The sequence below is a fragment of the Prunus persica genome, chromosome G1 (assembly GCF_000346465.2).
Source record: "Prunus persica cultivar Lovell chromosome G1, Prunus_persica_NCBIv2, whole genome shotgun sequence".
NCBI lineage: Eukaryota > Viridiplantae > Streptophyta > Magnoliopsida > Rosales > Rosaceae > Prunus > Prunus persica.
This window is the reverse complement of record NC_034009.1, coordinates 12,702,409-12,763,356: the sequence shown is the minus strand read 5'-3', so window position 1 is coordinate 12,763,356 and position 60,948 is coordinate 12,702,409. Positions and strand designations below refer to the sequence as shown.

Below are 60,948 nucleotides of genomic sequence, written 5' to 3'. Positions count from 1 at the left end.
ACGGGATGTGCACCCGGAGTCCCTCAAAGGGGACCCTAATGCTCGCCAACTTCCTAAGAGCAATCATCCTACGGGATATGCAGTGCATGCCCAAAGTCCTTCAAGGGGGACCCTGGTACTCACAAATCTCTAAAGAAGGACGTGCAATCAAAACATAGGCTGGTTACTCAAGCAGTTCACAAGTCAAATATGCAAATCGAAGTTGGAAAATGTAACTGAAATTTCCATAACAAACAGACCAACCGGCCAAGTTCAACAAAAAGAAGATGGTCAAATAAGACCAGTTATTCTAAACAAAAAAGCAAACTACAAAAAGCTGAAAAGAAACAAAAAAAAAAGTCTTCATCTACTTGGAGACGCCAGCAGAAGATCTTTAAGCTGCAGCCTCTTCGGCATCCGCCTGACTAGCTACGCCTTCAGCAACTCCATTTCCCTGAACCATGACATCTACCATCATCTCGTCTACTGCATCCATCTCTGCTTCATCCTCTCCGGTTACCTGCTCTTCAGTTCCCCCTTCCACAGGGGGTGAGTTGGGGCAGAGCATCTCGATGTCTACATTGTCAATCGCATACAAGGAATCAGACCCATCTGCGCAATGCAGGTAGCCCCACTTGTACGCATCTATGGTGGCTTCAGACTTGGATTCTTTAGCAGACTTATGATAGGCATGAAATCTAGCCTGGAGTTTGTCATAGTTAAGGGAGATGTCAGCATTCTTACGCTCAAGACGAAAGAAGGCATCTTTTCCACTAGCCAAATCAGCATGGAAGAGTTGAGCTCGGAATCCTTCTCGGTAAGGGAGCTTTTCAGCCCAGATATCACTGCCCTCAAATCAGACGTCTTCTTCTCGTAGCGGGCCTGCTCGGCGGCAAGTTGGTTAGCCAATTCAGCATTCTTCTTCTCCAACTCACTGTGCTAGGCAGAAGAGAGGGCAACAGCAGATGAGTTCTGAATAGTCTCAGCAGCAAAAATCAGTCCTTTTTGAATTAGATGGAATGACGCTTCCCTTTGTTTTTCCAAGGAAAGGCACGAGAAAGTGCCAAGATCGCCGGCTTAACGGATGTGATCAACCTACTCAGCACAGGACGACGAATTTGATAGGAAGTTCGTCTTGAGCAGATCAGATACGCAAGCATCCCCTGCAGAGCTAAACTTGTTCACCTTAGGACCAATTGCCGACGTTGAGGAAGAACCCTTCACTCGGGCAGATGACTCTCTCATCTTCTTGGCCTACGCCAACCTCATCTCCGAAGGAGTCAATAATGCTGGATCATGAGCAGACCTCTCGTTTCGATCTCCATCTTTTGATCGATGCAGACAACTCAAACTTCTAGGAGGAATGTCTGGATCTCTTTGACGCTCGGCAGAACTAGGTCGGGCACGAGCCGCTTCACGAAACATATCATGGTTTTCGAGAGTGTCGGCAGGAGGCTAGAGCAGAACACCCCGAGTACCGCGCATACCACCAACCTTCGTGCTATTTGCACCCACAAGATGCTTGACCCTGGTAGATGATGAGGGAGCAGACCCCACTTGAGTCTTCTCAGCAGAAGGGAGCTTTGGTTTCTTCCTCGATGGAGACCCATCCTTTGCGTGCGAAGAAGTGTCTTCACCTCTTAAAGACTTGGCAGCAGCCTTTCTCTTTGAGAGAGATTTAGCAGAACACTCTTCCTATCCGCCAAGCAGATCATCAGGGTCAGGACCGTTCTGCTTCCACCTTTCGACATCCTCGGCAGGGGGCAAACCACCGTCTGCTTCCCGGTATTCACTCAACAGCCAGCACCACTCGCGAAACCTTAGAGGGATGTTCAAAGCACGACGGACCTTAGCCATGTCTGGTCCAAGCTCCAACTGCTTGCTGATGTCACTCACTACGAGCAGAAGACAGAAGTTAGTCAGCCACACTTCAAGAAATTCAAATAAAATGAGCATATCAAAAAATCGCAAAGAGACATACCATCGCAATAGGTGATGGGAACAAGTGGACCGTCACCGACGTCGCCCTCCCATTGTCCGCTGACCTCCAACACGTCATCATGCCAAGCGTGATCCCCTTGACTAAGACTGTTGAACAGCTTGGCCTTGTAGACGCGAACTTGGGCATACCGCTCGAAGTGCCTCACTTCGAAAAAATAAAAGAACTCTCGCACCATCAGCTCCAACATGAAGAAACGACTTAGATTCTCGAAGCACATGATTGCCCAGTAAACGTTTGGAGTGCACTGGCTCGGAGCACACAAGTTGGCCACGAACTTCTTGCTATGCACTATGGAGCCTCCCCATAAATACAAAGGAACCTGAGAGCTTGGAGCCTTGCTACCATCTTCGGAAGACATGGTTGATCAACAGGTAGCTACAAAAAGGAAAAAATTCTACAAGTTAGAATGCAAGAAAAATTTGCAAAACAAAAAAAAAACAGCAGGAGCAGCAAACAAAAAGAAAAAAAGAATAAGGGAATTTGAGCTATTTGGATCAGCCTAAGTCGAAGGGAGTCAGCCCAGCAGTTGCTCCAGCGTGCAGCCCAGCTCACGCCTTCAGCCTAGCACGCGTCAACCAGGCCCATCGACTCCATCCCGCTCCTTCTGCCTGGCCCGCTTGCTCCAAACACAGGCACGCGCAGCCCGCAACGCATGCGAAGGCCCAGCTCGAGTCCACATTGGGCCAAAGCCCAGCTCCGCCTCTCCTAGCACGAGCCCACTTCGCGCACCAGGCCTGGAGCCTCTAGACCTCCATGCTCGAGCCCAAAGTGTGCAGCTTCAAGCCTGCCAGCCTCTCAACGTCTCCAGCTATGCTTCAAAGCATAGTCACGCACCCCTTTCAACTCCCCTCATCGACTAAAGGGCATTCTCCACAGTTTACTCTCTCTCACTAATGAAATCGGAATGGATTTTGGATGTGAAGAATAAATTGGAGGAGCCCTACATTTATAAGGATAAAAATTCCTTGACCTACACGGAATCGCAAACTCTTTCCAACTTGGGAGTTCATAAAATTGGGCAGTCAAACACCTCTTCTACTTGGGAGCCCAGGTCCACGAAGGAAGCCCAGTTACAGCTGGACAGCCCAACGGATAATTTACATCTCCTACATGCCACCATGCGCCATGCAGTAGTTGGGGGGCATTTGTGGGAACCTAATTAAATCAAACCCTAGGTCAAATAATTCCTACCATTTGGGGATTAATTGACCAAATTGGGAATTAATCAACCTAATTGGGAGTTACTCAATTTAATTGGGAATTACCCACTTAAATTGAACGTTACCTAATTAGGTTGATAATTGATTTGGTTAATTACCACGATCCCCAATTAAATGAGGAGTTACCTAATTGAATCAGGATTTGATTTGATACCTACCACAATTAGGGATTTGATTTACCCTAATAAATCAAATCCCTAATTAATCAAATCAATTCCAAAAAGGGGAGGAATAATTCTCTTCCATCTACGGAATTATTCCTCTGAAACCCTAGTCTCCGAGACCACTATAAAAGCATAGCCACACACAAGGGTTGAGGTACGTCTAAATTCCTACTGAAACTCTGCATAAATTATTTCTCAAAAACCCTAGCCACCTCCTCTCTTTCTCTCTCTCACACGAGGCTCCGGCCACCCGGTTTTCCTTGAAACACCCTACCTGACTTAGGCATCGAAGGGTATTTGGCCAACACCCCCCGGGTGTGGTCCTTTTACTCTGATCTGTTTTGCAGGGAGAGAGAGAGAAGCAGAGAAGACGAAGGAATCTTTGGCGAATATTCTCGTGGGACGAAAAGTTTCTCCCACAGATAGGTTGCCTCCATTTTGTTTGTTAGATTTTAGAGGTGTGTGATGCTCTGATACCACTTGCTAATCCTCACCACCTAGCTAGTTTAGGTTGCTAGCTTACTAGCTTAGGTTCGGTAGCTACATTTTGCTCCACCTTGCTATATTGCATTGCATGCCTATTTATAGGCAAGGTGTTGCCGCCATTGTCACCGAGTTGGCATATTCATTCAAGCCACAAGTTGTAGTCTTGCTCTAGAGAGTTTTTCCACCGCCCTACTCTAGCCATTAACTTGTCACTTTTCTCTAGAATAATCTTGCATATTCCTTCATGTGTGCCGACATTGTTGGTGTGCTTCTCCAGAATTCTAGGCTCGTGCTTTATTCATGATTCCTCTAGAATAGTCTAGATGACAAATGAGCATTAGTTTTCAACACTGTTATTCCAATGCCGACGATGCTGCTCAACTACCGAGGCCTTTTATGAACATTTTGCTTCCATGTTTTTACTACACTATTGGTGTAACAAAATCAATATTGCCCATATAAGCAACCTACATCAAAACGAGCCAACAATTTGGTGAAAAATTTGTTTAGACGAATCAACTAACTTCGCAGAAGTGGGAAATCCAGTCTAGTCTTCTCCTAATTAATTCAGTCTAGTCTGAAAGGAACTCTTCTAGTTCTGGTTGGTGAGGTTTAAGTAGAAGACCTGGATCTGAAACTTTTACAATAGGCACCACTTTCCCCTAAGACCCGATTTACATTCATTTAAGTAGAAAACCGTTCTATGGAATCTGCATGTTGTATGCCCGAGATGTTGAGATCATTAGTTAGGAATATTTACCAAATCTTATGTGTGGAAACCCTCTGTAAGTGCTCAAAAAGGTTTTGATATGCCTCAGCCTGTGATGGGTAACCTCACCTCACTCTAAACCTTTTTTACCAAAAATAAATTAAAATTCCCTATCACGTATTGCAAACCTTGTGGCTGAGGATGCTTTTGAGTTTGTCAGGTGCCTTTCTTGTTTTAACCCTTCGGCTTTTCCTTGAATTCAATGTCAATATTGTCAAACAAGCTAAATTTGTAATTTTTTTCTCTCTTAATTACTTCTTATTTATATATTTTGAATTTAATTTTTTATGTCGCTGTAAAAAGATGGGTTACATAGTTGGGATTTGACCCGGCCCATAAACAACTTTAGCTATTCTATGTTCATGGGTGGATCTATCAATAGAAGATTGCAGTCACAACTGCAACTGCACTGGATCAATAATTCAAAAGAGATACTTGTAGTCGAGAGCAGGTACCACAGTGGTGGCTTCCCCCTTCCCCCTGCTTGACACCAAGGTTCGAAACCCCAAGGGGTTTCTCTCTGTTATGGAGTTACAATAGTATTTCAGTTACAATAGTTAATCCTATTAATGATAGGAAATGGTCAGTTGTCAGTTACGTTGTTATTAGGCCATAACTCCATATTTATGTTTGTGATAATGACTTGTTGTAACTGTAGATTATTCTCTACAGACTTTATATATATTGTATAATGATCATATGAATAATATAAGGGAAAATCAGTTTCTACATGGTATTAGAGCTAATGGCTAAAGCCGACTAGCGATCCTCCAGTTGCCAACATTGAGTGTCGTTGGCGCTCTCACTCCTCACCCATAAGGGTGTTTGTATGTATATTGCTTTTTCCTCTCTTCTTCTCAAAGATGAATATGTTTTTTCTTTCCACCTTTATTTTACCACTACAACCCTTTCTTATGTTAGCTCGTTATTTTTGTGTCTCCACCGCACCGTCTACATTGTGGACCGTCTCCTCCATCGAGCTCTCTTGTGGCAACCCATGGCAGCTCCATTTATCTCCCTTGGCCATGATGGCCAGATTTCTGTTTCCTCTGCTAGCCTTGTCACCGCTCACCGAGTCTTCTCCTCGCCGACTTTTATCTCTCTCATGTCATGCTATCCTACCGTTGTTGTTCTCTTACACAGCCACTGCATGTCCCTCTTTTGGCTCGCTAGCCCCTTGTTATCCATCAATGTTGGGCCCCTTCTCTCTGTTGAAACCGAGTAAAAAAAAAAAAAACTTTTCCTTTCCCTCAAAGATCACACCTCTCTATCGTTGGTTTCTCCACTTGAAATCTCTCTCCACTTCTTCGTCTCTCTCGCTGAGCTGTCTCTCTTCCCTCCATGAGCCTTATCCTAGTCTGCAATCGTGGGTTCTCTCTCTCATGTATTTCTGATGGTTTCTCTATCGTGGTTTCCATACTTTCCCCTTGTTAGTTGATGCTGCCTGTCATCGCTCATCGAGTCGTCTCTCTTTCCTCCGTAAGCCTCGTCAATGCTCACCGAGCCTTCTCTGTTGTGCTACAGAGCCGATGTTCCCTTTGTACAGACCCTGTTTCTTCCTCTATGTTGCCAACTTGGTATCGGCCACTCAAGTCCTATCACTGTGTTGCTGCCTTGGTATTGGCCTCTCACGCTCTATCTATGCTCAACCTATGTTCTCCTCCCCTCTTAAGCCCAATCTCTTTCTTTGATTTTATTGTTGGTCTCTGTCTTCTTCAATGCTCTCTTGCGCTGCCTTTCTTCTTCTCTGTTATTCGGGTATTGTCTTCTTTTCTTTATAATTCTTTTATGTTACTGGGGTATTCTCTTCTCTTCTTTTCAATTGTGTTTTCTCTCTCCCTATCATGGGTTGTCTCTGGAATCTTGAGTTTCCTTTCCCTCTCTTGACTACTTTCTCTGTCTCACTTGGTTTCCTCATTTATTTCTTATTATTGTTTTCTGGGTCAATCATCCTTCTATATTTTAATCTATATGGGCCTCTATCCTCTTGTGATAATATTTTCTTTATTACTTCTCTGTTCCCCCGTAGTTTTCTTCCCCATACCTTATTGTTTCTATGGTGCCTTGAAATTCAAACTTACTCATGCTCTCGTTTTCTTTTCTCTATGTCCCGGGTTGGTTTCACCTCCTATCCTCTACTATTGTGCTGCATCCTCTCTTAACCCCTTTATTCCCTTCAAATATTCCTTCTTTTCTCTCTGCACGCATCCCTTTCTGCTTTCCATGTGATGAATTTTCTTTTGTTTCCATTCCTCATCTTTATTATTTTTATAAATAAAAAAATGCACTTGTCTGAATTATTTTTCTTTCTCATTCCTCTTTACAACATTGTCTATTTCTCTTTATCCTACCTAGAGGGTGATTCCTAGGTTAGCATTATGTTTCTCAGGTGCCTAGAGTTGTTTCCTAGGTACATTTGATTTGTATGTCAGCTCGTCATTTTATTCCTTCCTTCCATGAGCCCATGCTCTCCTTTACTTGCTGCCTTTCAATGGGCGTTATGTTTACTTTGTTTCTCTCATGCCGCTGTTGCAACTATGGAGATTGGAGTTCTTCTTTTTTGTTTCCCTTACTAGACTACTACAGACAACTACTACTGCCATCTCCATCACCATACAGTTTCTTCATTCAAATCTTGCTATGCTGTGCACGCTCGATTTGCGGGAGAGTGTTATGGAGTTACAATAGTATTTCAGTTACAATAGTTAATCCTACTAATGATAGGAAATGGTCAGTTGTCAGTTACGTTGTTATTAGGCCATAACTCCATATTTGTGTTTGTAATAATGACTTGTTGTAACTGTAGATTATTCTTTACAGACTTTATATATATTGTATAATGATCATATGAATAATATAAGGGAAAATCAGTTTCTACACTCTCCTCCCAATGTAACTAAAAAAAAAAAAGAGATACTTGTAAGGAAACCATTGATTTGGAGAAATTGGTAGAAATGCGTTGTAAATCTGGTAATCTTGGGTTAGATGAAGCACTGGGTCACTTCAATTCCGTAATTCAAATGAATCCCATTCCCTCGATTTGGGCTATCAATCATTTGTTTGGGGCACTATCCAAGATGAATCAGCGTTCCGCTGTAGTTTCTATGTATAAACAGATGCTTGCTTGTGTTGGCTTACAGCCCGAAGTCTGTACACTGAATATTGTTATCAATTGCTTGTGCCGTATGAATCGGGTGGACTTGGGTTTCTCTGTTTTAGCAACTACCCTTAAACATGGTCTTCAGCCCAATGCTTATACTCTAAATGCTTTGCATAATGGGGTTTACAAGTATAGATCGATCTCTGAGGCAATGGAGTTGTTCCGGAAAATATAGGAGAAAGGATTAGCATGCAGTGAAGTCACTTACGCTCGTATAATTAATTTGTTATGCCGAACTGGGAAAACATGTATTGCACTTGAGATACTCGAGCACAACTATCAAGATGGAAGGTTTAAGCCCAACCCTCAATGCTATAATCCAATCATTGACAGCTTATGCAAAGAAAGACGCGTAGACCAGGCCATGATCCTATTTTGAGATATGATCAATAGAAGTGTTGTGCCAGATATCGTCAGTTACAATTCATTAATTTATGGATTATGCAACATGGGTCTTTGGAAGCGAGCACTTGCTCTGTTTGAAATAATGAATGAGAAAGGCATAATTCCAGATGTTGTCACTTTTACTTCCTTAATTCCAGCAGCATGCAAGTCTGGAAAATGGGAGGAAGCTGTGCGGCTATTTAGAAACTTGATTGATTGTGGAGCCTTGCCTAATATTCTTATATTCAATTCTGCGTTGGATGCTTTATGCAAAGATGGGAAGACAGCAGAGGCACTTAACCTTGTGGAAGAAATGCTCCTTAGAGGTGTAAAGCCTGATCTCGTCACCTACAACTCCTTAATTAATTGACTGTGCCATTCCGCACAATGGAAAGAAGCCACAAGGTTGTGCAATAGAATGCTGGATGAAGGAATTGCACCAGATGTTGTAACCTTTTAACACTGTAATAGATGCTCTTTGCAAGGAGAGACGGACTGAGGAACTATTGTCCCAAAGGGGAATGAGACTTGACATTCCTACAACTCACTAATTAATGGCATGTGCCTTACAGATCAATGGGCTGGAGCCACATGGCACCACTACAAAAAGTGAAAAAGACGATCAGAAAACAACGATGGTCTAAGTGAAAACCGTCGTGGTTTTTAAAAAGACGACGGTTCTAAAAACACCGTCGTGTAATACAACCTTAGACAACTAAAAAATGGAGATTCAAATGGCTGTTCAAAACCAACGACGTACCTAATTAAACAACCGACGTCTATTTGAAACAGATTTCCGCAGTGTAAAATCAATGCCAACAAAGAACGGCAGAAGTTATAAATCGACCGACGTAGAAAGTAAAGACGACGATTTCAATAAAAACCGCCGTTTTTACTCATAAAATAACACGACGAGGTTTTCGTATAAGACGCCGTATAATTACAAACAAATCCACGGCTTTAAAATACAAAATATCGCCGTATTAAATTAATGTACAACGACGGAAAATATAAATATATCGACGTCATTCTCGTATAGTTCTACGACGTTATCTTTAAATCGTACAATAAAATTTAACGTCGTATTTATTCATTTTATACGTCGTACCTTTAATTTAAACCGTCGTCTTAATAAGAATTTTTGTTAACAATTTTTTTCTTTGATTTTCTTATCCTACGTCGGTAGATCTACTTAATGACAAGAATTGAAATAACCACGATGGTTTATATAGAAAACCGCCGACATAATCAGATTTGTCTGAGATCCTAAGCTAGGGTTACGAAATCTTACTAGATAGAACTCTGTTCCACATCATAATCTTAATAGATGACACAGATTTGCAATCAGAGAGACAATTTTTTGGAAGTTGATGATGTGTGTGCGTTTGTGTATCTACAAATATTATACCTAACGTCGTTGCAAATTTGCAATCAGAGAGACAATTTTCAACGACGGTTATATTATACCTAACGACGTTTAAAAAACAAATCAACGTCGCTCAACAAATATATTACGTCGTCTTAGTCTTACTTAAGACGACGAAAAATGACGACAGTAATACAAAAACAGTCGTTGTTTTTATATTCTTATTTTATTTAAATCTGTCATCCAAAAAAGAAACTTTACATATTCCAGAACATTAATTTCCTTCATTTTAAATTTCCTCCGGAAAAAAAAAACTCTATTTATAACGCACTGTAATTGAAAAATAAACTGAAAGGTCACGGAAAAAAAAATTCTATTCATAATTTAAAAATTCAAATCCACGTCGGTTATATTAAACCTAACGACGTTAAATGAAAAGATTCCACGTCGCAAAACAAATATTGCGTCGTGTTAGTTAAAAACGACGGCATAACAAAAAACCGTCGTTGTTTCAAACTGAATTAATTTAAAATTTATTCGGGAAAGCAAAATCTATTTATAATTTCCTCGGGTTAGTAATATTGCGTCGTGTTAGTTTACAAATTCTAGAACATTAATTTCCCTCATTTTAAATTTCCTCGGGAAAGAAAAATCTATTTATCACGCTTTGTAATTGAAAACTAAAACTGAAAGAATTCGGGAAAAAAAACTCTATTTATAATTTAAAAATAAAATCCACGTCGGTTGTAGTACACTTAACGACGTTTAACAAAATAATCTACGTCGGTAATTATAAATCTACCGCCATCTTACCTTAATATAGACGACGAGAAAAGACGACGGTAGAACAGAAAACCGCCGTTGTTTCAGTTTCAGTTTCAGTTTTTTGTATTATCAACGACGGTCATGTAAAATTACCGTCGTTGAATAGATATAGTACGTCGGTTATGAAAAATATCGTCGTCTGTGATTGAATTTCTTTTTATTTATAAACCCTAATAGTCATTGTTTATGCAGTATGCCAAGGGAAAACAGGAAGCGCCATACCCCCAAGAAGCAATTGATGAAGTCCGGAATGAATGGGCAGAGTTTGTTTGCCTTAACCTGGAATAGGGGAATTATTGAACACTTGATATTTATGTATAATGTACAAATTTTGTCTATAATATATAATGTAAAAATTTGTTGAGGTTTTCTTAAATTTAAAAAAAAAACAAACATACAAATTGCCTAACCGACGTGTAATACTTTTCCAACGACCTAATAAAGTCAAAAATCGTCGTATTTTGTTGTTTCGTTTTAAACAAATCCGACGTAAAAGGATATTTAGACGACGTTCTTTGAACAATTGAGTCGTTTATGGTTTACAACGTCTTCAATTTCTTAAGGGTTCAGGGTAGTACTTTGTAACGACAGCGGTTAAGTCGTGGAATATATATTTTACGTCGGATAGTTAAATATCCGCCATGGTTTCTCATTTCAACGACGTCATTTTAACAACTTAGTCGTCTATTACAATTTACAACGTCTACAATTTATTAACACCGACGTGGTTTGTTGTTGTGATAAGAATATTTTATTATTTTTATATCAAAATATTCAAAATAAATTTAAAATAAATCAGAAAAATGCAAAGTCAACTCCTATGAAGTCATTGATATATTTTCTTCCCCCTAAACCTTGAAAAAATTCATTTTGAATAACAAAAATTTAAAATGACCATCCAAAACAAAATTGTTTTGATGAGTCATAAAATCACTTCTAGTTTTATGGTTTAGGGTTTAGAGATTAGGGTTGTTATTTATTGGGGTTTATTTTTAAAGTATAATTTTTGGGTAGTCTAGGGTATATATTAGGCTGTAAAACCATAAACCCTTTTATAAACTTAATTTTTAAAATTATATAATTTAGTTTTAAGGGTTTAGGGTATTAATTGTTAACGACGGTGGTTGAGTCGTGGAATACATATGTTACGTCGTGCAGTAAAATATCTGACATGGTTTCCACTTTAAACGACGTCATTTTAATATGTAAGTCGTCTATTATAATTTACAACGTTTTCAATTTCTTAACCCCGACGTAGTTTTTCAGTCGTCTTTATATCAAAATATTCAAAATAAATTTAAAATTAATCCGAAAAATGAAGCGTCAAAATAAACGGCGTTACGTTCAGTGTTTCCGTCGTGGAATATTACATTTACGTCGGTTCTTGTAGAACTTTCGCCATGGTTTTTCTTTCGACGTTTTAAAGAGCGCGCGCTCTAAAAATTTTCGCGCGCCCTAAATTTTTTTATATTTGGATCTTATTCTTATACTTCTAATCCTGAACCCTAAAATTTTCAGATTTCGCGCAACATAACATTCGCTCTCTCACTTCTGCTCTAATTAAAAGTTGCACTCTCCAGGCTCCGTCGAATCTGTGAGCTCGTCCAACCTGTAAGTACAAACCCTATCTTCCCCTTGTAAATTCATTGAATGATATTAGGTTGTTTTGTTAAAGGGTTTTAGGTATATGCTTTGCGATCTGTTAATAATGTGCTTATAGGTATGGGTTCATGGATTTTCTGTTTAATGGGTTCATGGATTTTCTGTTTAATGGGTTCATGGATTACATTATCTGTTATGTTGAATTGGGAATGGATTTAATTTTGTCGGATCTTTTAATCACCCTATGTTATGTTGAATTGGGAATGGATTTATTGTTTTCATGCTTGGTTTCATGTATATGTTGGTTTCTTGCTTGGTTTCATATATATGTTGTGTTCTTAATGGGTTTTGGGTTCTTGAAAATAAACTGAGACACGACGCCTTTTTAGGCATACGACGACGATTACACGACGGTTTATGAAAAAACCGTCGTTGTATTACTTATACACGACGCTTTTTTCATAAACCGTCGTTTGTATTACTTATATTAGACGACGTCTGTTGAAAATCCGTCGTCTATGTATGCCAAATACGTCTGTTTTTGTTTAAAACCCGTCGTCTCTGTTGTGTATTACTTGCTATTAGATCTTTGTATAATCTGCTATAGTGATGGTCATTGCCTGTATTTTCACTTTATTATAGATAATAGGTTATAGTGTCGGAGATGGATAAGTCATGGATGCACTTGGATCGAAGGCATATGAGTTTGGGGTGGAAGCATTTTTGAACTTTGCTGTAGAAAATCTTCTAACTACAACACAAAAAGACACATATCACCAACTTCCAAATGATTGTCACGCACAACGTCCATCCAACCACGCCTGAATCTGGGCCTTCCTTTGCTCAAACCAACAGACCAAGTTCTCCCATTCGAAACTTGAAGGATGACTTCATAGGATGACCCAAAAGGAATTGTTTCCTGATCTGGAAATGCAAAACACCTTAAGAAGTTTCCATGCTAAGTGGCATGTCGCATTTGCAGAGTAATTGCCTGCAAGAGAGAGAACTAGTAACCAAGGATTGAAATATCGACCGATATACCAATGTATCGGTATTTTTAATTGTCGACACCGATACTAGGGGGTAAGGCCATATCTTCCCCTGTATCGACGATAAATCCCCAATAAGTGCGATATCCCCGATATTTTCCGATACCCATAATATAACCCAAAAAAAATTCATAAGTTTTGAAGGCAGTTGAAGCAAATTGAAACCCAAAAATAGCTAATCCTTGCTCATAACCCTATAATTTATTAATATGAAGAATCTATGCACAGTCTACTGCGCACATACCTCCAATCTATCTGAAGAGGACATGGCAATCAGTTTTGGATCTATGAGCATAGGAACTAGACCTAGTACTAACTAAAATGAATCTTATGATGGCTATGGTTATGTCATGTCTGATTATAGTGGAACTAGTTATAGAGCTCAAGATGATGAAACAGATTATGAACAGTAGGGAGCTCAAGAGAGACCTATGTGCACCATGTTCAAACATGGCTTACAAACTGCTCGGGTTACATGACTTAGTATGACTATTGATGAATCCAGATGGTTGTTCGTTATTGTTTGAACCTCGTAGGAGCTCTTCATTTATGTAGATGAACACTTATCTAAATTGTAATCTAATATTTAAACGAACTATGGATTTATGCATGGTTTATTCATTCTAATCAACATTTTATTTTCAAACTTTTCATTAACGCGCATTACATACTACTTATATTTCATCATATGTATATCTTATTATTAGTCAATTTTGAGTTTTATTTGTTCAGTACATTCATTGATAATGTACATAACATCTATGAAAGTTTTACACCAAAATTATGTGTTTCAATTCCTATAACTGTCATTTCTGTTGATTTTTTTCCGATACCTAAAACGATAATGAAATATCCCCTAAATATTCGTAAATTGGAGGCCTGATATTATCTGCACGGCTGATATTTTAATCCTTATTAGTAACTATCATGTGACATCTTTGGTTGTTACTTGTGTTATTAATTTTTGAAGTTCTAATGGCCAAACAATGTTGCTACTGGTAAACTTGATAATACATTTCACTTCAAACATGATTGCACGATGGCTCTAGCTGAGAAGAGTTGGCTTCAGTAAAATGTCATGAGCCTGCGACAGGGATCTAAAAGTTTTGAAGAATTTTGAGAAATACCTCACGAATTGTGTTGTATATTCAATGCAAATATGCACAGAGACGGATCCACAGAGGAGCAAGGGTGGTCAAGTGACCCTGCAACCTCTAGAATCTGCCATTGAAGGGGATAAAATTGACCTCCAAAGTGTTTGACGAAAGTCCCCAAAGAACTCCCAGTGCGCAGCCAACTAACCCTAAATCCCCAGATCCTCCCAAGCGCGCGCAGCCAACCAACCCTAAATCCCCAAACCACAAGGTGTATAGATTACTTTATTTCCATTTTCAGCATTGAAGTAAATGTCTTTGTCCTTTTACTTTCTTTTATTTTTATATTACTCCATTAAGTTTACAATGTAAATAAGGAAGTACCCCATTTGAATTGAAATAAAAATACTAGAAAATCAAATTCCCACCAAATCAAAATATGAAAAATCGGTTTAGTGCAAAATATGATTTAGGCTAAAAATGGTGGCTTATTAAGTCAATATATACTTCGTATTAAAATCCCATAAAATCAAGTTTTCTTATTTGAAGTGTAAGGAATAAAAGTCACCAAAAATTATCTTGAGAAAATGATTATTCTGAAAAACCATTTTTCATATTATATTTTTGTATAAATTTTAAACCTCTTAGACGTTGACCCCTGCAAGGAAAATTTCTGGATCCGTCCTTGTCTAGACATTTCATATTGTATTCATTGAGTCATTTCACAAATTGAAGCAGTGGAACCAGTACCAAATTTCAAATGATAAGCTGGGGAGCTTTCCAAGTCAGTGCTAGTTTTTTAACAGTAAGGGTTGTAAGATTCTTGCTGAGGTTGGTCGGAACAGTGCTTCTTTTGTGTTGAAAGGGCTGTGGAGCAACACCTATTGATTGTATCAAGAACTCGTCTTCAGTGATGTAGCCTTTATTGAGTAACTTGATAGACTAAAATTGAAAATGTTTAAAGTCTAATAATTTCCTACTTGATATTATTGTTCTGCATATAATGTAATAAGTACAAAAGATCGGGGAAGGGAGGGTTTACCCAAATATTCACATGGTGCTTGGGGGTTTCGAGTGGAGGTGGAAGGGGCTTAATCAACTGAGCTATACCCTACTGGCCAAGAGCACCCACTTTGTCATTCCTCACATATAAAAACCCAACTGGAGAATTTTATTACCACCCCCAATCCATTGAAGGCACTTATCGTTCTAAGAACATCCCTTACAGACTTTTAACTGTATGAATTAAGTGAAACCACCCGCTCAACTTACCTTCATCAGAGTGACAAAGCTCATCTCTATCCAATTAAAACATACTACATCTAATTATTTCAAATACATTCAATCTAATGTGGCTCTTGTTTTTTAAGCAAGTGTAGCATTGTTGTCAAATTCAAATTGTTTCTTTCGAAGTTCTCTATCCAAATGGAGCCTAATTCTTCCCATTAAAAAAAAAATTCCACTCCATCCACTTCGCCTTAAAATCTTTAGTTGTTTCCTTCCATCGAAAAATCTCCAACCACGTCATTAACCTCAACCATTCCAAGCACTTGGAAGCACCCTCACCAAGTTGCATTGTGGAAGGTCAGAGCAGAATCATTCTGCAACCATCTTGCTTTCTGTTTCGATGCATTGTTTAGGCTCTGCTTGGTTTCATTTTCAAAGTGACTTTCTGTTGTTTATGGAATTCTAGTTTAATTTCCCGTGCTTTTGAGTTTACTCACATTTAATTTTAACCAAGTTATGATTCTGATTGAATTGAAGTTAACTTCCTTGTCACAAGGCATTATTCAAGGGTCCTTAACACTAATGTCGCACTGACAACGATCACATACAAAAAATTCCACATGATTAAACCTCACTCTCAAAGCAAAACAAAACATAACAAAGCAAATTTTAACACTCAAGATGATCACTTCAACTGCATAACCCATTAGACCTTGTTACCATAACAGATAAGAACTAGTGTGGAAAGACCTCATAGCTCCGCTGTGGTACCTTTCTGATGATGGCCCTCATGAGATCAAAGTAGAGGGGCAGCTGTGCAAGAGCGAAAAAGGTGACCGGCAAGCAAGCTGCTGCATACAATGGATATGCCACATATCTCAGTTGATGTTTGAGGACAAAGATATGCCCTGTGCAGAATGAGACTAACATGGAAGCTATTGATGCGAAGAGAGATGTTAGACCCAGCAAAAGTTTCCGAGGCAAGTCCATTGAAAAATCTCTTTCTTCGTATCTAGAAGTGAGAATTGAAAGAAAGAAGACCAGGGAAGTTACTGAGAAGCAGAGAGCAGTCAGTGATGAGATGGTGAAGGCACCGAATGCTGACTCATCTTTAAGAATTGGTTCACCTGTATTCTCATTAAGTCCACCTGGTACAGTTGCTGATGTTGCGAATGCAACCGTTGCAATGAGAGCTGCAACCACAGAGCACGACTCCGAGGTTTTAGTTAGCCATTTGCTGCCTTCTTTTATAAGATTTCGGTGTGTATTTATGAAGATCTCCTTTGGGGTCTGGCCTTTTTTGTTGTAGCGAACAAAGAAACCATGTGGCATTGAGCTTTTGACAAACTGCGCATCCAGTCAACATAACAGTAACTCTTAGAAGATTATGTTCAAACACTTCAAAACCTTGATTTCAAAGTTTAACTCGAAAAGATAAATAAAAGGCCAGTAATGGTAAAGCCAGAGGTATGTAAGCTGAAGACTAACATGAAGAGTGCAGCTGAAACTGATATAGTGTGAGATCAACAATAGTTCATACCTTATACCACTTGATTTCCCATTGCATTTGCAATGCAGCACCTGGAATAAGCCAAGGCCGGTACTGTCCACATCTAGCGGCAAGATGTAAAGCGCTGTTACCTTGGTTGTCCAACTGACGCAACAAGCTTTCTTTTAGTATCTTTCTCTTCCGCAGGAGATTGTAAACATGGGGTTGCCTGTTCTCAACTGCTAACAGTACAACATTCTTGTTATCAGAGTCCACATCCTGGATGGCCACTGGGAACTTGTCTAGGATTGTTCTTACCATTTCTGTCACTCCCATCTTCGCTGCAATTAATATTGGTGTCTGCTTTTTATCTGCTTCACAATTTCCATTCTTCTTATCTCCCAAGGGTTTGTTGTCCTTCCTCTCTTTACCGTTGTTGAGTCCAAGTTCATAATCATGTGCTGTAGGTTTTCAAAGCCATGTTTGAAGGTGAAAAACTTGTAAAAGATAACACAATATTTCATAGTTATTTTCATACTAATTACCCATCCCAGTTGCCTACAAGTAGGCTACTGTCCATCTCCAATTAAATTTCTGTTCTGTTTTTCAATACAGCACAAACATTTCGGTCAAAATAAATGACTTCAATGGTATTTAGGAATACCTGATTTCTTCCCTTTAACCTTCCCACTTTTGTTAATGTCAATGAAGCATGCAGTACACAGAAGATGAGTAACTACCAGGCCAAAATAAAAGAGAGGTGTAATTTGTTTACCTGGTTGATTCTGATCACTCTCTATCTGATACTTGTTTTGGTTTGAGGACGACAGATTTGTTTCAACATTTTTATTTCCACCTTTAGATGGTACATGATCGGCTGTTGAAGACCGGGCTTGGTCTAACAAGATAGGATTAGGAACATCACATTCTTCTTTATCTTTGTTTGGTTGATGGGGATTTTGTCCAGTATTTTGATACTTGTATAAAGAAGTATGCTGAACCAGTTCATTCATGACCTGATTAGCCCATATATGTCGCTCTTTCCTTTCTTGGATTTTCTTTATCTTCCAAATGCCTACATGTCATTCAACAAAAGAACATTAGGAGATGAGGCAACTGTCGTCCATGTGATTCAAATTTTTTCACTTAGAAGGGTTCTTGGATGGGGACGTGATGTGGTTTTAAACAAGCTTGCATGTCTAGCTAGATGATGCAAGCTGTACTAGTTATTGATCGGGGGCTATGAATTAAGTTTGGTACTGACCAATTCCCAGAATAATTAGCATGGCCTTCATCATAAGCTTGAAGAATAGAACTAGTGAGGCGTAATTGGGCGGATACGAATAATTTCTTCTCCCCTGTTCATGTGGTTGGTTTGTACCTGCAAAGAGGCAGAAAAAATAATGCTAAAGTCAAGTCTACTCAGAACAATTGAGATGCCTAAAATGTCATCAGATGATGAAATAAAAAATTTGAACAGTAATCCCCTATATTGATAGGCACCTTTTGATTCCGACTTCTTCACCGACGAAGGTAATCCTGAAATGCCTCCAGCTGCAGTAGCTCCAATCAGAAATATATCACATTTGACTTGAGTTTTAAATCCAAACAAACAGACAGGTCTTTTACATTTAGCAAAGTTAATGTTAGTCTTTGTCATGAAGGTTATTTATCTCTCTTTTTTTTCTCCTTGTTTTTTGACTTCTTTTAGTTGTAGGGAATTTTACCATCAGTTGATCTTGAACTCTTTGCATCTGACACTTCTTTTGATTGTAATCTCATTGCAGAAGAGGATGCTTCTGGACTGGCCTCTGCAATAATTGGAGTATTTAATCAACTGAATCTTTAACTTATCATCTTCAAACTTCAACAATAATGTACAAACTGTTCAACTTCATTATCAGGTTGGTTTTTCTTTCTTTCATGTTAAAAATTAATTTACTTATTTTTTTATAGGGAACGTCGCTAAGGCAAGACTCAGTGATTAATTTATCACCTGCAGAAAAAATTGTCTTCCACAAGGGAATCTGATAAGTGATATTTCAACTAAATATTTCCCGTAACAGGTTATGAGGATTACTTATCACTGAGCTGCTCCGTTGTTGGGGATTCTCTTCATCATCAGCAGCATTTTTGCCATTTTTATTTCCTCCATTAGCTCGAAGGAGTGAGCAAGGCATCCAATTCTGGTTTCCCCGTGTGTTTGCTGGAAATCAAGAAACTAAATTAGACTTGTGGTACAAAGGTTTGGGGAATAAAATACAACATATAAATTTCACAAGATTCACTTACTTAACACTTGAAAGAAACTCCTCAGAACTCGAGCGAAGTTCATGCATGTTTCATAGTTTTCTGGATATTTAGAATTGTTTTGTGCTCCTTCGTTGTGCAGACAAGCTTCGTATTTATATGATTCCTCTTTGAGCTCTTCAACAATCAAACCTGACAAAACAAAATTGAGAAGTTCTTGTTAAATCCGAGAAAAATGATGAACAAAAAAGACGGAGTAATTTCTTCTTATAATACCTAGTAAAAATGCAACATATAAATATGATGGCTACACTTTTATGTGTTCTTTAGTTATTTGTGAACATGAAACTGCAAATGCATGTGTTGAATCATCAGTTGAACATGTAGACATTTGAATTGAGTATAAAATCAAATTGGTGAGGTAGAAATTCTTACAATGGTATATAATATGACCAATCAGTCCGAGGCGACTACTGCTTTTGAATGCACTAGGCTTACTGGCCAGAATATGCAGGGGAGAGAAACCATTTTCATTCATAGAGTTAACAAGTTCCGGGTACAACCGAATAATCTGAAATGCCAAACCTAACCAAAATAAAAATAAGGAATTAAAAGTGGCATTATTTTCATTAATCTAAAATTAAGTACTAATTACGCGGGGAAATTAAAACCAAAAAAAAAAAAAAAAAGAAGAAGAAGATAGATAGCCTGCGCTTACTGAAGTATTCACCAGAGATAGCAGCATGGAGAATGGTGTCACCATTATTGTCTCTAAAGGAATGGTATTTTTCTTGGCAGTGAGAGTGAAGGCAAAGGAAAGCCTTATTGTGGCCATTAAGAGCTGCCAAGAAGAGAGGGGTCTCACCGTCGATGTTGCGAAGGGAGACAAGGCTGCGATCTTTGGTAACCATGCTTTGACACACTTGGACATAGCCAAGCCTAGCAGCTAGATGGAGAGCTGTGTTGCCTTTCTCATTTCCTATTTTCAATATGTTTAAGGCATTTTCTCCATTGGCAATGATGTTCAACAAGTCCAGTGCGGTTTCTGTTTGGCCATCTGCAATTGCTATGTGTAGAGCAGTCTCTTTTGATTTGGTTATGTTGGCCTCTCGAGCCTTGGAACAATTTCTGTAGGCCTCCACCACCTTTCCCCACTGGCCTTTCATGGCATTTTCGAACAAGCTATCTACTTCCTCATATGAAGCCATTGTTGGCCTGTGTCTCTTCTCTAGTTAGGCAGCATATATATACTGCTATATATAAAATGTAACCAAAAAAAAAAAACAAAGATAAATACCAAATCAAAATTTGCTTAAGATACTTCTTTCGTCTTCAATTTTTTGCCCTTTATTTACTTTGTCACTAGAAAGGAATAGTCAAAGGAAATACAAGAAAGCTTCACAATCTTGGAAAGTGTAGCGGATCAAGCACTGTACTGGATTACTGTTCCATCGCCATTCTGGTTAATTTAACCCATTTTTCTTCTCCCTCAAGTCATTCTTTTGTCCTATCAAATCCTCGGAGAACAAAACATGTTGACGCTGGCATCGACAAAACACACTTCTTTATTTTTCTTAATTATGCTTTAACTGCATGCTTTAAAATTAAACTGGGTAAAAAACACAAAAGTTTTTCACGATAACAACTAGCTGTCAAAGTATGTCTCAAACTTCTAGCTAGCTATTGCAAGTTGGTTTTCTAATTTCAAAAGAATAGTTTATTAATGGGAAAGTGCCAATTTAGTTATTCCTTGTCCATCACCTAAGAATCACTTTAGAATTTTGTATATTGGTATTAGTCAGTTAAGAAATTGACGTTCTTTCACAATATGGAAATTGATTGTGCCTAAGAGGGGCATAACAAAAAGTGCACGGGTATGAGTAGAGATCAAAGTTTGTATGTAAATAAACTTGAGACCACAAGAATGAAGACTATTTCTCCGAATCTGTTTTAGGACTCATTAAAACTAATCCTACATGTTACAAATCGAGTAGTTCGAGGTAAGTATAGGGCAGATTTCATTGAACCAGTCGTGTCTTCATAACCAGATTTTCTATATAGGTTTGCAACTTTCATACAGGCATACACGCCCTTCTCGGTAAGATCTTGAGGGCAAAGTAACCCAAACAAGCATTCAAATAGCTGAAGAAGAGAAACTATCCACAGATCCAGAGAGCATTCTAGCAAATATGCACTTGAGCACCTTTCTGAAAAGCGGTTGTGTTGCATGTGCCCATCACTTGTATGATTGTATCTGAGAAGGTCTGTTCTCACAGATAAATAGGGCAGTACCTCTCAAAAAAGTTTTCAAAGGGACACTACTTCAATCGACCGGGGTCACTTCAATTGTCTCAACTTCTTTGTCGTATTTATAATGCTTTGGCTTATCTCTGGGTGTTCCAATTTTAACAGTTTCTCAAGTTGAAGAGCAGCTTCAGGGAAGCTATCCTCCTTGATACAAGAAGCTGAACAGAGACCAAAAATAACTTCATTGACGTCTTCTTCAAGCTGTAGGCAGAAAAGATGGCTAAACGCCTGAAGAGAGATTAAATTGCAAATCAGAACTACTGCCATATGATTTTCCATACGGGTGTGCAAGAGTACCAAGCACAATACTATGCAAACAATCTAACAGGACAGAAGGAAAAACAAAATTTACTAACAGAGCATTCCAACCAAATTTTTTTAGCAGAGAACATATGAGAATATTACACGCTGCATTAACTTGTCACACTCTAGTAGACAATTCTAAACTGATAATTGTGAAAGCAAAGTCTCGATTTTATTTTCAAATTGTATGCACATGTGTGAGTACATGTGCATTTATATATTGTTGCAATTGTGTGAATGGACTTGCCAACATGGTATTTGAATTCCAGTCACTGAAAGGTAAACAAAGTGCGCCTTAGCAACATATGACTAATGACCAAAAAAAAAAACTACTCAAGACTAACAACAGCACCCATCCTTTTTACCACCATCCTAATCCCACATACTGCACATTTTTCATTCAAGTGACTGTAAAAAGGAGATTTAAAGCATAGATGCTGTTAGACAAATATCCTGGAGATAACATATAACAGAATTTATATATGAACAATAATGAACATTAATTTCCTATTCTCACCACTTTCATCCTTGAAATAACAGAGTCTTTAATGGCTTGTGACCGTGACACCAAATTAATAATAAATAGACCTTTCTCAGAAAGTGCATCCTTTACAGTCTGAAGAAATGTCTCCTGCACAAAATCTGCTGCAGGACAGGTCATCCCAGAGCTGTGCACAAAAATAAACAAATAACTTATTAGAATATGAGGGCCCAGTCTTTAAAATCCGTATTGCTTCTTATATTGATCAATATACTTGTAAACTAGGTGCAGTCTGCATTCACCTTGAGTCTGCAGAATCTACATCAATAATAACTATGTCAACCTTCGAAGGCACCTTGCCTTCAACATGTGATTCTAAGCAGCTCCCATTGGAAGAAGGGGGCTCTGTATTGCAGTGAGCACCTTCCTTCTCTTGAACTGCAGAAATTTCATCAGCTGCAGCAGAATTTGCAACATTTCTAACAAACTGAATACCATCAGCAATGTGCACCTGATACACCAAAACAAATCTAAAATGTGATAAATATTGAATACATGACAACTTCAGGATGAGAAGGATCTCAAGGTAAGTACAATCTCATTTATAGCTTATGTTTATATCCAGGACCTTTGTTTACATCTAAGTTCCTTTTCAACGTGCACTCCAAAACAAACAAACAAAAACCACTAAATTCAGCCTCTGTTTTCATGACCAACTAAGAAAGTAAACCATTCTAGTAAATTATCAGATCAAAACTTTATATAGTTATCCTTCAACCTAACAAAGACGGGAAAGTAAAATATCATTTTTCGCAATGCCATTGTAGCCCCTAATTTAAAGGTGGCATCTTAGGGCTACAGAGTGAGAAGATATTTGCATATAACTAGAAAATGCAAGTGGAAGAAATAAAGGATTTGGTATATGAGGTTAACATGAAAATTGCAATGCCAACTGGTAGACTAAAGCACATTAACCAGACAGAGACAAGGGACAAAGGGAAAATCATACCACATCAATAGACACTGACACATAAGAACTGAGTATACTAAGACACTTTGTGCTTCTTTACTCAAGTTTTTTGGCAACTTGGAACACAGAGTTGCATGTATTCTTTTTCTTAAGAGATTAGAATTGTAGCCAAAGAAACATACTCAACTCCACTCAGCCCCACTGCAATCAAAGGGATAAATTACGTTTCTAGCTAGAGGTGCCACTAGTTTGCTATGTAGGAATGAAGAACTTGGAATTTCTGTTTACATAATTTTATAATATGAAAAGAAGCAAACATGAAGTATAGTGAACTACCTGCAAGCGATCATCTTCAACAAAATTGAAGTATTCTTTTGCAAGTTTGCGGACTACAGGATCCAACTCCACCACCTGTAAATAGAATGATTAAGTACCACATTCCACTAAATGATTTTATTAAGGAAACTCATTTTCTTTTATTTCTTTTCTTTTTTCTGGGAGATGGGGCTAAAGCCTAAAATTACCTCAGTGTGCATAAGGGGCATACATCTATTAAGGAACATAGGGAGTAAACCTGCTCCAAGACCAATTACAACTGCTTTGACCTGAGAAAGCATTAGTAGTGTGAAACAAAAGAACCATCAATGTCACAAAAGGAATGACAAGAAAATTCAAATATTTTTACATTAGTGCAGACAAATGAATAGGCAGCCATTAATAGATGAACAGAGAAATTGGACAGCTGAGCTTGGACAGGTCAATTTTTCCCACATAAAAAGTTCCCCTAAAAAATAAAGCCCAACACCGTTTATAAACATTTTTACAGTCAGAACATGATTGATATTTTTTATTCAGGCCAACTACAAACACAATAAGAAGAACAACAACAACAAAAAGAAATCCCCTAAACAGATTAGACAAGAATTCTAAAAGAGAAGCAAAAGATCTAACTGCCCCACATAAACATCACTTCTTCCTAATTGTAAAAAAAAAAAAAAAAAAAATCAATTACAGGGTCCAAATAGAAGCCAAAACTGCACAATTGCAAACGGGTAACCTCTTGTTCTAACGCCTAGGAAGACGTCACACAAGAAGAAATAGCACTTTCTTGGAGCAACCCACTCCACATAAAAAACAAGCAATTGTCAACTCACAAATGAGATGAACAGTGTAAAATAATATTCTAAGCCAATCTACCCTAAACATTAACTGTGCACACCAACTAGGAGAAAAGGAATATAGGACCTCCTTTTGATTCATTTTACCACAAGCCACCAGTGAGAATTTGAACTTAAATAGGTACAACAATCCTAAAAATAATATTATAAGAAACAAAAACAGGATCATGTGGCATGACTAGACTAACTCTTTTGGCAGACCGCATGGAACATACAGAAGTATTCGTAATCCGAGACAACAAACTAGCAAACTCTATGAGTTCTCCCCTATTATTTAGATTTCTTCTAAATGTTTAATTCTTAGAAGTAAGAAAGAGCTAAGGAGGAAACTACAATTGAAACTAAAAGTTTAGTTCTTGTTTCATTTTATCCAAATTTGGAGCATAAAGCTACTAGAAGCTGATCCATTCCTTTTACCACCAAGCAAGGCCTTGGCTGAATGCTAGTCGGAATTTATAGTGCTTACCGATTTTTGATTTGACGCCATGCTTTCCAAATATGATGAAATCAACATTAGGCCAGAAAGAATCCCTGTATGATAAGAACTAGCCAAATACCCATGATAGACCTTCAGCTGGTGGCTCGTTTCTATAAAATAAAAAATAACACAAAAAATAAGAATCAACACGATAACACAAAGGATCAACTTAACCCAAATTTGAAACAATGATATTCTTCTACCACACTGATGGAACATGATAAAGAGTTACAAATCTACAGTGAAGTAAACAATAAAAATAGAAAATAGAAAATAGAAAATTACAAGTATATCAGGACAGTGTTTAGCACTAATATGTTCATTTAAGAATTTGTATTTGGTTTTCACAAGACCTTAAATTGTGACCATAAGTGAATAGTATTACTGTTGGGAGTGTTTAAGTTATGCCATCATAAATTCTTTTCATTCTGACCGTGACAGCATCCACCTCATCCGAGAAGCCAAAATCTGTACTGCTACGCATAAAGATACATTTACTACTCAATATCAAGCACACCAGTACACCAGGTTCAATGAAAATTTAAAGGTTCCTGAAATGCATGTATATTCACTGTGCTATATTAGTTTGAACTTTTAGTATGAACTGAAAAGGAAAATTCCAGAAGCATTTTTCAGAAGAGTTTGTTTACGCTGCATAAGTTTGATTACATCAAAGATTTCAAATATGAATACCAGGGTATTTGTGAAGGGAATTGCCTTACCACCCACTTCTCAGACTTGCCAATTTTTGCATAAATGGGATATGGGAAAAACTATTTCTTATCTTTTGAAATTTGCTTTCGCACCCAACAGTACTTTATTTCATTATACTCATGATTGCAATAAGTACTTTTTACATATATAGTTTTACCATTGTATGTATAATGGTAACAGCCACAAATTGTCAACTGCAAGTCCACGGGCTCAAATCTCAAGAGCTACAAATTTATTTTAACAGAAATTGAAAAAAAAATTAGAGAAGGTGGAGATGTTTTGATCTACAGAGATTTTCATGTTCCGTCAATAGACAACTAACAAGACACTAAAATTATATCATGCATGGAACAAAAATATCAAGAAGGAAAGAAACACAATTTAAACTATAATGGCAAAGACAGAGATCAATACCACCACTTCTTCTCTGGATTCCTCTTCTTTTAGATTTAGAAGATGAGTTTGTCTTTTTCCTCTCAGTCTCACCAACTTTATTGTTGGAGCCTTCCTCAGACAGAAGAGCTTCAGACTGAACCAGACCCTCACTTCTTTGGAAAACAAGGCGACGAAATGTTAAATCTCTGGATGGTAGAATGCGACTGATATCACCATCAACATTTTCATAAATCACATCCTCAACTATAACTGGTCCAGTTATTGTAGATGTGACCTGCATATGCATGCAAGAGAGGACAGTAAAAATGCAGAGCATGTTTTCATTTACTTCAGAGTCCAAAGCTACAACATATACATGAATAGCTAGCTTGCTATCTGGGGAACAGTCACCACCCCTAAGCCTAAAGGTACTTTACAAATGACCTTGTTAGGTGTAGGTTATTGATGAGCTCGTGAAATGATTAAATGCTAATAATAACTACTGAAAATATGTCAAATTCTGTTAACCTTTACTTAGATATTAAATTTAGAAACACTTCAAATGGTATCCACATATCATTTACTCATTCCATTTGCATACAGACGTAAAAGTAATGGAATTTTCTTAATAATTTCCACAACCTCTTTCCAATTGTAAACAAGTAAAATCAATGTCCTAATAGTTCATACAAAGTACTCATACGCACAATGAAAATGCTATAACATTTAAATAGGAAAAGAAAAAGAACCTGGTGAACAATGTTTCTTTGCTTGATCCCATCACTTGCCATCATGAACCTGCAAAAGCAACCAGCCAATATAAACGTATAAGATAAATGCTTTGAGCCATACAGAGTAATTAAAAAAGTGTCATGGAATAAAAAATATATTTTCTTAAACTTTTGTATTGCAATACCACAAGAGGGCATTGAAAACATAAAAGAAATTAGTTATATTAACTTAAAAGTTGTATCAGACAAGCGACTGTCAACACTACTGGTAGACATTGAGTTCATACAGGCTTGACCAATTGTCTTCTTAGTTTTGTGCCTAAACAAAATATTCAAAACATAATTATGGCATGGGGCTAATAATGATCTTGTATAAGCATGGTACACTACGATAAAGTCAACGAACCAAATAAGTTGCATATTAATTGGCTTCATACAATTGCAAATTTTAAGCATTGCAGTTTAGAACCAAAAACTTAAGTACTTATGCAGTTGTAACCCATATATATATATAATAATCTAAGAAATTTTGTCCAACTGGAAATGAGTTTTGTATCATTAATTCTTGGAAAACATCAAGGAACCAAGAAAGTTCCATAACGTGCTTCAAAGTATAGTATTAGCACCCTTAGACTTTTGCCTTACGCCCATTGCTTCAAAAACTAATTTGGACGGTATTGATTGATAGACATGCAGAGGACAAAATCACAACAGGATGTGCTGGAGTACAAAATGAAAAGTGATGCAAGTACATACGGAATCTGAGCACCATTGTCATCTTTCCCAGGTGCCAATTGTTTAACCAAGGGGGATAAATCCTTCTGAAGAGAAGACCAAGAAAAGATAGTAAATAACCAAAATTAATAGGGTTAAATTGTCATAACTGAGAATGCCTCATAAAATGACTAGGACAAAGAAACATTACCTGAATATCATCCATGCTGGCACTAACATGGCTGGCATCTAATAATACCTTAATTTAGCACATACGATTTCATTTAGGATACCAACAAAAAGAATAACCCCTGAAAATAAGGATCACAGAGATCTTAAGATTGTAATTGAAAGGTACCATTACTAGACGAGCTGCCTTCGAGCTTTCTACTACCATCCATTGTCCTTCTTCTGAGGAGAAGAGCCATTCATGAGCCCGAGTCTGAAATCAAAAATTTATTTACTTATTATAACAAGAACTAATGGACAAGTTAGGAATACAGAGAAAATAGTCGATGACTGATGCATCAGGAAAAATACAATCATAAAATGTTATGATTTTCTCATACATTTGAGCCCTCCATGCATATAACTAAAAAACCAAGGGAGCAGAAGAAATAAAGTAGGAAAATAATAATAATTTGGTTAGTTGACGGATTCTCTTTTTTTTTTTTTTTTCACTTTCTTCCATAAGACAACCATGTCACCTATAAGTAAAAGCATGTTTCAACCGTAGCGCTACACATTTGCCCAAAATATGGTGAAACTCCATATAGAAATCCCAATGTACAAACAACCACATATGCACAAAATGTAATATCCTACAATATGTATAGAGAGAGAGAGAGAGAGAGAGATGTTTCCATGGAGGATATTGCTGATGTTGGCAAGATAATAGATCAAACTAGGTTGAACCTGATGTTGAATGGCAAGATGCTACAGCCAATTGAAAGCACGATGCATTTCCAGAATAAGAAGCATACAACTGTAAGCATTAGTATCAACTATGGTTTTATGAGATGAACCAATTTCATAAAAGTCAGCCAATTTCTTTTCTTCTTTTCTTTGGTAGGATATATTTTGACCAGTTATAAGAAATGCTTCAATTTTTTCAATTTCAATCAACATGGATGCAGAAGAGAGCCAAAACATAGTCAAAATAACTCTACTTTGGATCAAAATTTCCATTAGCTTTATGTGTGTGCACACTTACGGTACCATGCAGTGCATTGACCAGAAAAGTTCAATAAGACAAACCTTAGGCACAATAAAAACCCCACAATGATATGCAAATGGACCAGATGATTCCTGGGCATCAAGAACTACAGCTCTGTAACTGAAACGGGAATCACCACCCAAAGTAAGCTGAAAACGATGACCTGGGCAAAGCTTAGTCAAATCCCCTCTGGCTCCAAGTTGCAATTCTTCAAGAGAGTATAATACATCCGAACCAGTGGAGTAATCTCTACGAATTTGATTCTCCTTTTCAACAGCTTCAAGAAGTCCACAAGCCTAAATCCACAACCAGTAGCTTCAGTCAATCTTTTGAGAAACTAGTTTCCCAAGGTCTACATAACCGAGCTTACATCATACAAGAAAGGTTGTAAAAAGTATGCACTAATAATATTGCAGAGACACAAACCAACAGCCTACTACTACTAACACCGATAGAGTCCACAACCTAACCACATGCATAGCGCAGTAGGTGTGGGGTTTTATCACAAAAGACTTCAGTGTTCTTAGTAATGGAACCACTCAAATATATATTGCACATTATTTTTTCAATTTCCCTATGTGGTTTTTTTACGTTCTTCAACATGCACTTCCTACTTGGCTGAAAGGCTAAACACTAAACACTATTCCTCCACAACTAGTTATTCAATTGTAACCTTTTATTGTGTAAGAACTCTAAGTAAATAAAAAATATTATTGCTGAAAGAAGGCATTTTGCTTCAACAAAGACATGTACTCCAGATATCTCACCTGACTTCCCTTTAAAGCAAGGGAAGAATCATTGAAAGATGATGTGATCTCCTGCAACACACTGGAAACCTGTTTCTCAGCAACCACCATAAATGCTAGAAGGCTTGGCTTACTAGACGGTTTCTGAGGTATGGCATGGATACCCATTTTCCACCCAAACCGAAACTTAGAGAAAAGCAAAGCTGGAATTACAATAACCAAGATAATCAAGAGTTAATATTTTTCTTAAATGGAACTAAAGCTGAACAGCAAGCAATAGCAAGTAAAAACGGTACCAAGAACATGTGACTCTGCCAATGTAAGGCAAATAAATTTTCCCCCAGACTTCAAAACTCTTCTCACCTGAAAAATTCAAATACAATTCCACTGAACAAACAATTCCCATATTCCATTACCACCGAAACATAATTATTCACAACATGTTTTTTGAAGCAAAAAAGAAAAAAAAATAATGACACCTCTGATAAATACTGAGTCCCAAGCTTAGGGCCAAGCTCTGGCTCCATCAAAGCATCCAATCCACCTTTATCAACAACAACATCAAATGCCTCGTCCTCAAACTGTAAATTTCGTAAACACAAGACAAATTCTTTTTTTTTTTAAAAAAACATTTTATGATTGTTCAGTTAAAGAGTTAAAATTGTGGGAAGTGTACCTGCATGGCGGTCATGTCCATGACGCGCCAGCGCATATCGGGCCTATGGCGAACATTGCGGCGGAGGCAGTCGGAAATGGCGACCTTGGAGAAGTCAATGTTGGTGATGGAATTGAAACCGGCGTCGTATAGGTGCTCGGAGAGGCGGGAGCTGCCGCAGCCGGGAACGAGAATTTGGGGTTGCGGAGGGAGGTGGGAGAGCAAAGGGTTTCTGAGCTCAGACCACTCGGCGTACCACTCGAAGGCGTCGTCGGTGCCTCGGATGGTGAAGAACTTGTCCCAATTCTCTTTGCTTGTAAAGTCTCCTAGGGTTCCCAGTAACTCTGCTAGCTGCTCCTCCTTCTTCCCCATTTTGTGGCTTCTCTGCAAGTGTGTTGTCAATGCTGGGTTTATTTGGGGTTTGGCTTTGTCTTTCAGTGAATGTTGCAGTAAAATGGAGTACAAAAATGTATAAGGAACGTACATAATACGTTCTAAAATACGTATATGTATTTGTCAATTTGTATGACCGTCAAGGACAAAATACAGATATCTTATCCTAATTAAATTAAAATTCTCCCTATTTTGCTTTTATGAAGCCCACAAAACCTCGAAGTGAATCATGTACGTTGTTTTTCGTTTTATACAAGCTCACATTGCTTTTTGTTTATACAAGCGATATTTTGAGCTACAAGCTCTTTGTCGAATACATCTTTCTTATTTTTTAAAAAAATAGAAAAATTAAAAGTTATTCATTGAATTATGTTATTTGCATTTTTTTTTCAATAATATTGATAAAATATGTGAATAATACATGTATTTATCACAAAATATTCTTTAAAAAATATGTAATATTCGTGAAAAATATGTAGATACATGTATAATATTCGCATCCAAAAATATATATTTTTCATATTTTTTTGAAGTATATGTGAGGCAATAGTAATTTTCGAAGATACATATATATGTGTATAATACACAAATTTACTAACTAGTTCCAAAAGATATAAAAATGGGTTGGCTTTTCTGGGTTGAAGTGTGAGACGGTGAGATTTTTTCCTCCAATGCCTTGATCAACTGATCCAACCAAGATGGCTTATCCTCCCCAACCTGGATTGAAGGGTATTTACGACACAACATTCTATATTTTCCAATGATTTAATAGTTTATATATTTAGACGTGATGCAAGTCCGATCGAATTTGGGTTGAGAATAATTTCACACGACAAGTTCATAGGACTTTTTGTAGTAATGAATTGAGGAACAAAGTGAAAAATAAAAAAGGACGTAGAAATTAACCAAATTACTTCTTAATGAACAAGGAGCTTGCAGATTGCAACACACACACCAAACAAAAAAAAACCACCAAGGACAAAATACAGATATCTTATTCAAATTAAATTTAAATTCTCCCTATTTTTCTTTTATGAAGCCCACAAAACCTCGAAGTGAATCATGTACATAGTTTTTTGTTTTATACAAGCTCATGTTGTTTTTTTTTTTTTTTAATACAAGCGTTTTCTTTCTTTTTTGTTATAACTTATATTTTGTGATGATAACTTCACACTATATTCTGAGAATTTATCATCACACAATCGTTTGACCAGTGCATAGGGAAAGAAAACAAACCCAAAGAAAAAAATAGGACAAAAAGATGCCCATATTAGTTATAAGTCTTTATTTGAGATTTTTATGGCAAAGTTTCTTCGATCCTGCATGAACGTTAGTAAAAGCGCACGAATTCATAGTGAAGGTGCACCATTTTTGTGGCTAGTAGTTTTTCTGGCTAAATTATGAATGCAATCATAGAATTTCTATTATAAAAAAATAAAAAGTTTGATGATATATCCGTCATATTATTCTTGTAAAACGACACAAACCATGGTTCCTATAAACCGTGGTTGTGTCTTATTTTGAGATTCATAAGTACAAAAACAAACACACAAAATATAGTAAGAAAAAAACATAAACAAAAAAAAAAGATACATCATTACAAAGAGCGGAGCGGATGATAGATTGATGGTAAATCCACCTTATTCTACTGAACCATGCCAACTTATTTACTATTATACTGTTGGAATTCTGCTTGAGCCAAGTTTTTACACCTATCTGCAGGTCTTCAGGTGAGCACTGCCATATCAGAACCAGCAGTGGAGTATTCTTTACGAACTCGATTCTCGTTTTCAAGAGCTTCAAGGAGGCTACAAGTCTAAGATACAAGCCAAAAGCCTATGAGTCATATAAAATACTAGGTAGACCACATTATATATTGTACCACATCGAGTACTACTTCTCTAATAAAAGTGTTCGTGGGTCCTTTTCAAAGGACCCAATTTATTATTTTTTATTTCTTTACCCAAAATCCTAAACTACCGTTGTTTTAAAACTCATTAGTTAAATAATTAATTTACCTGATTTCCATGAGAAATTGTGAATGTTGACGTTATCTGATGCAATGCAGAAGGCGTCTCCTTTTCAGCAACCACCATAAAAGTCTGAAGATCATTTGGTTTGGTACAGTTTGGTTTCAGAGGCATGGCATAAATACCCATTTTCCAACCAAGCCGGAAGTTGGAGAAGAGCAAACCTGAAGATATATGTTTATTGTATGTAGGAACAAAAACACAACATGAATCAATCTAGTAATGTGCGTTCTGACTTTGAAGGTATACTACTTGGTTAGTATGACTATCGACTCTTTATATGTAGAAATGCTCGTCTGTTGTATTTTCTTCTTCTTTTTTTCCACAGTTTTAAATTATTATTATCACCTTGGTTAAAAAAATTCCACAAATTCCCTAATTTAGTGGTAATAATTTGAGTAATTTCATAACAAAGAAGGGATTAGTTAGAATCTATGCCGGCAACTAAAGATTGATTATCTAATGAAATTGTTCTTTGATAAAATAAAAAAGAGACTATCGTACCCAAAACATCGCAGAAACCCCATGTAAAGCAAACAAATTTTCCTCCCGATTTTAAAACTCTGTTTACCTGGAAATACAAAATTAGTACTTTATGAGAAATTAGCCTAAGTACTAAAACAGCGAGTTCTGATTAAAAAGAAAAAATCTGGCTACTTAAAATTGAGGAGTGAGGAGCTACTCAATAAAACCAATGTGGTTTTGACACTCGAAAATTCCTCTAGAATTTGAGAAGTGCCAAATTCACATTGGTCCAACAGTTTGGAGGTTGTAGAAATTAAAATATAAGGAGGGTGCGACTGTGAAACATCATGCAAATTAATCAAGTCCACGATACATCTGATAAGTATTGATTCCCCTTCTTAAGGCCAAACTCGGGCTCTATCAAGGCGTCCAATCCACCTTTGTCAACCACAACGTCAAAGCTCTCATCTTCAAACTGCAAATATAAAGTCAACATGTAGCTGTTTTTTACAATCAATATTCTAAATTACTAAAGATCGGCACATTGTCTTCATCAACCGTACTAACAATACAAAAATTTCATCAAGTTGTGAATAGGTAATTAATTTTATTACCTGCATGGTGGTCATGTCCATGACTTGCCATTTCATACCAGGGCGTTGGCACGCATTCCGTTGCAGCATATCGGACACGGCAATCTCAGAGAAGTCAATGTTCGTGATGGCCTTAAACCCAGCGTCGTAGAGGTGATCAGAGAGGTTGGAAACGCCGCAACCGGGAACGAGTATTTGCAGCGGTAGGGTTTGGGACTGGAGCTTCGAGAGGTGGGCGAGGAGTGGGCCTCTGAGGTCGGCCCACTGAGCGTACCACTCGAATTCGTTGTCACTGCCTCGAATGGTGAAGAACCTGTCCCAGTTCTCTTTCACTGTGAAGCCTTCTAGTGTTCCCAATATGTCCTCTAATTGCTCCAGCTTTGGCATTTTGCTTTTTTTAATTTCTATCTCTGTGTGTGTGTTGCATTTGAGCTTTTGGTCCCTTTTATAAGCGAAAGCGCATTTGAAAACCAAACCAGGTGTTGGTAAGATAAACAGTTGTTGCATGCATTTGCTACGTGGGGTTTTGCATGTGTATTGCCTTTACGTCATGCATACAAGTGCCCTGGTTTTGCATGATGTACTTACCATGTGTCTTGTCTAAGAAAATTGTTCAATCAATGTGGTACAGTTGTTGTTGTGCGTGTTTGAAAGCCAAACCAAATGTTGTTTATTTGTTGCATGCTGGGATTTCACCAGCTTTTGCCACCAGCACCATCAACTTTGCCACCGTGGGGTTGCATTGCACGTTGCACTTTGCATATTTATAACGGGAGTGGACTCTTTTTGTCTCTAAATTTTGGGCTTTCAACTAAAGACATACAAACCATTGGTTCTAACCCATTGGCGTTATATCCTTTGAGTTTTGTTTGTGCAAATAATCTCACGGGAGAATATTCGCTCAAGATTCTTTCATCTTCTCCGCCTCTCTTTCTCCCTACAAAACAGATCGGAGTAAAAGGACCACACCCGGGGGGTGTTGGCCAAAGGCCCTCCGATGCCTAAGTTAGGTAAGGGAATTCAAGGAAAACCGGGTGGCCAGAGCCGTGTGTGGTGGCCGGAGCCTTGTGTGAGAGAGAGAAAGAGAGGAGATGGCTAGGGTCTCTGAGAAAATAATTTATGCAGAGTTTGAGTAGGAATTTAGGCGTACCTCATCCTTGTGCGTAACCAGGTATTTATAGTGGCCTTTGGAGAGGTTGGTGGGGTTGGTGTGGTTGGTGTGGTTGGTGTAGTTGGTGTGGTTGGTGGGGTTGGTGCATTTAGGGATTATGGATGAACCGAATCCCTAATTAAATTGGGGATCAAGTAACCCCCAATTTGATTAGGTAATTCCCAATTAGGTTAGGTAACTCCTAATTAGGTCAAATAATTCCCAAATTGATTGGCCTAATTAATTGACCAAGGGTTTTGGTTTAATTAGGTTCCCACAAATGCCCCCCAGCTTCTGCATGGCGCGTGGTGGCATGTAGGAGATGTAAATTATCCGTTGGGCTGTCCAGCTGTAACTGGGCTTCCTTCGTGGACTTGGGCTCCCGCGTAGAGGAGGCTTTTTACTCGGGCTGTCCAGCTGTAACTGGGCTGGAGGTGCGCGATCTGCTGCTGGAGCAGGTGGCAGTTTGGATCATCTTTTTTGTGGCTGATCCAAATTGCTTCAATTCCTTCTTCTTTTTGTGCCACAAACTAGGATCAGTATGAGTCAAGGCGATCATGTGCGGAGCAAGGATGTGCTGGAGGTTAGCGGCAGATGGGAAGGGGAGTTTGGCAACGGTCCGCTCGTTCCTCTCACCTACTGCGATGGTAAGTCGCATCCCTCTGATCTGCTACTGTTGCCATGGAATTCTTTGCTGTGTCTGACTAACTTTCGTCTCATACTTGCAGATGATGCCATCCAAAAGAAGCTCGTTCTCGACCCGGACATGATGAAGGTTCGACAAGCTTTGAGCATCCCCGCCAAGTTTCGTGAATGGCGCTGGCTGCTGAGCGAACATCGGAAGGAAGTCGGTGGCCTGCCCCCTGCTGAAGATATTGAAAGGTGGAAGTCGCGCTACTTGGAGCTAAGTGACTTGCCAGTTAAGCGGGAGGAGTCATCGACTGAGTCCCCCGATGGTGGGAAAGCGTGCAGTAGCTCTGCTCGAGATGAAGCTGTAGTTTCACGATCAGTGGATACGTCTCCACAGCGAAGGCAGCCGAGATCTTCTTTTGCCACGAACAAGTCTTCTACAAGAGAGGTCTTGCCTGCTCAGAAGGCCCATATGGGAGTTGCTCCTGCCTCGTCTGCCGGGATCAAACGCCTCGTCAGCGAACAGCAAGAAGGCCAACGGCATGCAGGAGGTTCGGGAGATTCTGCTCAAGTCTTTGCCCGTACTGCCTAAGACCCGTGATCTGCCATGCAAGGAAGCCGCTGGGAAGCAAGGTTTGGGTCGTCCGTGCCAATCTGGGAACCAAGCTGAGATGACTGTACCTCTGTCCAGCAACCACGACTCATCTGCGGGGCCACGAACAGTCAAGCGCAGGGCTGACTCAATGTTGCGAGTTGTAGCCAAAAAAGCTAAAGAGTCATCTACTCGAGCGAAGAGTCCTCCAATTGCATGAACTGCCGGTCCGGGAACTGGTGATAGCTCTGCTGGGGGCGAGCCAGTGTCTGATCTGCTGAAAACGGGCTTTCTGTCAAGTCCATCTGCTTGTGCTAAGCTAGCTGATCACGTGTATCGAGCTGGTGACCTTTGTGCTTTCTCGAGCCTTTCCTTGGATAAGCAAGAAGAAGCTGCCATGTATCACCTTCAAAAGGGAATGGTTTTTGCTGTTGGGGCCATGCGGAACTCGCGTAATGTTGCCCCCTCTTCTGCCCTGCTCGACGAACTGGTGAAGAAGAATTCCGACCTGACTGACAAGCTCTCGAACGAGCGGATTCGCCATGATGCGAGGATTTTCGAGATGAAGGAGAGTATGTCCGTGCTCAAGAGTTCAGTTGGCCAAAAGGATGGTGAACTCAAGTCTTTTATGGCTACCCTGCTCGAACGCAAGGAAGCCTTCTTCTGCCTCGAACGTAAGGAAGCCTTCTTCTGCCTCGAACGTAAGCATGCCGCTTTGGCCCAGGATCATGACAAACTGCTGGTCAAGTTTGATACCCATGTGGAAGCCACGGAGGCATCCAAGCACGAGATGGCTGCTAATGCGTACAAGCTGGGATACCTGGATTGCCAGAATGGTGCTTCTCCTTGCTGCCTTCTCTAAGATGATGACGGTGAGCAGTTTGGTCTTGACCTGCCCCCCGCTCAGAGTGGGCAGGTGGATGCTATGGATGCAGAAACAGTTGAAGAGCACATAGCAGATGAAGCTGCAATTGAGGAAGACAAACGCCAAGGTGGGTCAGTTGATGAGGCTAAAGCGGATGCGAAGGAGCAAGCAGCTGAGGCGGTTGAGCAAGTTGTGCTGGCTGGGCAGAATGAGGCTGTTGCCAGTGCAGTTGAGGATGTGACCTGCTAAGGGTCACCTGCTGAAGTTCCCTAGTAGTTGTAGTTCATTTTTGCTATTTTTAAACTTTGTTATTTTCTTTCAATAAGTGGTATTTTGTTTGACCATCTTACTTCTTGTTGAACTTGGCTAATTAGCCGCTTTGTTATGGAATTTTCAGTTGTCTTTCGAACTTCAATTCTCATTGTATCTTGTAAGTGTGTGTCCGGAGACATAGCACTTGGAAGACATAGCGCTTGAAAAAGACTCCATTGAGTTTGTGCTCCGGGGAGCAGCTTGTCTGCAATGGAGCTAAGGCTTGTCGCCTGTGTGCGTATGTCGGGGACATAGCGCTTGAAAAAGACTCCATTGAGTTTGTGCTCCGGGGAGCAGCTTGTTTGCAATGGAGGTTAGGCTTGTCGCTTGTGTGCGTATGTCGGGGACATAGCGCTTGAAAAAGACACCATTGAGTTTGTGCTCCGGGGAGCAGCTTGTCTGCAATGGAGGTTAGGCTTGTCGCCTGTGTGCGTATGTCGGGGACATAGCGCTTGAAAAAGACTCCATTGAGTTTGTGCTCCGGGGAGCAGCTTGTCTGCAATGGAGGTAAGGCTTGTCGCCTGTGTGCGTATGTCGGGGACATAGCGCTTGAAAAAGATTCCATTGAGTTTGTGCTCCGGGGAGCAGCTTGTCTGCAATGGAGGTAAGGCTTGTCGCCTGTGTGCGTATGTCGGGGACATAGCGCTTGAAAAAGACTCCATTGAGTTTGTTCTCCGGGGAGCAGCTTGTCTGCAATGGAGGTAAGGCGATGTCGGGGACATAGCGCTTTGAAAAAGACTCCATTGAGTTTGTGCTCCGGGGAGCAGCTTGTCTGCAATGGAGGTAAGGCTTGTCGCCTGTGTGCGTATGTCGGGGACATAACGCCGAAAAGGACTCCATTGAGTTTGTGCTCCGGGGAGCAGCTTGTATGCAATGGAGATGAGGCTTGTCGCCTGCGTGAAGTCGAGCTGGTAAGCTGCCACTCGAACAATGGCCTTCTTGTTGTGGTAAGATATGAGCTGCTGCTAGTAAGTTGCAACTCGAACAATGACCTTTTTATTATAGCAAGATGTGAGCTACTGCTGGTGAGCTACAACTCGAACAATGGCCTTCTTGTTGCGGATCACGATCGACCCATTTTTCTTATGCGCCTTCCATTCTTTTCTTGATGCAGTCCAGCACGATCTTGTTGGATGCTTCTGCTAGGTTTTCTTGGCCTCGGACTTTTCCTTGGGCAAGTTTTCGTTCACCAGGTAGTCAATGATGGGGTTTTGCCAGCTAGGATCCTCGTCGATCTACATCAGGTCCGGCTGCTCTGCCTCTTCTATGCTAGGCTGGTCAAGGTACTTAACTGGGATGGGGTGCCTGAACTGGGTATCCAGCGCTGATCCTAAGCTTGCCAGTACATCTGCGTGCGCGTTCTCTGCTCGGGGCACCTGCTGAATGATGAAGGTAGGAAACGCCTTCAACAGCTCTTGGACTTTGTCAAGGCACAAAATCATCCTTGGGTGCCACATGTCTCTGGGTTGGTTAAGTTCCATGGAGGTCTTGTCTGCTCTCGAACTTTCCTTCTTTTTGCTGACCAGCTTCTCTTCTTCGGCTGATGGTGTGAACTCTGCAACAAAGTCTGCTAAAGCTTGGGCTTTTATCGCAGTCTTTGGCCGGTAGAGGAGGTCGTATTGGCTTAGCTCTATTGCCCACTTCATGAGTCGCTGAGAAGCATCAGGGCTGTGGAGGATTGATCTCAAAGGAAAGTCAGTCATAACGACGATTCGGTGAGCCTGGTAATAAGGTCGCAGCTTTCTCGCAGAAATGACAAGGGCCAAAATGAGCTTCTCCAATTTTGGGTAGCGAGTCTCTGCATCGAGGAGAGCTTTTGACGTATAGAATATCGGATGTTGGGCCCCAAGTTCTTCTCGGATGAGAGCTGAGCTGACGGCCGAGTTAGACACTGCCAGGTACATGAACAAGTCTTCATCAGGAACTGGCTTCGAGAGCAGGGGAGGTGAAGTAAGATAGGTCTTTAGACTCTGGAAAGCTACTTCGCACTCCTCGTCCCACTTGTCTTTTTGCCCTTTCTTCAAAGCTTTGAAGAATGGTCTGCACTTGTCGGTAGACTTCGAGAGGAATCGGTTGAGGGCTGCTGCTCTGCCCGTCAGACTTTGTATTTCCTTCACTGTGGAAGGTGACTTCACCTCGAGAATAGCTTTAATTTGGCGTGGGTGTGCCTCTATACCTCGTTGTGTGACTAAGTACCCCAGGAATGAGCCGGATGATACACCGAACGTGTATTTACTTGGATTCAGCTTCATGCGGTATTGGCGGAGCAGGCTGAATGCCTTGGCGAGGTTTTTGAGGTGGTCTCCATACTTGGGGGCTTTGACCAGCATATCATCCACGTAGACTTCCATGGTTCTACCGATCTGCTCCTTGAAAATCTTATTCACGAGCCTTTGATAGGTTGCTCCAGCGTTCTTCAACCCAAAGGGCATGACCTTGTAGCAGTAGGTCCCTCTCTCGATGATGAAAGAGGTCTTCGCCTTGTCATCGTCGTACATCATAATTTGATTATAGCCGGAGTAGGCATCCATGAAGCTCAGCAGCTGGTTGCCGGAAGTCGAATCCACGAGCTGGTCGATCCTTGGCAATGGGAAGTTGTCTTTAGGGCATGCTTTGTTGAGGTCGGTGTAATCGACGCACACTCTCCATTTGCCCTTTTCTTGTTTTGCCACCAGAACAACGTTGGCCAGCCATTCTGAGTAGGAGACCTCTTCAATAAATCCAGCGGCTAGAAGCTTGTCGATCTCGGCTTCAATGATCGCGACTCGCTCGGGAGCGAAGTTGCGTCTCTTCTGCACCACGGGCTTGCTGGCAGGGTTGACATGGAGGCGGTGGCAGATGATGTTTGGGTCGATGCCGGGCATGTCAGATGGTGACCACGCAAACATGTCTTTGTTGTTTTGGAGGAAGGTGGTAAGCTCCACCTTCTCGTCTGGGCTTAGGCGCGAGCCGATCCGCGCTTTCTTGTCTGGCTGGTTAGAATCGAGGGGTACTAGCTCAACGTCTTCCTCAGGCTTCCAACCTTCTTCAAGGGAGCCTTCCGGGCGGATTCCCTCCTCTCGATCCTTCTTGTTTGGATTCTGGCGCGAGCCGATCTGCGCTTCTTTGTCTGGCTGGCCAAGATCAGGAGGTACTAACTTAACGTCATCCTCAGACTTCCAACCCTTTTCAGGGGAGTCTTCCGGGCGGATTCCCTCGCCTTGATCCTGGCTCATTAATTGCTATTGTGAGGTAACAGCTCCCTTCTCGTTCGAGCTTGCTTGTCTGCTGGGAGCGCTTTGTGCCTCGTTGGCAGCTTGCATTACTAGTGTGAACTGCATCTGCTTGCTCTTCTTGAGTCCGTGAGCTGTGCATCTTCTTGCCATGGCTTGGTCACTATTGATCTGCCCGATTCCGCCTCCAGGGATGGGGTAGCGAATCTTCTGGTGTAGAGCAGATGTGATAGCCTCGATCTTGCTGATCCACGGTCAGCCCAGGATTCCGTTGTACGGGGAGATCTCGTCGATGACCATGAAGGTTTGTGAGCAGACTACTGGGGGCGAGTGGACGTCAAGGTCGATCTGTCCAACAGTGATTGATGTGGCCCCATTGAAGCCAGTCAGCGACCTTGCAAGTTTGCTAATCTTGGGCTCCAATCCCATCTGTTGGATGACAGATAGTTGCAGGATGTTGGCTGCGCTGCCCTCATCCACATGAACTCGCTCGATCACAGCTTGTTCAATCTGAATGCAGATGACTAGGGCGTCATTATGCGGCAGGTCAAGCCCGATCAAGTCTTTCTTCTGGAAACCAATGATGGGTGTATCCACGATAACTGGTACTCCTGTTGTGATTTGGGAGACATAAGTCGCCTGTACGATCTTCCTCTTGTGCTCCTTGGTGGTCAGCCCGGACTCCTGAGAGTCAGCTAGAATGGTGTTGATTCGAATGACCTTTTGGGGAGGTTCCTTGGCAGCCGCATCACGATCCTCGATCTGTTGGATGGCCTTCTTTGCGACGAATTCTATGCAATGACCTTCTCTGACCAACTCCTCCAGATGCCTTTTCCAGGCATTGCAATTGTTGGTGTAATGACCGTGCTCCCCGTGGAATGCGCAGTATTTACTGGTGTCCCTCTTAGAGGGGTCTCCTTTCATGGGTGGCGGTCTCCTCATCCACGGCTTGTCCTTCACTTGAGCCAGGATCTGATGAATTGGGATAGCGAACTCAGTGAAGGTCCCAATTTCTGAGCTTCCCTCTCAGGGTCGCGATCTGTGCTTATCTCGGGCTTTTTGCTCGAACTGATTGCTCTTTTGGCTTGCCTGCTTCGTCGGGTGTTCAACTTGCTTGCTAGCTTTCTTTGCGGTGATTCGATCATCGTCCCAAAGTGCGTAGCGTTCTGCCGTCGCGAACACTTCTGCCAAGGTTTGACTTGGTGTTATGGCCAGTTCCCGGTATAGCTCGTGCTCGGTTGGCAAGCCCTTCTTGAAAGCTGAGGATGCAACTTGGTCATTGCATCCTATGATGTTAGCCTTTTCAGCCTTAAACCGTCTCAGGTAGTCTCGTAGAGACTCGGCTTCTTGCGCAGGTTGAACAGATGGTCTGCATGCTTTCTGACCGTCTTGTAGGAGGTGTACTCCTTTGTGAAGATGAAGGCCAACTCCTTGAAGTTTCCTATTGACGCGGACGGTAGAGTGTGGAACCAGTCTTGGGCTGCTCCTCGCAGGGTCATCGCGAACACTTTGCACATCAGGGCATCATCTGCTTTGTACAGGATCATGGCGCTCTTGAAGTGCCTCAAATGGCTCTCAGGGTCAGAGTCCCCCTTGAATGGAGTGATGGATGGCGTTGTGAACCGCTTCGGTGGAGGAGCTCGTTCCACTTTGTCGGTAAAGGGCGAGCAGTCAACTCGATCAATTTCCTTATGTAGGGCCTCCTCCGCGCTTCCTTTAAGTTGGAGAACTTGGAGTCGGTCATTTACTAGCTTCTCGACGTCCTCTGCTCGCAGGACTGGAGTCTCGGGCCGGCGTCTTCGGTGCCTCGAGCGCGACCGGCTAACTTCTTCCTCGGTTCCCAAGGGTCGATCCCCTTGGGTGTTCTGCCCGTGGGGCAAATTAGAAGATTGAGCTTGTGAGGATTCCTCTACATCTTGTCGCCACGTGTTGGTCCTCGAGCAGGTTGGTGGGCGTCGATCATCATCTTCTACCCGCAAGGAGGGTCGCTCAGGTCGACGTCTTTGGTGTCTCGAGCGTGACTGGCTAACTCCTTCCTCGGTTCCCAAGGGTCGAACCCCTTGGGTGCCCTGCCCGTGGGGCAGATTAGGAGATTGGGCTTGGAATGATCCCTCTACAGCTTGCCGTCGCGCGTTGGCCCTCGAGCGGGTTGGTGGGCGTCGGTCGTTGCGTTCGTCACGCGACTGCTCACGAACTCGAGCTCCTTGTGGGCCCAAGCGGGCGTGGACATTGGATTGTGGGCCTAAGCGGGCGTGGACATTAGTCTGTGGGCCTAGCCTCTCGAGCACATTGGTCCTTGGTTCTAGCCCCGAACGGCTCAGAGTACGGCTCGCGGCTGTCTGCGTCTCATCTACTCGATCTCGATCTCTCCTCTGCCGGTTTGCCCTTGTCTGACCAGCTTGGGACCACTCGAACTGCTCGCCGGCATGCTGGTGTGCCCTCCTCTCCTCGTCATGGGGTCCAAGGTTAGGGCCTTGATTCAAGTTGATCTGCCTGAGTAGCTGGCCAATCAGGTTGTTCTGATCATCGACCTTCTGTGTGAGTTGATCAACCCGTGAGTTAAGGTCCACCTGACTGCGCGGGTTAAGTAGAGTGTTGTGCATCGGGCCCAACGGCACATGGGCTAGGGCTCCATTAGACGCGTACACAGGTGCATATGTCGAGTGTGATCGCAGAGGAGGGAGAGAATGGATCTGCTCCAAGACTGGGATGACGTCGGAGTAGCCATGGGGCTGGGCAGCAAATCCGGTAGTTGAGTGGTGTGGCTGCGGCTGTGATCCGACGGCAGGACAGCGAGGCAGAGTAGCTCCGGTAATCGGCGCTGGCAACTGCAAGGCTGTGGAGGTCCCAGGGTCATGTGGCGGCTGTTCTGCAATTCCAGCAGCTGAAGGCGGCTGCAAAGCACTAGAGGACGACTGCAAGGTGTTGGCAGCCACGATTCCGTGCGGTTGCATTGAGGTTTTGACCACGAAACCATGAGATGGGCCCATCGTGGTGGCGTTACTCTTCGTACGTCTTGTATCAACCATGGTTGTTTGAAAAAAATGTGTGAAAGATGGATTTGGAGCACGCTTTGAATATATCTCGCGCTCTCAATGAAAGCACCAATTTGTTTGTGCAAATAATCTCACGGGAGAATATTCGCCCAAGATTCCTTCGTCTTCTCCGCCTCTCTTTCTCCCTGCAAAACAGATCGGAGTAAAAGGACCACACCCGGGGGGTGTTGGCCAAAGGCCCTCCGATGCCTAAGTTAGGTAAGGGAATTCAAGGAAAACCGGGTGGCCGGAGCAGTGTGTGGTGGCCGGAGCCTTGTGTGAGAGAGAGAAAGAGAGGAGGTGGCTAGGGTCTCTGAGAAAATAATTTATGCAGAGTTTGAGTAGGAATTTAGACGTACCTCATCCTTGTGCGTAACCAGGTATTTATAGTGGCCTTTGGAGAGGTAGGTGGGGTTGGTGTAGTTGGTGTGGTTGGTGTGGTTGGTGTAGTTGGTGTGGTTGGTGTGGTTGGTGGGGTTGGTGCATTTAGGGATTATGGATGAACCGAATCCCTAATTAAATTGGGGATCAAGTAACCCCCAATTTGATTAGGTAATTCCCAATTAGGTTAGGTAACTCCTAATTAGGTCAAATAATTCCCAAATTGATTGACCTAATTAATTGACCTAGGGTTTTGGTTTAATTAGGTTCCCACAAGTTTCATACCAAAACAAACACACGAACACAAAATAAAAGAAAGAGATACATCGATCATATATCCCATGAGTTCCACCTTATTCTGAAGTCCCAACCGCGCCAACTTATTGTTCTCTTTTAGCAAATATAGATCTAGTTCCAACTTTGAGTGATGATGATGTTGTAATTTGATGCAATATTGCAGTAGGCATCTGATCTTTTCCATCAACCACCATAAAGGTTTGAAGGTTATTAGGTTTGGTAATCAGCTTCAGAGGTATGGCATGAATATCCATTTTCCAACCAAAGCGGAAGTTGGAGAAAAGCAAACCTGCGCAGAAGCATTAATCTATGCCTATATTCTTAATTAATTTGGATACAGGAAATTCAAGCTTAAGAATTAAATGTCTAGTGGTTTCCGATATTTTATGCAAGCATGATCGTGAAATGGAGACTTAGAAAATAACTGGTTTGGATCATCGAATGACAATGCACAATGGGCCACACAAAATTGTTAAAAGTTATTTAGTTAAGTTTAATTAGTTTTTTAATTAAATAATGCTGACATGGCCATGTAGAGACCAAGTCAAGATGAAGTCCTAAAATGTAGAAGTTGTGGTTTAGTCTGTTCACCACGTTCAAATTTGCTTCCGTTGCTTAAGGTAGTTGAACTCCACAAAATCTGCACTTGTGTGTTAGTGGTTATTGTGGAGATTGTTATTTTGTAAGCTTTGTTTTTCAGATATATATAAGAGAGGAAAACTGCAGTATTCTTGTGCTGTGAAATACGTTTACTCAAAGAATCCTTTTACGTTTAAGTTAATTTCAGTTTCTCAACATCTGGTATCAGAGCTCTTCTGGGCCTGAACAAACTTGAAAAAGGTGAAAGATTGTGTCTTGCAGCAGCAAGAAACAATGGCAACAGAGAAAGCCACTGAGAGTTTTATTCAACCAGCGATTCCACGATTTGATGGTCACTACGACCATTGGAGCATGCTGATGGAAAATTTTCTCAGGTCAAAGGAGTATTGGAATCTTGTGGAATCAGGAATTGACGCCCCAGCAGAGGGAGTTGTGTTGACTGAACAACAACAAAAGAGGGTTGCTGAACAGAAGCTGAAGGACTTGAGGGTGAAAAATTACCTTTTTCAGGCACTTGATCGATCTATCTTGGAGACGATACTCGAGAAGGAGACCTCCAAACAAATATGGGATTCTTTGAAGAAGAAATATGCAGGGTCAGAGAGGGTGAAGCGTGCAGTGCTTCAAACTCTAACAAGGGACTTCGAAACTTTACAAATGAAATCAGGAGAGTCCATCACTAATTTCTTTGCTAGAACTCTGGGAATAGCAAGCAAGATGAGATCCAATGGTGGCACCATGGAAGAAGTCAAAGTTGTGGAGAAAATTATGAGATCATTGACTCCAAAATTTGACTACATTGTCTGTTCAATTGAAGAGGCAAAGAACGTTGCTGAGTTACGAGTTGATGAACTACAAAGCTCTTTGTTAGTGCATGAACAAAGACTTAACCGCACCACTGCCAGTGAAGAACAAACAGCTCTGAAAGCTTCCATTGTTTCTGAGTCCTCAAGTTCTCGAGGAGGAAGAGGTCGTGGAAGAGGTGGACGTGATAGAGGAAGAGGTGGTCGAGGTCATCGAGGAGGTGGACGGTCTGGACATAGAGATGATAGCAAGTCATCTCATGTTTTCAAAAGAGATGATGACTTTGAAGAAAAAGGTACGTACCACTTTGATAAGTCAAAAGTGGAGTGTTATAGATGTGGAAATTTTGGGCACTACAAGAATGAGTGCTACACGAAGTTACCAAAAGAAAAAGGAGAAAAGTCAAATTTTGTGGAGAAAAAGAAGGAGGAAGAGACACTTTTGATGGCTTTTCATGCACTGACAAAAACTGATCAGGAGACATGGTATGTAGACACAGGCTGCAGCAATCACATGAGTGGATGTAAGTCTTCCTTTATTAATTTGGATGAAAGCTTTCACACGGTAGTGAGTTTTGGTGACAAGTCAACAGTGAAAGTGATGGGTAAGGGAGATATTCAAATCAAAACTAAAAATGACTTTATTGAAACTATCTCAAATGTTTTTTATATTCCTGATTTGAAGACAAATTTGCTGAGTGCTGGTCAGTTACAAGATAAAGGCTACAGGATTACAATCTATAAAGGAGAGTGTGAAGTGTACGACCCAAAAAGAGGGTCCATTGCTGTTGTAAAAATGTCTTCCAACAGATTGTTTCCTTTGAAAATCAAGACTCTGCAGGCTTGCTTATTTGCCAAAGAAGATGACCCGTGGAGATGGCACTACAGATATGGCCATTTGAATTTTAATGGCTTGAGAACACTTCACCAAAAAGGGATGGTCACTGGCTTACCTGATATAACTCCTCCATCAAAGATGTGTGAAGAATGCATCACTGGGAAGCACAAAAGAGACTCTTTTCCAAGTGGCAAGGCAGCAAGGGCTCAATCAATCCTGGAGATGGTTCACTCTGATCTATGTGGACCAATAAATCCCATCTCAAATGGTAACAAGAAATATTTCATCTCCTTTACTGATGATTTTAGTAGAAAGACATGGGTATATTTCTTGCAGGAAAAATCAGAGGCATTTGAAGCATTCAAAAGCTTCAAAGCTCTAGTTGAAAATGAATCAGAAAAGAAGATTAAAACTCTAAGAACTGACCGTGGGGGAGAGTACTGTTCGAAGGAATTTGATGCATTTTGCAAAGAGAAAGGCATCAAGAGACAGCTGACCACTGCCTATACACCACAACAAAATGGTGTAAGTGAGAGGAAAAATCGCACCATTCTCAACATGGTTCGAAGTTTGCTAGTCAAAGGAAGAATTCCCAAGAAGTTTTGGCCTGAAGCTGTGCTATGGTCAGTTCATATTTTAAACAGAAGTCCCACATTTTCTGTTAAGAATATGACTCCTCAAGAAGCTTGGAGTGGATTGAAGCCTGCGGTTGATCACTTTAGGGTGTTTGGGTGCATAGCATATGCACACATCCCCGATGAGAAAAGAAAGAAGTTGGATGACAAAAGTGAAAAATGTGTTTTTCTTGGTGTAAGTGAAGTCTCAAAAGCATACAAACTGTACAATCCAGTTACAAAGAAGATAGTGGTAAGCAGGGATGTGATATTTGATGAAGAAACTATGTGGAATTGGTCTGAGAACAGATCAGTTCAACAACAAATTCCAGTTTATGATGATTTAGACAATGAAGAGGTAGCAGCTCCTGAAACTCAAGCCCAGCAACCACCTCAACTTGAAGTTCAGTCATCTCAACAGTTTGAAGAAGAGAGATACAATTTGAGAGATGAGAACTCAAGGAAGAGGCCAGCATGGATGATGGACTACGATGTAAGTTATTCAAGTTCTGATGATGAAAATGCTCACTTTGCATTACTTGTAGATAGTGATCCAATCACATATACTGAGGCTGTTAAAGAGGAGAAATGGAGGGAAGCAATGGACAATGAAATCAAGTCCATTGAGAAGAATCAAACCTGGGAGTTAACTGATCTTCCAAAGGGAAAGCAAACCATTGGTGTTAAATGGGTGTTTAGAACAAAGTTGAACGAAAAAGGTGAGGTTGACAAGCACAAAGCTCGTTTGGTAGCTAAGGGCTACAAGCAGAAGCATGGCATTGATTACAAAGAGGTGTTTGCCCCAGTTGCGAGGCACGACACGATTAGGTTAGTGATCTCTCTTGCAGCTCAAAATTCCTGGAAAATTTTTCAGTTAGACGTGAAGTCAGCATTCCTGCATGGAAACCTGCAAGAGGAGGTGTACATTGATCAACCACCTGGTTATGAGAGAAAAGGAGAAGAAGAGAAGGTGTTCAAACTGAAGAAAGCACTCTATGGATTGAAACAAGCACCTCGAGCTTGGTACAGTCGCATAGATGCTCACTTTGCTAAGCTTGGATTTCACAAATGTCCTTTTGAGCACACACTTTATGTCAAGACTGAGGAAGAAGGTAAAATACTCATGGTATGCTTGTATGTTGATGACTTGATATTCACTGGAAGTGATGCTAAAATGTTTGATGAATTCAAGAAGTCTATGATGATGGAGTTTGAAATGACTGATCTAGGATTAATGCACTATTTTCTTGGATTGGAAGTCATTCAAACTACTGCTGGTAATTTCATCTACCAGAAAAAATATGCACAGGACATTCTTAACAGGTTTCAGATGGATGACTGCAAGCCATTTGGAACTCCAGCTGAACACGGCTTAAAGCTATGCAAAGACAAAGGTGGAAAGGAGGTTGACAGCACTTTCTATAAACAGATAATTGGGAGTCTCATGTATTTAACATACACGAGGCCTGACATCATGTATGCAGTGAGTCTTGTGAGCCGATATATGGAAAAACCAACTGAAATGCATCTCAATGCAGCAAAGAGAATTCTCAGGTATGTAAAGGGGACAATTGATTATGGTGTGTTTTATAAAAAGGAAGATGGTTCTGGTTTTGTTGGGTACACAGATAGTGACTATGCAGGTGATATAGATGATCGTAAGAGCACTTCCGGTCACACATTTCTGCTCAACTCTGGTGCAATATCGTGGTCCTCAAAGAAGCAACAAATTGTGACACTTTCCTCAACAGAAGCTGAATATGTAGCAGCAGCTGCAAGCTCCTGTCAAGCTATGTGGCTTAGGAAAATATTTGAAGTGCTTGGTGATGTTCAAAAGGGACCAACAACCATCTACTGCGACAACATGTCAACTATAAAGCTATCGAGGAATCCAGTCATGCATGGGAGAAGTAAACACATTGATGTACGTTTTCATTTTTTGCGTGACCTGTGCAGTGATGGGAAGATTGTACTTGAATATTGCAAGAGTGGGGAGTAGGTTGCAGACATCTTAACTAAGCCTTTGAAGCAACCTGCGTTTGAGAAGCTGAGAAGCATGTTGGGAGTTTGTTCATTTCAAAGCATTGAACAGGAAGATGATTATGTGATGGTACCTGCATTTGAGAAGCTGAGAAGCATGTTGGGAGTTTGTTCATTTCAAAGCATTGAACAGGAAGATGATTATGTGATGGTGTAGAGATCCTAAACTGTTTTTCGTAAAAATCAGTTTAAGGGAGGGTGTTAAAAGTTATTTAGTTAAGTTTAATTAGTTTTTTAATTAAATAATGCTGACATGGCCATGTAGAGACCAAGTCAAGATGAAGTCCTAAAATGTAGAAGTTGTGGTTTAGTCTGTTCACCACGTTCAAATTTGCTTCCGTTGCTTAAGGTAGTTGAACTCCACAAAATCTGCACTTGTGTGTTAGTGGTTATTGTGGAGATTGTTATTTTGTAAGCTTTGTTTTTCAGATATATATAAGAGAGGAAAACTGCAGTATTCTTGTGCTGTGAAATACGTTTACTCAAAGAATCCTTTTACGTTTAAGTTAATTTCAGTTTCTCAACAAAAATCCCTCAATTCGAAATAAGCTCACTTTAGATCCCTAGTCTAGAACAAAAAAGCCTACTGTTTTTCTGAATTTGAAGATGTTTCAGTGACCCAAACTAAATTTCCTACCTTAGTACCATGTGCTATTGTGAATTTATTTGTTCTGCAATTGCACATGTATTTTAAATTAATACATGTACAAAAAGGATATTATTTACCCTAAAATCTAAATGCCTCATAAATATATACAAGTATAATGTTCTAAATCACAAAGTCGAAGAGATATACCTCTGCTAGATATTGATTGCCCATCTTTGGGCCAAACTCGGGCTTCATTAGAGCATCTAATCCACCTTTATCCACAACAACGTCGAAGCTCTCATCCTCAAACTGTAATTAAATTAAATTATACATAAACGGTTAATCAGTATTAATTATTTTGCATGCATGCACTGACTCGCTCCTTTAAAATATATATACAAGGCTAGGATGAAGCTGTTCTAATTATCGACAAATTTGAATGAGAAGCTAACAAAGTCGGTTGTTCTTAATCAGTTGAGTTACAAGTCTCTTATAGTGACTCGTTCTTCTTTTACATTCCGAGTCAATTGAAGTAATTACGTATACCTGCATGGTGGTAATGTCCATGACTTGCCATTTCATGCCAGGGCGTTGGCACGCATTGCGGCATAACATATCGGAAATGGCAATCTCAGACAAGTCAATGTTGGTGATGGCCTTAAACCCGACATCATAGAGGTGCTCGGAGAGGTGGGAAGTCCCACAACCCGGCACGAGTATTCGGAGTGGTTGGATTTGGGAGGTGGGAGAGCAGTGGGGCTTGGAGCTCAACACAAGGTCCAATCTTTTTTATCTCTCTCTAGTCACACTTGTTCCGCTTCCCTTCTCAGCCAAAACAGAAATTCTGATTTTTTGTCTGCAAATTCGATCATATTGTCATCTCTTTTTTCTTTTCCCACATTATGTATCTCAATTTCATATCTTTATTATCATTACGTAAGAAAATGCCATGCATTATAATTACATACAAGCAACAATATCTTCGAGGAAATATTATTACATAAACAATACTAAGTTATATCAAATGAATATTGAAAACGAAAAATAGAAAGGGGGGAAGAATATACTGAGCATTGTATATAAGAGCATGAAATGATGTGACCCAAATGTGCACAAAAATCATTTCTTCCAAAGTGTTGCAATTGATCAAATAATTTGCTCTAGTGTGTCAACCTCAAAAGCAAGCATACGAAAGCGACAATGTCTCTTTTAACCTAAAGATATTTTATTTGCAGTGCACATGTGATGTACGAGAATATTTGCAATTTGGACAGTTCATGAAATTCATAAAGCAATGCGTGGCATGCATTGAACAAGTGGTCCAAGCAAGGCTTCCACGTATACCTATCAAACGACACTGATTCCTTTTACCATTTCAAGCATATTTATTTTCTTTCTAATTTGTACTTGAGAAAGTTGAAACATGCAGACGTTATTTCCTTTGATTCTTTTAGATTCAAGATATTCAATCTGATTTGGCCACTTAATTTTCCAATTTTGTTTTAAATTTCAAAGAGAAAGGACAACACATGAATATCGCATATTAAATAAGGGTATGTAAAAGTTCAGTAATTTATATCCAATCAATCCGCCTACTCTGATAACAAGGTAAATTTTTAAAAAACGAACAGCAGCCCACTATTAACGGGAGAAAATAAACTTTGTCATATCCTCATATTATAACACGCGTGTGTACAAAATGTACTAAAAACTTGTAGATTAATTTGGCGCTCGTTCTCTATTATTTAAATTTATCATGAAGAAAATCCTCTGCTTAATTTTTCTTTACTAGAATTTGCTCGACATGAAAATATATGACCTTTAAAATCCCAAAGCAAGGGGCACAATTTAAATCCATACACGGAGACAAGAAAAAAAGAATTAGTACATGCAGGAGAACAACTTACACAACACACTGATAGAGGGCAATGTGATATATGCACAAACAAGGTTTGCTTTCAATAATTCAGTTGGGAAAGGTAATCTCTCCCCCTATAAATGACTGACTAGTGTCACCGAACAGTCTCTGTCTTGGATGTGCAATTTATTCATTCCCAATTATATTTGTTTGAATTAATGCTGTGGCAGTTTGTTTGTGCTGGTGAAGTATTCAAACAATTGATGTAGAGCGTTTGTAAAGGTTACCTGCAGTCTGAAAAAGTATTCAAACATTCAAGGCAAAAAATTTGGAAGAGATATAAAGTTTGGTTGATAGTGATTACCACTAGGTGGCAAGATGTTCTGCTGCCACATACTGTATGTCAAATGCAAGCAGGTTTAGGGAGGGGATAGGGTGTGAATAAATTAATGGAAAGAAGAAAATGACAAACAATTGTGGACATTCAACTCAATTGAATAAATAAGAGATTTAAAAAATAAATTTTTATGAATAAGTCTATTTTAGCATGACATGTTATATAAAAACTTATATAAAGTGTATTTGGAGAGAAAAATTTAAACTAGCAACTTGTCATTTTCTAAATAGTTTTTAGTGAGTTAACATTTTTTAAGAACCAATTTGAAAAATAATAAGTGACTAGTTTTGAGTTTTTCTCTCCAAATAGGCCTATAAAAAAAAGGGAGATTCACTATTATACATAATATATGGACCCGATTATAAAAAAAACCTACATAAAATGGGCTTTAGAAACACACTCATAGCTCATTTACAACATAAAAAAGAGGCTTCGAACTTTCTATAAATTACAAAACTGCCATCAATTTCTTAAAACAAGCCTAACCCCAAAACCTCATTAAAAAACCAAAAACACTCAAAAGGGTATCAAAGTAATTTAATAATCAAAATTAAATTCAATATGGCCAGTTGTCATTTTTTGGAATTTTTTTTTTTTTGGTTTGTTTATAGAAATTAACTGGTGTAGGGTTTATCTATATCACTAGTGCTAAGAATAAGTATATAACTAAATATCTCAACAAAACAAAAAAAAAAAAACTGGGGTTTTAAAGTTCTTTATTGGAATAGTAACGATGAAATTGGGATAATTATGAAGTTACAAAAAATAATCCTGTATTTTCATCAAATGGGAGGTTTATGTACAGTAGTGTACATGAACAGTCTGTTTCTTTGATTTCAAAAAATTACTAGGGATCTATAAATTTCAAGCAAAATTTGCAGTTTATTCTTGGACTTGCAATCATCGGTGCCAAGTAAAATCCATTTGAGTCATTCGATGGCAGTTCATGTCGCATCCAGGTGGAAGTTGAGGATGAAAATGTTGTTTGAATTATTCGACAACGTTGTACGAAAATGGTAAACAATGTTCTCACTTTACTTTTCTTACAAGTAGGGATCATCTTTTTATCAACTTGAGGATATGTGAACTTAGGATCTCTTTCATTACTGAAAAAAGCTACCACTATAATTCAAGTTAATTAGAATACTTTAATTAAAGTTATTTTTTAAGTAAATAAATTGATGCCAAAAAGAACAAAGGGGCAAAACCCAACAACAAAGATATAAATGGGTTGAGTTATTGTGACTTTTTAAAGTGAATTTTTGGAATCACCATCATACTGCACATGTGGTGTTATACAAATCTACTCATTTTATAAATGCGTATCTATTTTTTAATATTATACATGACATATCAATTATGTCGTTCGTTCATATTATAAATTAATAGCAGCATTACGATATCACAGCAACAAAAAAAATCACCATTTCATTAATTGTTACATAATTAATAAAATATACTACTATTGAAAATATTAATTCTTTTATAAGAAGTGATATTGGGCGTTAGGAGGTCGAACAGAGGACCACATGTATAGGGGGGCAAAGACTTCTAACAACTCGAACTATAAACTCACTGCCTATCAAGAATATATAAAAACTTTGTTATATATATATATATATATATACAGTCCTGATCTCTTGGACTCCTGTAGTCCAAGAGATTTATGGTCACCCACCGTTGGATGTAAATTCAACGGTTAACTTGAATCGGGTAATAATCATTTATGTCATATTGCATTTATATATATCATTTTGAACCATTGGATTAATATCCAACGGTGGGTGACCACAATCTCTTGGACTCCTGTAGTCCAAAAGATCGGGACTGTATATATATATATCAAAATCTTGTTACGAAACTATATTTCTATAGTCATAATCATCCTTGTTTATTGAGGTTGTTTTAAACATTAGGGTTGCCCTTTGTAATTTTCTATTTCTTAATTGTCTAAGGAATGGCATGGATTAAAAAATTCAGTGTAGAAACAACATGTAGCAAAAACAGAAGAAGAAAAGAAAATGTTATTGCAAATTGCAATACAACCAGAAGAAAAAAAAAAAAAAAAAAAAAAAAAAACATTCCTAGAGGAAAGCAGCGATGGCAGTTGGTTGCTTCCAAATCTCTCGGGAGATGAAAAGCAAATGCGGCCATCTCGCATTGGGAAGCGGACGATCTTGAAAGGAGTGATTTACCCACCATCACGGGACACGTGTGGGACGCACACCTCTCGTGACTCTCAAGATCCTCTCGACACGTGTCCTCATTTCGGACCCACCGTTCCAATGCCATGTGTTTCTCTCTGCGCACCCATATCCGTCTCTATTCCCACTCATTCAACAAGTTCTTCTCAGTACTCGGTCTCCAAACTCAGCTTAACTTCCTCATCACCGCACAAACAATTTCAAATTCCAATTCCCAATAAGCTCTTCTGCTGCTCAGTTAATTTCACACACAAAATATTCACTCTCTTTCCCGAGAAAATGACAGAGAAAGTCTGAGAAAATAGCCAAACACAAAACCCAATAAGAATATCTGCTCTGCATGTCATGGTTTTTGGGTCGTTGATCACTTCTCTGGCTTTGTCATTTAAAACCCATATTTTCTTCTCCAATGAAAATCCTTTGGGACATTGAAATTGCAAATTAAAACCATCCCATTACATATCATTGCATGTTATGTGTGGTCTTGTTAAGATTACAGGGAAGCCATAGCTCTTTTCTTGGTAGAAAGTGGAGAAATTAATAATATATAAAAAAGTGGGGTTTGTAGAAAATGGCTGGAAATGAGTGGATCAATGGGTACTTGGAGGCCATACTGGACAGTGGGTCTTCCGCCATTGAAGAGCAGAAGCCGGTGCCGGAGAATCTGAGAGACAGAGGGAATTTCAACCCAACCAAGTACTTTGTGGAGGAGGTGGTGACAGGGGTCGATGAGTCTGACCTCTACCGGACATGGATCAAAGTGGTTGCTACCCGCAACACACGTGAGCGCGGCTCCAGGCTAGAGAACATGTGCTGGCGCATTTGGCATCTTACCCGTAAGAAGAAACAGGTTCTTATTATTAATCCTTTTCCTCCTCTTCGTGTGTTTGTGTGTGTGTGTAACTTGGGCTTTTTAACTTTAGAAATGGTTAATTCTTTGTGGAGATCATGTTTTTACAGCAATGTCAATTGTTTGATTAGTGTTTCTCCCCTGTTTTGCTAAGATTTGGAAATAAATAATTAGTAATTTCTTTTTTAAGCTAAGTTGATTTATTAATTCAATATCTTGAAGTTTGAGGCAAACATTCATACTTGTACATGGAAGTTTGTAAATCTGTCCTAGTGTTAGAATACTTGTACTGTATGCTTATCCTGTTCATACTATAGCACTAAATTTTAGGCCGAACCATGTTTTTGAACTAGTTCTGTCTGAACTTTCTGAAATAATCTTCAAAGAGAGAGGCCAATTCACTTTTTCCCCATGGTTGATGGCTATCTGTCCAAGATTGTCAATGGGACACATTTTCCCCTCTAGTTTTTGTTTACTTTAGTTTTGGAGAAGATGATAGCTTGGCTAATACACTACACTCGCATGACTCTTGTTAGTTGGAGATCGAGGAACATCAACGGTTAGCAAACCGCAGATGGGAGCGGGAACAAGGACGTAGGGATGCAACTGAAGACATGTCAGAAGATTTGTCAGAAGGAGAGAAGGGGGATGGTTTGGGGGAGATGCTGCCATCTGATACTCCAAGGAAGAAGTTCCAGCGTAACATTTCTAACTTGGAAGTGTGGTCAGATGATAAAAAGGAAAAGAAGCTATATATTGTTCTTATCAGGTATAAATATATACGTTGCATGTCATCATGTTAGAGTTTCTGGTTTCTTAATACAGACCAGGCTAGTTTTCAGTTAAAAAAATTTACACTTGAGCAGTTAAATCAATAAATTACTTTTCTTGATCAACAGTTTGCATGGTTTGGTCCGGGGAGAAAACATGGAGCTCGGTCGAGACTCTGATACAGGTGGACAGGTATCTGATGGCCATAGCATTTCTCTGAGTATATGGAAATAAAGATAAATTTTTTTTCCTGTTACTTGCATTTGAATCTGTGTTTGGCTTTATGACAACAATATCAGGTCAAATATGTGGTAGAGCTTTCTCGAGCTCTTGCAAGGATGCCTGGGGTTTATAGGGTAGATCTCTTTACTCGCCAAGTGTCATCTCCTGAGGTTGATTGGAGTTATGGTGAACCAGCAGAGATGCTAACTGCAGGTCCTGAAGATGGTGATGGTGATCTAGGAGAAAGTAGTGGAGCATATATTATTAGAATCCCATTTGGTCCACGTGATCAATATCTCAGCAAAGAATTACTCTGGCCATATATTCAAGAATTTGTAGATGGTGCTCTAGCTCACATTCTTAACATGTCCAAAGTTTTGGGTGAACAGATTGGTAAAGGCCAGCCTGTTTGGCCATATGTAATTCATGGCCACTATGCAGATGCAGGGGATAGTGCTGCTCTTCTTTCTGGTGCTTTGAATGTCCCAATGGTTCTAACAGGACACTCACTTGGAAGAAACAAGCTAGAACAGCTTCTTAAGCAGGGACGCCAATCAAAGGAGGACATCAATTCAACATATAAGATTATGAGGAGGATAGAAGCAGAAGAGCTTTCCCTTGATGCTGCAGAAGTTGTTATTACAAGTACAAAACAAGAGATCGACGAGCAATGGGGACTTTATGATGGATTTGATGTCAAGCTTGAGAAAGTGTTGCGTGCTCGTGCTAGGCGAGGAGTAAATTGCCATGGCCGTTACATGCCGAGGATGGTGGTAAGCCAGTGGCTTTATTCCTCATGATTTTCTTTGTTTTGCTTTTTTCTTTTTTATTATATCTAGCACTGCCTTATCGAGGATGTTTTGGGTGTTGATAAATTAGAAAAAGGAAGAAAGAATATGTGTAAATGATTTTGTTTTAATTTTTGTTTCCTGATCTTGGTCCTTTTATAATATGGATAACTAGAAAAGGAAGAATGACTCCAGATCCAGAATGTACTTCCAATCCCATTTTGACTACAAGAAGAAACTTGAGGATTGAAAACTAATTTCATGATTTTGAATTATCTATGAAAATGAAGATGAACATGACATATGGCAATGAGATTGTTTCTTTTTCTAAGTAAGTACATTCCCTATGTAGGTTATACCTCCGGGCATGGACTTCAGTAATGTTGTGGTCCAAGAAGATGCTCCTGAGGTTGATGGGGAACTTACTCAACTTACTGGTGGTACCGATGGGTCTTCCCCAAAAGCACTTCCAACAATATGGTCAGAAGTGAGTGCCTTTTCCTCATCATATAATCGTGCATTTAAACTTTAATCCTGTTGTTGCCTCATATTCAAAATCCTTTGGCAGCTGATGCGGTTCCTTACAAATCCTCACAAGCCAATGATCTTGGCATTGTCAAGACCAGATCCAAAGAAGAACTTAACCACTCTTTTGAAAGCCTTTGGAGAATGCCGTCCTCTGAGAGACCTAGCTAATCTTGTAAGTGGATTTGCCCAATAACTCAATTTACCATTAAGCAATGCAATTTAAAATTCGGACAACTTACTAATATGCTTTGAACAGACGCTGATAATGGGGAATAGGGACTATATAGATGAGATGTCTGCTGGAAATGCTAGTGTGCTTACCACAGTGTTGAAACTGATTGATAAGTATGACCTTTATGGGCAAGTGGCCTATCCAAAGCATCACAAGCAATCAGATGTTCCAGATATATATCGGCTTGCTGCAAAAACAAAGGTTGGTTTGTTTTTCACAATTTCTAGATAGCAATATAGTTTTAACAAATATTCTGTGCTAAAGGGTTAGATTATGGCAGGGAGTTTTCATAAATCCAGCATTAGTGGAGCCCTTTGGGCTAACCTTGATTGAGGTTAGTTTTTACTGCATACTGGCTTTTAAAGTGATCTATACTTTCTCCAGAAAATGAGACTTCTGCGGTTTAATACATTTTTTTTATATATGATTTAGGCAGCAGCACACGGGCTTCCAATGGTGGCTACAAAAAATGGTGGACCGGTTGACATACATCGGGTATAACATTTTTTATTTAACATTTGTGCTGCATTTGAGATGTTATGAAGTGAACATCTCCTATGCCCCTTCACCTAGAAGGAAGAGAAGGGACAACAGAGACATTTCAGAATTCTTTCAGATAGTTGTTATAGTTTTTAATTGTCTACTTTGTTCTAATCGGAAATTCAATTGATGCAAGCTAAGAGAAAGAAGACAGTGATTGCAATTATGTTGACCAAGTTACTTTTCTTATTTCACTTTGTGAATTTCAGGCGCTAAATAACGGCTTGCTTGTGGACCCTCATGATCAGCAATCAATTGCTGGTGCACTGCTTAAGTTGTTATCGGAGAAGAATTTGTGGGGTGAATGCAGAAAGAACGGTTGGAAGAACATACACCTCTACTCATGGCCTGAACACTGCCGGACTTACTTGACTAGGGTAGCAGCCTGCCGCATGAGGCATCCCCAATGGCAGACTGACACCCCAGAGGATGAAATGGCTGCTGAAGGGTCTCTCAATGACTCCCTTAAGGATGTACAAGATATGTCTCTTAGGCTCTCAGTTGATGGGGATAAATCTTCATTGAATGAATCTCTTGACGTGACTGCAGCTGCTGGTGATCACGAGGTGCAAGATCAAGTGAAACGTGTCCTAAGCAAGATGAAGAAACCAGAGTATGGTCCAAAAGATGAAGGAGGTGGAAATAAGCTGCTGGATAATGTGGCAAGTAAGTATCCCATGTTAAGGAGGAGACGGAAATTGATTGTTGTCGCGCTTGATTGCTATGACAGTTCCGGATCTCCTGAAAAGCAGATGATTCAGGTAGTTCAAGAAATATTTAAGGCTGTCAGATTAGACTCTCAAAGTGCTAGAGTCACAGGGTTTGCTCTATTAACGGCTATGCCAATGTCAGAAACAGTAGAGTTTTTGGCATCGGGGAAGATACAGGCAAATGAGTTTGATGCGTTGGTTTGTAGCAGTGGAAGTGAAGTTTACTACCCTGGTACTTATACAGAAGAAGATGGAAGACTTTTCCCTGATCCAGATTATGCATCACATATTGACTACCGTTGGGGTTGTGAAGGTTTAAAGAAAACCATTTGGAAGCTGTTGAATGCCCCTGATGGTGATCGAAATTCTGCGGCTTCCAGCCACATTCAGGAAGATTTGAAATCAAGCAACGCTCATTGCATCTCATACTTAATAAAGGATCCTAGTAAGGTAGATGAACTTTCTAAATAAATTTAGAGTGTTGGCAATTTAGAAATTATTCGGTTTTATTTATTTTGGATTGAATTCAAAATGTATGCTTCTGCAGGCAAGGAAAGTTGATGATTTGAGGCAGAAACTCAGGATGCGGGGTCTGCGTTGCCATCCAATGTACTCCAGGAGCTCAACAAGAATGCAAATTGTTCCTCTCCTTGCTTCTCGAGCACAGGCACTAAGGTAAGGTATTGTTGATATTTACAACTTGGAATACATGGACATCCTCTATAAGTTAACGGTTAGTTTTACTGTGTCTTTTACCTTTGAAATTGCATTTGCTTAAGCCTTAAAGTATGGACGTTGGTACCATAAACGCAATAAGGGAGTGTTCAGGGACTAACCTCAATAAGAAAAATGGTTGCTGACAATCTTTTTGGATACTTTGGTACTATAATATGTAACCTGTTGTAATATCCTTATTTGTTGCTCATTTATTCATTGTCAAGGGATGGTGGCTTTACACTAAATCCCAGATTAGATTTGCATGAAAATAGAAAAAGGAAAAGGACACAGAATTGAAGTTTAGATTTAATATAGATCATTATTTTTAAATGATTCTGTTGTTTTGTTCACAGTACAAGATCCTTATGCTGTGCTTAAATTGTGAAATGAGGTCAGTCTTAATTTTCATAGCATTTGGTGTCAATTTGGTTCATTGCTTGTATGGGAACCTTTGCAAAAATGAGTGACCGTAAAAGTTTATCTATGTCACTTTTGACTTCTTTCAAAAGAAGGGAAAGGAGACTGCTGATTGAATCAGTTACGAACCACCCTTGGTCCTTGGCACAAGTGGTGAGGAATGGGGTGCCCTGAGTAGTTATTAGCTTTCAGTAGATTTTGTAATGGCGGAATGACTCTGGGGCCTAATTACATGGTTAAAAACTGATAACCAGTTTCTTCGTTTCTGATTGTTAGGTACCTTTTTGTTCGTTGGAGATTGAATGTTGCAAACATGTATGTTTTCCTTGGAGACAGTGGGGACACCGATTATGAAGAAATGATATCCGGGACTCATAAGACCATAATCATGAAAGGGGTGGTGGCAAAGGGTTCAGAAGAGCTGCTAAGAACATCTGGAAGCTATCTAAGAGATGACATTGTTCCTCCAGAGAGCCCCTTGGTCACCTATGTAAGTGGGAAAGCGAAAGCTGATGAGATTGCCAATGCTCTGAAGCAAGTCTCTAAATCTGCTGCTGGAATGTGAGTTGTGGTTTATGTTTTGTCTTATACAATGAGTAATATAAAATAGTATTCCTCATGCATTTTCCCATTTACACAAAAGGCTGTTGTTGTTAGTATGACTGATATCCAATGTTCGTCCATTGCGATGCCCACAGCTCTCTCCCGATCTCTCTCTGTACATGTATTTCTCTTCCATTGTTTCTCAATAGCAACCCCGAAATCGCACTTCCATTAAAATGAGAGACAAATCATGGGTTCATTATGTTCACTTTGGTGTTTTGCACAGGTTACTCTAAATTTCATCTGAGCTCACTTGTGGCAGTTCATGGGCTGATTTTAAACATTTTGGCCTTTCAAATTAGGCCTCTGGGGTTTTCTGGATTTTGATAAGCCGCATGAGAGAAAATCTGCAGAAGTTAACACTTTAAAATAATATGTATTCATAATAATTGTAATAAAGTCAGGTCAAACAATTGATTGAAGACAAGGGTGTGGAAGCGGCCCTAAACATCCAAGAACAAAGAAAGTTCAACAAAGAAAGATCAGTGCACCAAATATCGCACTTCTCTCATAATGGAACATTCAACCGTAATACAATCAAAGGAAGATTCACAAATATTAGAACCATTTCTTCTCTCAGACTTTGTTTTAGCCAGATGAGCTCCCTCAGACTGTTGCTCCACGTAATGATCTTCTTAAGATCAATCTGTCTTGAAGTGGTCAATAGGACGGCAAATGGGAACGAATTTGTGGCCTTTGGCTCTCTAGTCCATTGTTGCAAACCAAATGCAGGAAAAG

At 39.8% G+C, this 60,948-nt stretch overlaps 5 protein-coding genes and 1 pseudogene across 11 annotated transcripts in view; 2 read left to right on the top strand and 4 right to left on the bottom strand.

The window, feature by feature from the left end:
• Positions 7,983-8,777, top strand: LOC18790395 (annotated as a pseudogene).
• Positions 15,891-20,274, bottom strand: LOC18788487. The gene is made up of 10 exons (XM_020553995.1): positions 19,785-20,274; positions 19,502-19,651; positions 19,109-19,258; positions 18,897-19,022; positions 18,544-18,627; positions 18,320-18,370; positions 18,081-18,197; positions 17,592-17,891; positions 16,868-17,277; positions 15,891-16,674 (listed from the first exon to the last, which is right to left on the bottom strand). The coding sequence occupies exons 1-10, from the start codon at positions 20,272-20,274 to the stop codon at positions 16,063-16,065; spliced, it is 2,490 nt and encodes an 829-aa protein (XP_020409584.1). The 3' UTR covers positions 15,891-16,062.
• On the bottom strand, positions 20,944-30,389 carry LOC18791498 (methyltransferase-like protein 13). The gene is made up of 16 exons (XM_007221901.2): positions 29,956-30,389; positions 29,759-29,860; positions 29,576-29,642; positions 29,301-29,482; positions 28,575-28,829; positions 27,676-27,759; positions 27,529-27,576; positions 27,360-27,424; positions 26,622-26,670; positions 25,912-26,167; positions 24,772-24,893; positions 23,652-23,732; positions 23,464-23,538; positions 22,460-22,668; positions 22,194-22,344; positions 20,944-21,601 (listed from the first exon to the last, which is right to left on the bottom strand). Exons 1-16 carry the CDS (start codon positions 30,304-30,306, stop codon positions 21,404-21,406), a joined length of 2,295 nt encoding a protein of 764 aa, XP_007221963.1. The 5' UTR covers positions 30,307-30,389; the 3' UTR covers positions 20,944-21,403.
• On the bottom strand, positions 31,754-33,831 carry LOC18791795 (methyltransferase-like protein 13). Its single transcript, XM_020555013.1, has 5 exons — positions 33,437-33,831; positions 33,196-33,297; positions 32,862-32,928; positions 32,346-32,521; positions 31,754-32,143 (listed from the first exon to the last, which is right to left on the bottom strand). The coding sequence occupies exons 1-5, from the start codon at positions 33,800-33,802 to the stop codon at positions 32,054-32,056; spliced, it is 801 nt and encodes a 266-aa protein (XP_020410602.1). The 5' UTR covers positions 33,803-33,831; the 3' UTR covers positions 31,754-32,053.
• LOC18790710 (probable sucrose-phosphate synthase 3) lies at positions 53,700-60,302 on the top strand. 2 transcript variants are annotated; one of them, XM_020567813.1, is made up of 12 exons: positions 53,700-54,682; positions 55,219-55,451; positions 55,582-55,645; positions 55,753-56,448; positions 56,816-56,950; positions 57,032-57,163; positions 57,248-57,424; positions 57,504-57,557; positions 57,656-57,718; positions 57,973-58,923; positions 59,021-59,153; positions 59,884-59,968. In XM_020567813.1, exons 1-11 carry the CDS (start codon positions 54,404-54,406, stop codon positions 59,150-59,152), a joined length of 2,916 nt encoding a protein of 971 aa, XP_020423402.1. In that variant the 5' UTR covers positions 53,700-54,403; the 3' UTR covers position 59,153; positions 59,884-59,968. The 2 variants fall into 2 exon arrangements, with proteins under 2 accessions (XP_020423402.1, XP_007225402.1); XM_007225340.2 differs by having other exon boundaries at positions 53,703-54,682; positions 59,021-59,148; positions 59,884-60,302.
• LOC18788470 (putative disease resistance protein RGA1) overlaps positions 60,567-60,948 on the bottom strand; it is a 12,220-nt gene continuing 11,838 nt past the window's right edge. For all 6 annotated transcript variants that reach the window (XM_020567803.1, XM_020567799.1, XM_020567797.1 and 3 more), the window contains one exon: positions 60,567-60,948. This exon is cut by the window's right edge and continues 375 nt beyond it. The gene's annotated coding sequence lies outside the window, so the exon portion shown is untranslated.

Bases quoted from the DNA above. Each gene is read 5' to 3' on its own strand.
- LOC18788487 (XM_020553995.1), bottom strand. From the start codon at position 20,274: ATGGCTTCATATGAGGAAGTAGATAGCTTGTTCGAAAATGCCATGAAA. The intron at 19,259-19,501 runs GTAAGAATTTCT...TTGTTTTGTCAG, and splicing joins TGGTCATATTATATACCATT to GTTTGATTGTTGAAGAGCTC. The intron at 17,278-17,591 runs GTAAACAAATTA...GAAAACCTACAG, and splicing joins GAGTGATCAGAATCAACCAG to CACATGATTATGAACTTGGA.
- LOC18791498 (XM_007221901.2), bottom strand. From the start codon at position 30,306: ATGGGGAAGAAGGAGGAGCAGCTAGCAGAGTTACTGGGAACCCTAGGA. The intron at 22,669-23,463 runs GTAGTTCACTAT...TTGGTGTATCAG, and splicing joins TTGAAGATGATCGCTTGCAG to GTGCACATTGCTGATGGTAT. The intron at 21,602-22,193 runs GTGAGAATAGGA...ATCTCTCTTCAG, and splicing joins TTATTTCAAGGATGAAAGTG to GCGTTTAGCCATCTTTTCTG.
- LOC18791795 (XM_020555013.1), bottom strand. From the start codon at position 33,802: ATGCCAAAGCTGGAGCAATTAGAGGACATATTGGGAACACTAGAAGGC. The intron at 32,929-33,195 runs GTATCGTGGACT...TTGTATTTCCAG, and splicing joins GGAATCAATACTTATCAGAT to GTAAACAGAGTTTTAAAATC. The intron at 32,144-32,345 runs GTAAATTAATTA...CTTGTATCTTAG, and splicing joins CAATTTCTCATGGAAATCAG to ACTTGTAGCCTCCTTGAAGC.
- LOC18790710 (XM_007225340.2), top strand. From the start codon at position 54,404: ATGGCTGGAAATGAGTGGATCAATGGGTACTTGGAGGCCATACTGGAC. The intron at 56,951-57,031 runs GTGAGTGCCTTT...ATCCTTTGGCAG, and splicing joins TTCCAACAATATGGTCAGAA to CTGATGCGGTTCCTTACAAA. The intron at 59,149-59,883 runs GTAAGGTATTGT...TCTGATTGTTAG, and splicing joins TCTCGAGCACAGGCACTAAG to GTACCTTTTTGTTCGTTGGA.